At 44.1% G+C, this 72,089-nt stretch overlaps 1 pseudogene; it reads right to left on the reverse strand.

Annotated features, from left to right (window-relative positions):
- Positions 1 to 42,281: 42,281 nt before the first annotated feature.
- LOC126485430 (5S ribosomal RNA) lies at positions 42,282 to 42,399 on the reverse strand (annotated as a pseudogene).
- Positions 42,400 to 72,089: the final 29,690 nt, after the last annotated feature.

A 72,089-nucleotide genomic window follows, 5' to 3' on the forward strand; every position in this document is an offset into this window, starting at 1 on the left:
ATTCAGGAACCATAACACCAACAAGGTCAGAGAGGAATAACCGAACAAATAGAATCATCACAATAATGTATTTTATAGAGGTATCGGAATTATTTGTTCCTTAATAAGGAAATGAAATTACAGAGCGGAAACATAAATCGTCCAAGCGTAAGGCTAGGGGGGATTCTAAGTACCCCAGAAACGATAGCATAATTATCGGAATGACTTTAAGAGACATCTGCTCTGATCAGAACGGGTCTTCCACTACAACTTTCTTCTAAGTGAACCAACATAAATATCTCCTTTCTCGGTAGACAGACACTGTAGTACTCAGTACAATTTAATATGCCAACGTCCTTGCCGCAGTGGTAACACCGGTTCCCGTCAGATCACCGAAGCTAAGCGCTTTCGGGCTGGGCTAGCACTTGCATGGGAGACCATCCGGTCTGCCGAGCCCTCTTGGCAAGCGGGGTGTACTCAGCCCTTTGTGAGGCAGACTGATGAAGTGCTACTTGATTGAGAAGTAGCGGCTCTGGTCTCATAAACTGACATACGGTCGGGAAAGCGGTGTGCTGACCACATGCCCCTCCATATCCGCATCCAGTGACGCCTGCGGGCTGAGGATGACACGGCGGCCGGTCGGTACCGTTGGGCCTTCCAAGGCCTGTTCGGACGGAGTATGTAAGTGTAATTTAATATGAATGCTATACTGGTCAAACGAGCAAGCGAAGTGCTCTGAGAAGAGATAGACATTGGAAGGGGCTATGTTCAGACGATTTCCAGTTATTCCCGGGTAGATTTGCTGTCTTTTATGTAGATCACTCTAAGCGGGTGTCAGAATCGTCGCATCTACTAGAATCATTTACATTGTTTGGCTGCAGGTCTTTGTTGTATCACACGAACTCTACCGCCCCTACGCCAATATTTTGCAGCATATACAGATAGAAGAAAAAAGTGAGAGGGGGGATACAGTGGGTCGCGGGCACTGGTGTGTGTATGTGTGTGTGTGGGGGGGGAGGGGGGGCGGAGTTTGTTTTCAGAGTGAGAGAGAGAGAGGGATTGGGAGGGTGGGGGGGGGGGAGAACAGAGACGGGATGAGAGGAGGGGGAGGGAGAGGAATAACTGGATAGCGATGAATAAATGTGTGGAATTAATGTGGTTTTGGAAGGATTACCCAATAATTATACATCACAATTTTCGGAATTTGTAAAACGGAATTACGACGAGTAATGTGTGCACGCCATTTAGTATAAACCGATATAAAAAGGGAACTGAAATGACATTAATTACAGATGGCTTACGCCGAAAATAAAGGTCCTTTTCATGCATGTAACCTCTGTCAGTCAATTCTTTCTGTTGATCCTTTAATATATCATACATCCTCATTTGAACCACGTTTTAAATTTTTAACGATCTGAGGTCTCACATGTTGTAAAAAGCTGTAAACAGAGCCGAGGATAAAACAGGACCACAGCAGTAGAAACGGTTACGCAAGTGTTTTCTTGATTGTAGAGCCGGTTCAGAGCGGTGTAATTCAAAGGTCCCTCGTAACAACGCAACCATGCTACAAACTCATGAATTAAGAGCTAACAAGCTATTTCAATTACGCTGAGCTATAATAGCTAAAATTCTGTACTGGCTGTGGTTACTTTGGATATTCGCTGATCACTATAAAAACACTTCAGTTGAACAGCAGGATGATTCTTTCGAAGCGGTATTCTATACCCGCATCTACATCTATACTCTGCATACCGCTGTGAAGTTTATAGCAAAGGAGACGTACTATTGTGGCAGTTATTAGGGTTTCTTCCCCGCTGCATTCACGTATGGATCGTGGGAAGAATTATTGTGTGAACACTTCCGTGCAATTACTCTACTCTTGTCCTCATGATCCCTACAGGACCGTTTGTAAGTGGTTGTAGTACATTCATAGAGTCGTTATTTAAAGCCGGTCCTTGAAACTTTGTAAGTAGGCCTTCTTCAAGATTCTGCCAGTACAGTTTCTTCAGTATGTTTTTGGCATTTTCGCGCTTATCAAACAAACTTGTGACCATTCGAGCTGACCCGCTTTGTGTACGTTCAGTATTCCCTGTTACTAAAAAATGTCTCTGAGCACTATGGGACTCAACATCTGAGGCCATCAGTCCCCTAGAACGTAGAACTACTTAAACGTAACTAACCTAAGGACATCACACACATCCATGCCCGAGGCAGGATTCGAACCTGCGACCGTAGCAGTCACGCGGTTCCGGACTGAAGTGCCTAGAACCGCACGGCCACCGCGGCCGGCATTCCCTGTTGTTCCTACGCTGAAGCGACAAAGAAACTGGTATAGGCATGCGTATTCAAATACAGAGCGATGTATATAGACAGAATACGGCGCTGCGGTCGGCAACGCCTATATGAGACAACAAGTGTGGCGCAGTTGTTAGATCGGTTACTGCTGCTACAATGGCAGGTTTCGCAGGCTTAAGTGAGTTTCAACATGGTGTTATAGTCGGCGCACGACCTATTGGGCATAGCATCTTCGAGGTAGCGATGAAGTGCGGATTTTTCCGTACGATCATTTCACGAGTGTACCGTGAATATCAGGAATCTGGTAAAATATTACATCACTGACATCGCTATGGCCGGAAAAAGATCCTGTAAGAATGGGACCATCGACGACTGAAGAGAACCGTTCAGAGTTACAGAAGTTCAACTCTTCGTCAATTTGCTGCAGATTTCAATGCTGGGCCATGAACAAGTGTCAGAGTACGAACTATTCAACAAAACATCATCGTTATGGGCTTTCGGAGCCGAGGGCCCACTCGTGTAGCCTTAGTGACTGCACAACACAAAGCTTTACAACTCGCCCGTGCCCTTCAACACCGACATTGAACTAATGGTGACTGAAAACGTGTTGCCTGTTCGTGTAAGATTATGGAGACAACCTTATGAATCCATGGACCTTGCATCTCAGAAGGGGAATGTTCAAGCTAATGGAGACTCTGTAATGATGTCGGGCTCGTACACTTAGAGTGAGATGGTACCCCTGATACGTCTAGATACGACTCCGACAGGTGACATGTACGTAAGCGTCCTGTCTGATCACCTGCATGTCCATTGTGCATCCAGAAGGACTTTGGCATTTCCAGCAGAACAATGCGACACCACACACGTCCAGAATTGCTACGGAGTGGATCTAGGAACACTCTTCTGAGGCTAAACACTTACGCTGGCCACCAAACTCCCCAGACATGAACATTATTGAGCATATCTGGGATGCCTTAACGTGCTGTTCAGAAGAGATCTTCACCCCCTCGCACTCTTCCGGATTTATGGACAGCGCTGCAGGATTCATGGTGTCAACTCCCTCCAGCACTACTTCAGACATTACTCGAGTCCATGCCACGTTGTGCTGCGGCACTCCTGCGTGCTAGCTGGAACCCTACACGACTTTAAGCAGGTGTACCAGTTTCTTTGGCTCTTCAGTGTATATGCTACAGGTTCCACACACTTCATAATTTTCTAGAACCGGTTGCAGAAATGTTTTGTAAGCAATCTCCTTTGTATGTTAATTACGTTTCCTCAATAGTCTACCAACAAACCGAAGTGTACAACCTGCTTCACTCACGACTGAACCTGTGCGATCATTCCATTTCATATGCTACAAAATATTACACCCAGGTATTTGTATGAGTTAACCGATTCCAATTGTGACTCACTGATATTATAGTCATAAGATAACTAAATTTTTCGTTTTGTAAAGTGCACAATTTTACATTTATGAACATTTAAAGCAAGTTGCCAGCATTTGCACCACTTTGAAATCTTATCAAGATCTGACTGAATATTTATGCAGCTCCTTTCAGATAGTACTTCATTACAGATAACTGCATCATATGCAAAAAGTCTGAGGTTACTTTTAATATCGTCCGCGAGGTCATTAATATACAACACGAACAGAAAGGGTTCCAACACGCCTCCCTGAGGTACACCCGAAATAACTTCTACATCTGTTGTTCACTCTCCATCCCACACAGCGTTCTGTGTTCTCCCTACTAAAAAATCTTCAGTCTAGTCTCCAATTTCTCTTGAAACCCCATACGATCCTAACTTTGATAAAAAGTGTAGGTGTGGAATTGAGTCAAATGCTTATCGGAAATCAAGAAATACAGCATCTGCTTAACTACCTTGATACAAAGCATTCAGTATGTCTTGAGAAAAAATGCTAGTTGGGTTTCACATGATCGATGTTTTCGAATCCAGCTGGTTGGCATGGAGTAAGTCATTCTCTCTTAGATACCTCATAATGTTTGGGCTGAGAATACGTAATAAGATTTTGCAACAATTCGTTGTCAAGGATATTGGACGGCATTTTTGTGGATCACTTCTATTACGCTTTTTGCAAATGAGTGTGGCCTGTGCTTTCTTCCAACGACTGAGCAAAGTTTTTTGTTCGAGAAATCTACGATACATTGCAGTTAACAAAGGAACTAACTCAGTCGCAGATTCAGTACAGAATCTGACAGAGATTCGATCGGGACTGGGAACTTTGTTCAGTTTTAATGACTGCAGCTGTTTCTCAACGCTGCTAACACTTCTTTCACTCATCTTTTCAGTGGTTCGACGGTTAATTTGGGACTGTTCTCCTGCATTTCCTCCGTAAAGGAATATTTTAAAATGGAGTTAAGCATTTTTTTGTTTGCTTTGCTGCGCTCGGTTTCAGTTCATGTCTCATCCACGAGTAACTGGATGCTAACATTGGTGCCTCTGTCAGCATTAAATACGACCACAATTTCTTTGTGTTTTGTGAAAGATCATTTCACAGTATGCTGCTACAGTAGTCACTGAAGTCTTCACGCATTGCTCTCTTGAGGGCCAAGCGCGCTTCATTTAGCATTCTCTATATATAGCCCTATGCTTTGTTTTACACGTATTAAGCGGTAGGCTCGGTTTCTTTAGAAGTTTGTTTACAGTGACTGTATAGCATGGAGATCTTTCCCATTATTCGTATTTCCATTCGATAATAAGTTGAATAATCTTTAACCCTTGAGTTACCCGCCTATCTGACTACCATCTGACATCATGTGATTCAGAGGAGTCAATTAAGTTCTATGCATTGTTCGTGTGATCTTAGTTTATCAGAGAGTAGACGTCGGTCAAGAACATTTAGTTTCTGTCGTTCCTTTCTCTACAGGTCGCCACTTTTGTGTTCGATTCACGATGATACCAGAAGCACTGATGAGAAGAGGAATAAATAAATAGTCGGCACAACTAGAGACAAACCTGAAGGGGTCATCCAAGTAGGGTTTCGGATCTGCAATCTTGAAATCCTGTTTTCGATAAAGCCTGTAACTGGATGGATGCGTCACTTGAAAGCTTTTAGGAAAGCTAGGATACATCACCTGTAATCGGATCCTTTCTGATAAAGCAATGCATCAGTCTCCGTGCTCCCTCCTCACAAAAACACACACACACACACACACACACACACACACACACACACACACACACACACACACACGTGTATATCATATATCCATATGGCAAACAAACGAGAAATGAATTGCACATTTCGACAAACCAACGCATACAAAATATGGTAGGTGTCGGACAGTGATATTTTACTACATTTCTGGTTTGTGAAACTTCTTGGCAGATTAAAACTGTGTGCCCGACCGCACACTCCGCTGCAGAGTGAAACTCTCATTCTGGAAACATCCCCCAGGCTGTGGCTAAGCCATGTCTCCACAACATCCTTTCTTTCAGGAGTGCCAGTTCTGCAAGGTTCGCAGGAGAGCTTCTGTAAAGTTTGGAAGGTAGGAGACGAGATACTGGCAGAAGTGAAGCTGTGAGGACCGGGCGTGAGTAGTGCTTCGGTAGCTGAGATGGTAGAGCACTTGCCCGCGAAAGGCAACGGTCCCGAGTTCGAGTCTCGGTCGGGCATACAGTTTTAATCCGCCAGGAAGTTTCATATCAGCGCACACTCCGCTGCAGAGGGAAAATCTCATTCTGGATTTCTGGTTTGTGCTGATCAGGAAATAGACGATGACTTATGAAAGAGGGAGTTGCATATGACTTAACAAACATGTACACGCAGATCTCCGCCGTCTCAGTGAAGTGCATCGGTCACAAACTCACGAATAATTCCAGTTCAACTCAGGCGACGTATTGATCGTAAAAACTAGTAAGTGAAGTTAATAAGGAACGAAATATCGCAAAGGTGTCGCCAAAAGTTACTTAGTTCAAAAAACGGTTCAAATGGCTCTGAGCACTATGGGACTTAACATCTGTGGTCATCAGTCCCCTAGAACTTAGAACTACTTAAACCTAACTAACCTAAGGACATCACACACATCCATGCCCGAGGCAGGATTCGAACCTGCGACCGTAGCAGTCGCGCGGTTCCGGACTGCGCGCGTCTAGAACCGCTAGACCACCGCGGCCGGCAAAGTTACTTAGAACAAAAACTTCAGGCACCCCCAAGAAACCGCTCTAAAAACTATTAAGAATTAAGCTTCAAATCTGTGTTTTCATTCATTGCATCCTCGTATTATAATCACTTGAGAACTGTTCAATAAAGTGTTAGTAGCGAAAAACTCCCACTTAGGTCTTCATGCTATCCATTTGAAATTTCTGATCTTACTGATGAGAAATACAAAGTAACTATCGTCACTTTAACAAAACAGTTCGAATGTTTGGAATGTACATTGTGTCTCACGTTGCGTGGTTAGAATTCTTCTTTTAAAACCAAATTAATCGATTATGATACTGACTATTGCGAATACGATAGGAGGCCGCTGTAATAACTTTCGGATGTTCAAAAACGGCTGTTTCAGTACTGTCACGTAAGTCGTTGCCGGACTTTAAAGAAATTACGCTACATGATATGGCAGGCTTAAATTATTCTAGTTGACGCAACCAGCCACAAACACTTTTTAAGTGTTTCACTTTAGTGCTGTAACCTGTTTCGGGCTACCATTTCCATCTTCAGATACCTAATATTTTTGGTTACACGGATGTTTTGACCGACAGTATGTCATCTGCTCCCACACTGCACAAAGATATTTGAGTATTTAGCGTCACATATCGACAAAACAGATACCGCACTAGACTAATTTGAGACCTTTCTGTCAGACAACTTAAGTTTCAATTTTAAAAACTATTTTGTTTCTAGAATGAGATTTTCACTCTTCAGCGGAGTTTGCGCTGATATGAAACTTCCTGGCAGATTAAAACTGTGTGCCGGACCGAGACTCGAACTCGGGACCTTTGCTTTTCGCGGGCAAGTGCACTACCATCTCGACGCTTTCCCTTGGCGATTGGCGTCGCACGAGAGACATATCAGTAGTTTTTCTTTGGGCTGCCACCAGCTATACATTGCAAAAAAAAAAAAAAAAAAAAAAAAAAAAAAAAAAAAAAAAAAACTTCAAGTATCTGGAGAAACACCAGAGAAAATGCGGCTGATTACTTTTAGCAGATACACCCGGTGTATACATTCGATGAGGTGACGTTCCGGCGTGACGTCAAGCGAAGGCAGGTCGATCAAGAACGTTGGAGCAGAGAGGGCTGGGGGGAGACATCAGCCATTAGTGCGCTGACCGAACCCTCTCTAGGACCACAACGAAACAGCAGCCGCCTCTACGCAAAGACGTCATAAGAACCGCGAAGTGTATTCTGTCACTTGTATTGTGTATATTGATGAGACTTCTTATTTGTCTGTCGCCATTTGCTTGCGACCGATCATTGTAAATGCTCAAAGTTAAGTGTTGCCATTTCTGTAATAAACTTCATTAATCCTATTTGCCGGCTGGTCCCGGCGGAAGTTCGAGTCCTCACTCGGGCATGGGTGTATGTGTTTGTCCTTAGAATAATTTAGGTTAATTAGTGTGTAAGCTTAGGGACTGATGACCTTAGCAGTTAAGTCACGTAAGATTTCACACGCATTTGAACAACCCTATTTGCCGCAATTGTTGTCTAACCATCCGAGAAAGTAGGTTTCCTAGGCACACCATATTAGACGACTGGACAGGACGCAACAATAAAAGTCATGCATTTTTCTCCTAATATTGTTCGGACCTCCTCTTGCCCGGCGTATTGCAGCATCTCGATGTGGCATCGACTCAAAAAGTCGCTGGAAGTCTACTGCAGAAATATCGATCCACCATGATTCTGCAACCATCCGTAATTGCGAAAGTGCTTCCTGCGCAGGATTTTGTGCACAAACTGACCTCTAGATGATATCCCATAAATGTACGATCGGATTGATGTCGGGCGATGTGGGTGGCTACATCATTGTCTCGAACTGTCCAGAATTTCGTCAAACCAATCACGGACAAACGTAGCCCAGTGACGTGGCTCATTGCCGTCCATAAAAATTCCATCGTCATTTCGAAACATAAAGTCCATGAATGCCTGAAAGTGGTCTCCAGGTAGCCTAACATAACCATTTCAGTCAATATCGGTTCAGCTGAACCAGAGCACCCAGTTCATTACGTGTAAACACGGCCCAAACGATTATGGACTCACCACCATCTTGCACAGTAACTTGTGGCAAGAATTGTTTCCATGACTTCGTGGGGTCTGCGCGACGCTCGAACTCACCGTCAGCTCTCACCAATTGACATCGGGACTCATCTGGCCGCACCACGGTTCTCCAGTCGTCTAGGGTCCAAGCGATGTGGTCACGAACCTAATAGGGGTGCCGCAGGCGATGTCGCGCTGTTAGCAAAGACACTCGCATCGGTCGTCTGCTGCCATAGCCCAGATTTTGCCACACTGTCATAACGGGTACGCTCGTCGTACGTCCCACATTCGTTTCTACAGTTATTTCACGCAGTGCAGTTTGTCTGTTAGCACTGACAACTTTACCCAAGCGCCGCTGCTGTCGGTCGTTAAGTGAATGACGTCGGTAACTGCGTTGTCCGTGGCGAGAGGTAATGCACGAAACTTGATATTCTCAGCACACTGTTGATACTGGGGATCTCGGAATATTGAATTCCCTAATGATTCCCGAAATGAAATGCCCCATGTGTCCAGCTACAACTATCGTTCCGCATTCAGAGCCTGTCAGTTCCAGTCGTGCGCCCATAATCACGTCGGAAACCGTATCATACAAATCTCTTGAGTACAAATGGCAGCTCCGTCGGTGCACTATCGTTTTATACCTTGTTCACTCGATACTACCGCCATGTGTATTTGTGCATATCGCTATTCCATGTCTTTTGTCACGTCAGTATATATGCTCACAATCACCTGTGCACTGTGTAGTATTTGGTACAATTATTCGTGATTTTTTGTCCTCCTCCATCAGCATATTAAGCAGGAGGAAAGTGTATGTCATTAAGCAACTGCCCATGTTACAACACGAGGGTCACTCCAAAAGAAATACACACTATTTTTTTTTTAAATCCATCTTTTATTCTACATGTTTGAAAGTTTTACAGTGTGTAGATACATTCTTTAGGAACAATATATTCATTTCTTCACATAATTTCCATCCCTCTCAACTGCCTTACGCCATCTTGGAACCAGCGCCTGTATACCCGCACGGTAAAATTGTGGACCAACCTGTTGGAGCCACTGTTTGGCAGCGTGCACAAGGGTGTCATCATCTTCAAACCTTGTTCCACGAAGAGAGTCTTTCAGTTTCCCAAAGAGATGATAGTCACATGGAGCCAGGTCAGGACTGTAAGGCGGGTGTTTCAGTGTTGTCCATCCGAGTTTTGTGATCGCTTCCATGGTTTTTTTACTGACATGTGGCCGTGCATTGTCGACATCCTGCTTTTGCCGATGTGGTCGACCACGACTCAGTCGAGCTTGAAGTTTCTTCAATGTCGTCACATATGCATCAGAATTTATGGTGGTTCCAATTGCATGATGTCCACAAGCAAGAATCCTTCGGAATCGAAAAACACGTAGCCATAACTTTTCCAGCGGAGGGTGTGGTTTTGAATTTTCTTTTTTTTTTTTCTTGAATGAATTTTCATGATGCCAGTCCATTGATTGCCTCTTCGTCTCTGGTGAAGAATAATGGAGCCATGTTTCATCACCTGTCACAATTCTTCCAAGAAATTCATCTCCACCATTCTCGTACTGTTCCAAAAGTTCGCTGCATACCGTTTTTCTTGTTTCTTTGTGAGCCACTGTCAACATCCTGCTAACTCAAGTGGCACAAGCCTTTTTCAACGCCAACACTTTTAGTATTCTGCAAACACTTCCTTACCCTATCCCAATGTAGCGTGACAATTCGTTCACTGTGATGCGTCTGTCAGCAGTCACCAATTCGTTAACTCTCTGCACATTGTGTGGAGTGTGTGCAGTACGAGGCCTGCCGCTGCGAGGACAATCCTCAACATTGCCGTGCCCGCTTTCATCACGTAACCTGCTTGCCCACCGACTAACTGTACTGCGATCGACAGCAGCATCTCCACACACCTTTTTCAACCTCTTGTGGATGTTTCCCACTGTCTCGTTTTCACAGCACAGGAATTCTATGACAGCACGTTGCTTCTGACGTACGTCAAGTGCAGCAGCCATCTTGAAGACATCCTGTGACGGCGCCACTCACGGGAACAGGATGTACTAAGTTTGAAAACAAGCGGGAATGATGTATCTACACACTGTAAAACTTTCACGCATGCAGAATGAAAACTGTATTTTTACAAAAATAGTGTGCATTTATTTTGGAGTGATCCTCGTATCTCGTGTCGTGTTCGCGCGCGCGATCATTAAGCGAGATATACGGTGGTTGCAATAGCATTGTTGCGCAGTCTTCCTTACTTACGAAATGCACTTCGCCAGAATGAAATGACTAGTACGACGTTTTAAAGGGAAGCTGTGACTTTAGAGAAGACAAGAATACGTCGATGTGATTATGACAGTGAAAATCAAACAGCTGGTCTTCCGCAGGTTCAGATATTCTTCGATGGTGGGTAAAATAAACAGGGGGGTTCAGACAGCGCCGCTGCTACGGCCATTTATTCGGACTCCGTTCGCTGCATCGGCCGTCCCTTTTATCAAAAGCCCCAGGCAGAAATAGATGAGGTGGAAACTTTTAATGGTACATCCGTTTCCGCTAATTTCAAAGCGTCCGTTTTAACGATCCATTTTTCGCCGTCGAGCGCTTTTTACGACGGTCACCCCACACGGGCTGCCGGCACTAAAACCAGGCCGCAGCCCCACGTCCATCATTCGGGGCGGCCGGGGGAAGTCCCGGCTGGGGACCCGAGTGACCCCGCGCGGGGCGCCACTGACAGCCAATCGGCGCCGGTCTGGGTGGGGGGGGGGGGGGGGAGGGGAGGGGAAGGGAGGGTCCAGTGTCGGGATAAGAGCCCGGAGGCAACCCGCCTGACCGGTGCCGGGTAATACAGGACCGGCGGCCGGCTCGCCGCTGCGCTTTTAATTGCGCCGCGCACTGCCCAAATTCCGTGTAAAGCCGCGCCACTGCCCCCCGAACGGCCGTTCGTCGCCCCCACCACCCCCGCGCCCTGTTATCGCACCGCTACCGTCGCTGCTCCGTGTAATCAAACTGCCGCCGAGCCGTGTTTCCAATGCGACCGCGGTGGGACAGATGGCCACCCGTGTTTTATCGCACACAGGTCGCCGGCTGTGTCACAACTGTAGGTGACAACAGCACGAGCCGCCTCTGGTATTGGGTGATTGGTAGTGCCGAGTTACTGATATATACAGGGTTGTCCATTGCTAGTGACGGGCCAAATATCTCAGGAAATACGCGTCAATCAAAAAAACTATAAAGAACGAAACTGGTCTAGCTTGAAAGAGGAAACCAGATGGCACTATGGTTGGCCCGCTAGATGGTGCTGCCATAGGTCAAACAGATATCAACTGCTTTTTTAAGAATAGAAACCTCCATTTTTAATTACATATTCGTGTAGTACGCAAAGAAATATGAATGTTTTAGTTGGACCACTTTTTTCGCTTTGTGATAGATGTCTTTCAAGATAGCGAATAACGTGCGTATCAAGTTTGGTTGAAATCGATCAGTGGATTAGGACAAGCTTTTTCCCGCGAAATCACCCGTGTACACACCTGTCTCATATATTTCACATACATCTCATATACGTACTTCACACATACTTATACATATATTTCACCTGCATCTCTAGCGAATTTTGCCCTGTAGTTCCGTTTTCGCGCAGTGTTTGTGAAGTTCTGTCTCCTGAACCATGTGTCGTACAATGATATAATATTGCAAACATTCGGCGATATGTGTGGATATTGTCTGCAAAATGTGTTGGCAATATAGTTAGTAGTGTTGAAGCAAGAAATTAAAACATAATGCTTGATGCGCAGTTTTTCACTCAGTTGCGGAAAAGGTCGATATCGTGTTGATGTATGGCTATTGTGATCAAAATGCCCAACGGGCGTGTGCTATGTATGCTGCTCGGTATCCTGGACGACATCATCAAAGTGTCCGGACCGTTCGCCGGATAGTTACGTTATTTAAGGAAACAGGAATTGTTCAGCCGCATGTGAAACGTCAACCACTACCTGCAGCAAATGATGATGCCCAAGTAGGTGTTTAAGCCGCTGTCGCGGCTAATCCGCACATCAGTAGCAGACAAGTTGCGCGAGAAGCGGGAATCTCAAAAACGTCGGTGTTGCGAATGCTGCATCAACATTGACTGCACCCGTACCATATTCCTATGCACCAGGAATTGCATGCCGACGACTTTGAACGTCGTGTACGGTTCTGCCATTGGACACGAGCGAAATTACGGGATGATGATTGATTTTTTGCACGCGTTCTATTTAGCGACGAAGCTTCATTCACCAACAGCGGTAACGTAAACCGGCATAATATGCACTACTGGGCAACGGAAAATCCACGATGGCTGCGACAAGTGCAACATCAGCGACCTTGACGGGTTAATGTATGGTGCGGCATTATGGGAGGAAGGATAATTGGCCCCCATTTTATCTATGGCAATCTAAATGGTGCAATGTATACTGATTTCCTACGTAATGTTCTACCGATGTTACTACAAGATGTTTTACTGCATGACAGAATGGCGATGTACTTCCAACATGATGGACGTCCGGCACATAGCTCGCCTGCGGTTGAAGCGGTATTGAATAGCATATTTCATGACAGGTGGATTGGTCCGCACGTTCACCGGATCTGACGTTCCCGGATTTCTTTCTGTGGGGAACGTTGAAGGATATTTGCTATCGTGATCCACAGCCAGCACCTGACAACATTCGTCAGCGCATTGTCAATGCGTGTGGGAACATTGCGGAAGGCGATCAACTCGCTGTTGAGCGAATCTCGTTACACGTATTGCCAAATACATTGAGGTTGACGGACATCATTTTGAGCATTTATTGCATTAATGTGGTATTTACAGGTCATCACGCTGTAACAACATGCGATCTCAGAAACGATAAGTTCACAATGGTACATGTATCACATTGGAACAACCGAAATAAAACGTTCAAACGTACCTACGTTCTGTATTTTAATTTAAAAAACGTACCTGTTACCAACTGTTCGTCTAAAATTGTGAGCCGTATGTTTGTGGCTACTACAGCGCCATCTATCACAAAGCGAAAAAAGTGGTCCAACTAAAACATTCATATTTCTTTACGTACTACACGAATATGTAATAAAAAAAGGGGGTTCCTATTTAAAACGACTCAGTTGCTATCCATTTGACCTATGGCAGCGCCATCTAGGTGGCCAACCATAGCCCAGTCTGGTTTCTCCCTTCAAGCTAGACTAGTTTCGTTGTTTGTAGTTTTCTCGTTTGACGCTTATATCTTGAGGTATTTGGCCCGGTCACGATCAATGGACCTCCCTGTATACACAGTGACTCTTATTAACGTTTGAAAAATCCTGAAGAGACGCAGATGATGCTGAGACAAGTAACGTAAAATAAGACACATTGGGCGGCAAATGTCGGGATATACCCGAAAAGTGGGTGACAGATGTCAACATGTGACGTCAGCAAACACGTGCATCGCCAACCGTGGAGCGATTGGGCTTGCCGATCCTGTCCCCGTCGGTAGAGGCAGTGATACACATCGCTCCACTGGGCTGCTCTGTTTTCAAACACTGTAAATGTTATCTGTTGGAAGCGTAGAAACTACAGAATTATTGTCCTCGCTGTAACTAGAAACTGATCTAATTTTGTGTTTCTTTCCTTTTGTCCCTTCTTCTTTTTTTACGGACGCTAGGCCTATTTAGTAAAAAATGCGTAGGGACTTCAGAAGCTTGTACTTATTTATCTGTGACACAACATGATAGTTATTTGTTGTACTTTACGTTGCAATAAACCCCCGGAGACCGAGAGACCGATAATAAAATGAGAAGCCTTACCTCAATGTAAACACATAACTGTCTAGCGCAAAGCAAAAAATACTGTCTGCCACACGCAGGACTCGAGCCCTGAGCATCACGTGCGTAACCGAGCGAGGTGGCGCGGTGCTTAGACAGTGGACTCGCATTCGGGAGGACGACGGTTCAATCCCGCGTCCGGCCATCCTGATTTAGGTTTTCCGTGATTTCCCTAAATCGCTCCAGGCAAATGCCGGGATGGTTCCTTTCAAAGGGTACGGCCGATTTCCTTCCCCGTCCTCCCCTAATCCGATGGGACCGATGACCTCGCTGTCTGGTCTCCTTCCCCAAACCAACCAACCAACCAACTCACGTGCGTAAGTTGCGCACATAGGCCCGGAGCCACACTGACGTGAATGCTTCACTCGGATACCGTTGTTCAACTGCGGCAGATCGATGGGCCCCACCGCTGCACATTTTGCAAGGTACATCGTCTGGTAAGGTCACATGTTCAGTGCTTGTCATCCGCTTTTGGGGTATTTCCCGACATTTGTGGTCCCATGTGCCCTACATTAAATTACTTGTCTCAGATTCATTTGCTCGCTTCATTGTTTTTTAAACGGTAATAAGAATTAACTCGGCACTACCAATCACCCGATACCAGAGGGGACTCGTGTTGCTGTCACATGTAGTTGTAACACAGCCGGCGACTGTGGCGACCTGTGGCAATAGAACACTGGTGGGTCATCTGTCCCACAGCAGTCTCATCGGGAGGTCGGGACTCACACATTTAGGTTGCATCGTGCACTACGCAATAACACAGGATTCAAAAAAATGTTCAGATGTGTGTGAAATCTTATCGGACTTAACTGTTAGGGTCATCAGTCCCTAAGCTTACACACTACTTAACCTAAATTATCCTAAGGACAAACACACACACCTATGCCCGAGGGAGGAATCGAACCTCCGCCGGGACCAGCCGCACAGTCCATGATTGCAGCGCTTTTGACCGCTCGGCTATTCCCGCGCGGCACACAGGATTCCAGAACTGATATTTCACCCTGCAGTTTCGAAACTTCGGGTAGACTAAAACTGTGTGCTGGTCCGGCTCTCGGTCCACAAACGACGTTAGCAAAAAGTTTCATTAAACTGGACAACAATTTCCTGAACCTGGTATTCCTTCTATAATCAAAACACACTTCTCTACTGCCAAGAGCCGGCCGGTGTGGTCGCATGGTTCTAGGCGCTACAGTCTGGAACCGCGCAACCGCTACGGTCGTAGGTTCGAATCCTGCCTCGGTCATGGATATGTGTGATGTCCTTAGGTTAGCTAGATTTAATTAGTTCTAAGTTCTAGGGGACTGATGACCACAGATGTTAAGTCCCATAGTGCTCAGAGGCATTTGAACCATCTACTGCCAAGATGTAAAGTTGCACAACAGACATAATGTGCATTCCAAAAGTCGTACAGGCCAAAGACCGTTATAAAACGAACGTTCTTCACGGTTAATGCACAGAACATATAAGCTTGTGGAACTTCTGACCACCTCTTTCTTTTTTTTATTTTCATTGGGCACTGGTAGGCCTACCTTCTCTATCATAGTTCTTGACCAAACCTTGATTATGGTGAGGCTCAAGTGCAATTGTAATATCACATTTTGTTACGGGAATAACTGCGCTGTGTGTTGGAACCACATATGTTAGTCCTTGCATAAGTAAAGCGGGTATTATCATTGCATCATCTCTGATTTTTATTATCTCTGCTGTTGAATGTAATGTTAATGACTCCGACTTTGTTCTTACTATGATAAATACCATGAGAACTAATAATTATGAATATTATGTATTACAATTCGATAGTAATAGTGAAAGTTGTATTCAAGGAAGAAATAAACGAGAGCTCATCTCTGATAAATAATTAGGTGAGACTCGAACGTCAATATTACTCTTCCTAGTCTTTCTAACTACTGTAGAAAGTTCAGCTACACTACGATACCGTGGAGCTGGAGAGACGCTGGGCGATTGGCGAACGAACGCGCAAATAAACACGACGACTTTCAACGGACTCGAGAGCACGCAACAAGGAATCTGCCACAGATCTTAATCAACAAATTAGCACACAAGGCGAGTTTATTTTCAATGGGCATTTCAATACACAATCTGAAAACCAAGAACTCATGCTAATCTTGTCTATGAAATCATACAATAGAAATAACAATATACAGTGTACGTGTATTCTTCTCCCACACCACATACCGTCAGCGGTAATGGGCACCTTGCATCTGTATCTACATGACTAATCCGAAGCTCACACTTAAATGATTATCGTTCTTAGAGCCACTTTCAGAAAACTTCTCGACCGTTACACTCTCGAATTGCACTTGGGACAAATGTAAACCTAAATTTTTCTGTGCGACCTCTGATTTCTCTTATTATATCGCAGCAAACATTTCCCCATATGTAGATGGGGGTTTACAAAATATTTTGACAGAAAACTGATGGTTGAAATTTTGGGGAGAGATTTGGCCGCAACGAAAAAACGCCTTTGTTTTAATGACTGCCACACCGCTTCGCTCATCATATTCGTGACACTATCTCCTCTACACCATGATAATAAAAATCGAGCTCTCCTTCTTTCAACATTTTTTATGTCCTCCGTCAACTGTGTCTGGTTAGGTCCCCATACAGCTCCGCAATACTCCACAATTTGTTGAATCTTCTAAGTGGTCTACCAACAAAACGCTGTCTTTGGTTCAAAAAGTGGTTCAGATATCTCTGAGCACTATGCGACTTAACATCTAAGGTCATCAATTCCCTAGAACTTAGAACTACGTAAACCTAACTAACCTAAGGACATGACACACATCCATTCCCGAGGCAGGATTCGAACCTGCGACCGTAACAGTTACGCGGTTCCGGACTGAAGCGTCTAGAACTGCTCGGCCACTGTGGACGGCTCAGTCTTTGGTTCTCCCTCCCCACAACATTTTCTATGGAATGGTTCCAATTTACATCGTCCGTAATTGTAGGCTCCAGTATTCAGTTGAATCGACAACCGAAATTTAACGGACTATTTTAGTACCCATGTGGAAGACCTCAAAATTTTTATTCTTCGGAATCAATTGCCGCTTTTCTCTACATACAGATATGTTGTCTAAGGGGGCTGCTCAGATCGTCTTCTTAAATTATTTACGTAATTAAGAACAGCATAGGGACTATAACACATCCTTGTGGAGTCCCAGTTATCATTTCTGTCTCACCAGATTATTTCCCATCAATTACTTTCTAGTAGGGAATATCAGATCTAGTCGCTCAGCTGAGATGGTGCTCCATAGGCACGCAATTTAATTAGCACACGCTTGTGAGGAACGGTATCAAAAGCCTAGTGGAAATCTAGTATGGAATCTAATTGACATCACCTTTACATAGTGCTACTACTTCGTGTGAATAAAGAGCCAATTATGTTTCACATGAACGGTATTTTCTAAATCAGTGGTGGTTATGTATCAGTAACCGTTTTCTTCGAGATATTTCAAAATTTCCAGAGAAAGTACATGTTCGAAAACTGTACTGCAAATCGATGTCAGTGATATGGGTCTGTAATTCAGGGGATTGCTTCTGTCTCATTTCTTGGGTTTTGGTGTGGACTGTGCAGCTTTCCAATTCTTAAGTACGGACTTTTCGTTGATGATTGTTAAATAATGAACTATTACAACGGCATACTCCAAAAGGAGGCTAATTGGCATACAAAATGGACCAGAAGAGTTGCGTTTATCGCGTGACTTAAGTTGTTTTGCTACACCAAGGGTATCTACTTATAAATTTCTCACGTTGGCAACTGTTCTTAATTGGATTTCTGGAATATTTATTGACTCTTCTTTGTTGATGGAATTTCGGAAAACTACGAGGGCAGTTCAATAAATAATGCAACGCATTTTTTTTCTGAAACAGGGGTTGTTTCATTCAGCATTGATATACACCAGGTTATTCCCCAATCTTTTAGCTACACAACACTATTTTTCAACGTAATCTCCATTCAATGCTACGGCCTTACGCCACCTTGAAATGAGGGCCTGTATGCCTGCACGGTACCATTCCACTGGTCGATGTCGGAGCCAACGTCGTACTGCATCAATAACTTCTTCATCATCCGCGTAGTGCCTCCCACGGATTGCGTCCTTCATTGGGCCAAACATATGGAAATCCGACGGTGCGAGATCGGGGCTGTAGGGTGCATGAGGAAGAACAGTCCACTGAAGTTTTGTGAGCTCCTCTCGGGTGCGAAGACTTGTGTGAGGTCTTGCGTTGTCATGAAGAAGAAGTTCGTTCAGATTTTTGTGCCTACGAACACGCTGAAGTCGTTTCTTCAATTTCTGAAGAGTAGCACAATACACTTCAGAGTTGATCGTTTGACCATGGGGAAGGACATCGAACAGAATAACCCCTTCAGCGTCCCAGAAGACTGTAACCATGACTTTACCGGCTGAGGGTATGGCTTTAAACTTTTTCTTGGTAGGGGAGTGGGTGTGGCGCCACTCCATTGATTGCCGTTTTGTTTCAGGTTCGAAGTGATGAACCCATGTTTCATCGCCTGTAACAATCTTTGACAAGAAATTGTCACCCTCAGCCACATGACGAGCAAGCAATTCCGCACAGATGGTTCTCCTTTGCTCTTTATGGTGTTCGGTTAGACAACGAGGGACCCTGCGGGAACAAACCTTTGAATATCCCAACTGGTGAACAATTGTGACAGCACTACCAACAGAAATGTCAAGTTGAGCACTGAGTTGTTTGATGGTGATCCCTCGATCATCTCGAACGAGTGTGTTCGCACGCTCCGCCATTGCAGGAGTCACAGCTGTGCACGGCCGGCCCGCACGCGGGAGATCAGACAGTCTTGCTTGACCTTGCGGCGATGATGACACACGCTTTGCCCAACGACTCACCGTGCTTTTGTCCACTGCCAGATCACCGTAGACATTCTGCAAGCGCCTATGAATATCTGAGATGCCCTGGTTTTCCGCCAAAAGAAACTCGATCACTGCCCGTTGTTTGCAACGCACATCCGTTACAGACGCCATTTTAACAGCTCCGTACAGCTCTGCCACCTGTCGGAAGTCAATGAAACTATACGAGACGAAGCGGGAATGTTTGAAAATATTCCACAAGAAATTTCCGGTTTTTTCAACCAAAATTGGCCGAGAAAAAAAATGTGTTGCATTACTTATTGAACTGCCCTCGTATGTTTATGACTCCACTTCAGTGGCACTGTCATTGGTAAAATTACCATTTCTATCGCATGTTGAGGATATTCTGCCTTGCCGCTGAAATACTTTACACAAGTACAGAATTTCTCTGTATTTTGTTGACAGATTTCGAGACATAATATCACTGCAGAAACTTAAAATCATTTTTCATTGAAGTTCATGCTAACTTGTTTTTAATTTGCTATGCACGAACATTTCTATTCCCTTCCTGCGACAAAGTGTGACTAAAACCTGTTTACGTATCGTTTGTTATAACAAATCCAATATTTAAATTTAAACTTTGTTTGTGGTTGAAGAAATGTGCGTTGAACCAACGGAGTCTGAGTAATAGGAACACTCATTTTTGCCTCCTTTTTACTTGTCTTTGCTGGTAACTGGATGTCTGCGCCGATCATCTGGTTCTCTTACCAGGAGTGTTTGGTCACGTGAGCAAGTTCTACATCACCGTGTCCCACGATCGTCGATGCCCCCTCTGCACGACCGTAATCCGTACTAAATTCCCTAATCAGCCTGGAGCACGGCTTTTGCCGTGCTGTTGGTACTGTATCCTTATCGTCTCAATCCGATTGCAACTCCGTATAATCAACAACGATTAATGCCGTGCTTCTGGTGCAACTGCGATAGGCCGAAAGGGATAGGCGTTGTGTCGGAGGGCACGGGTGGTCGAGGTCGCTTGTTGTGTATCCATTGCCCACTGCTGTCGAAAACAGTGGCTCTTTGTATCTGTTCCAAATGCTGTCACGTGTTACTTCCAGGGAGCAGTAAATTCTGCTGTGCTTGTAGTCCCCCCACCCAGAGAAAAAGAGATCTGTTGGCGATTTTACGTACATAATTATAACTAAGCTTTTGTATTACTTATTCCGTAACACTCTGTTGAAGAATCAAGTTAGGTAAAATATGTTCACGACTAACAGACTTGAATAAAGAAAACCGACTGAAAATATTACAAAGATGTTGAAACATGTTTGGGCCTACACGAAAAACAGTGTTCTGCACGACTGGCGGAACTTATATCCGGCTTTTTTAATCTGCAAACACGGCCGACGCAAGAGCAGAAAAACCAAACAAGAATATGAAATTTTACGATCGCTTTTACGTAAACATGTTCACACAATTGTATCAGGATGTAGAGATCAGAGTGTGAAACAATGGCCTGAGCTGGACACTTTTAATAAGATTGTCGGGAGTGAAATTTGAGCGTGTGTGTGTGTGTGTGTGTGTGAGAGAGAGAGAGAGAGAGAGAGAGAGAGAGAGAGAGAGAGAGAGAGAGAGAGAGAGGGGGGGGGGGGGAGGGGGGCTTCCCATTCACATGTCACGGGTCGCGTATATACTTGTCAATAGGAACATTCTGATAGCACATTTAATAACGAACTGGTCCTCATTTGACAGGCAACATTAAGAGCTTCGTTGTGGCACAGAATTCCACAAATTTTGTGGTACGTCGCCCCTGTTAGATGGCATATTAACATCCTTACATAAGTCGCACCATTCTGACAGTCGTAGATTACAAAAATTAATTTCCAGTAGGCCTTGTAAGAAATCTTATATGTGTTGGATAAGGGGTACCCGTCGAGTATTGAGCTTGTCGGTAATTTTAATTCATCGTGCCAGTTTTTCACGATTGGTTCAAATGGCTCTGAGCACTATGGGACTTAACTGGTGTGGTCATCAGTCCCCTAGAACTGGGTTCCCGGGTTCGATTCCCGGCGGGGTCAGGGATTTTCTCTGCCTCGTGGTGACTGGCTGTTGTGTGATGTCCTTAGGTTAGTTAGGTTTAAATAGTTCTAAGTTCTAGGGGACTGATGACCATAGATGTTAAGTCCCATAGTGCTCAGAGCCATTTGAACCATCCCCTAGAACTCAGAACTACTTAAACCTAACTAACCTAAGGACATCACACACATCCATGCCTGAGGCAGGAATCGAACCTGCGACCGTAGCGTCTAGAACCGCTCTGCCACTCGGGCCGGGTTTTTCACGATTCTCTCTTTGTGGCATGCACATTGCCCGACTGGAAAATACTATGGTCTATAAGAAACATATGAACCATAAAGAGATGCGAATTTTCAAACACAGTAATATTGCAACATATTCGATTGTGTCTTTTGTGAAACAGCAAGTACCAAAGGGGTTCCGGTAAGTTACTGCCACCACCAATCCCCGTGTGTTCAGCAGCGTGAGTGTAGATTCTACTCTCTAGTTGAAAACGACATAATTTAAAAGTGTCAGGGACGAAGTGAACTCACTCGATTTACTCCATGTACAGATTATGGGTAAAGTTACCGATTCAAACTACTTCTTCACACGAAAGGCTGTGATGGGTTGTAGCCCGACAAAAAAATAACAGAAATGGAAATATCTGTCAGTTCTCCCACTGTTCCGTATTTAAAACTGATCAATCGCGATGAAACACCTAGTAGACTGCAAGGCGACAGACATAATCCATTCCTCAAATACATGGGTACTGCAAACCCCAGTATGCAGCGTATATGGCGTAAGTAAATGCAGAGAACTGTATTAAGAAAGACACAGTGTTGCGGTATGTGTGGACATTGTCTACGAAATGTGTTGGCAATATAGTTAGTAGTATAGAAGCAAGAAAATAAAACATCATGCGTGATGCACAGGTTTCCACTCATCTCAGTGTTTATGACGTCATATCTTCTGAGCTACGTGTTGGACAATGATCTAATTTTGCAGGCACTTTCAGTGGTATATGTAAATATTGTCCGCAAAATGTGTCGCGAATAGAGGTAGTAGTAAAAAGGTAATAAATCAAAACGTCATGCCACATATAGGAGCAGTAAAAAAAATCGTAAAGGTTTGAAATTATGTACAAAATTTGTTGCAAGTACTTGGTGCTCATATTCTCAATGACACGATGAATATAGTCTTGGTATTTACACATAGTGCGCTTCACTTCTTTTTCTCCCCACTCCCACCATTTTGATAGGCAGGTGTTTCTTAGTTCCACATCACTTTTTCCAGTCAGTAAGTGATATGTGTACCAAGTTTCATCCAAATCGATCCAGTAGTTTAAGAGGAGATGCGAAACACACACAGTACCTACATACAAACATACATACATTTTTAATACACAGGGTGGTCCATTGATAGTGACCTGGCCAAATATCTCAGGAAATAAGCGTCAAACGAAAAAACTACAAAGAACGAATCTTGTCAGGCTTGAAAGGGGAAACCAGATGGCGCTATGGCTGGCCCGCTAGATTTCGCTGCCCTAGGTCAAACGGATATCAACTGCGTTTTTTCAAATAGGAAACCCCATTTTTATTACATATTCGTGAGGTACGCAAAGAAATATGAATTGTGATGGATGGCGCTGTAATTGTCACAAACGTAGAAGTACGTGGTATCACGTAACATTCCGCCACTGTGGACGGTATTTGCTTCGTGAAACATTACCCGTGTTAAAATGTACCGCTAACCAATTGCGGAAAAAGTCGATATCGTGTTGATGTATGGCTATTGTGATCAAAATGCCCAACGGGCGTGTGCTATGTATGCTGCTCGGTATCCTGGACGACATCATCCAAGTGTCCGGACCGTTCGCCGGATAGTTACGTTATTGAAGGAAACAGGAAGTGTTCAGCCACATCTGAAACGTTAACCACGACCTGCAACAAATGATGATGCCCAAGTAGGTGCTTAAGCTGCTGTCGCGCTAATCCGCACATCAGTAGCAGACAAATTGCTCGAGAATCGGGAATCTCAAAAACGTCTGTGTTGAGAATGCTACATCAACGTCGATTGGACCCGTACCATATTCCTATGCACCAGGAATTGCATGCCGACGACTTTGAACGTCGTATACAGTTGTGGCACGGGGCATAAGAGAAATTACGGGATGATGATTGATTTTTTGCTCGCGTTCTATTTAGCGACGAAGCGGCAGTCACCAACGGCGCTAACGTAAACCGGCATAATATGCACTATTGGGCAACGGAAAATCCACGATGGCTGCGACAAGTGGAACATCAGCGACCTTGGCGGGTTAATGTATGGTGCGGCATTATGGGAGGACGGATAATTGCCCCCATTTTATCGATTGCAATCTAAATGGTGCAATGTATGCTGATTTCCTACGTAACGTTCAACCGATGTTACTACAAGATGTTTCACTGCATGACAGAATGGCGATGTATTTCCAACATGATGGATGTCCGACGCATAGCTCGCTTGCGGTTGAAGCGGTATTGAATAGCATATTTCATGACAGGTGGATTGGTCGTCCAAGCGCCATAACATGGCTCGCACGTTCACCGGATCTGACGTCCGCGGATTTCTTTCTGTGGGGAATGTTGAAGGACATTTGCTATCGTGATCGACCGACAACGCCTGATAACATGCGTCAGCGCATTGTCAATGCATGTGCGAACATTACTCGCTGTTGAGAGGAATGTCGTTATACGTTTTGCCAAATGCATTGAGGTTAACGGACATAATTTTGAGCATGTATTGCATTAATATGGGAGATAAGATACTGCGTGAAGAGTTTGACAGAGCACTGAAGGACCCGAGTCGAAACAAGGCCCCGGGAGTAGATAACATTCCATTAGAACTACTGATGGCCTTGGGAGAGCCAGTCATGACAAAACTCTACCATCTGATGAGCAGGTTGTATGAGACAGGCGAAATACCCTCAGACTTCAAGAAGAATATAATAATTCCAATCCCAAAGAAAGCGGGTGTTGACAGATGTGAAAATTACCGAACTATCAGTTTAATAAGCCACAGCTGCAAAATACTAACGCGAATTCTTTACAGACGAATGGAAAAACTGGTAGAAGCGGACCTCGCGGAAGATCAGTTTGGATTCCGTAGAAATGTTGAAACGCGTGAGGCAATACTAACCTTACAACTTATCTTAGAAGAAAGATTAAGAAAAGGCAAACCTACGTTTCTAGCATTTGTAGACTTAGAGAAAGCTTTTAACAATGTTAACTGGAATACTCTCTTTCAAATTCTGAAGGTGGCAGGTATAAAATACAGGGAGCGAAAGGCTATTTACAATTTGTACAGAAATCAGATGGCAGTTATAAGAGTCGAGGGGCATGAAAGGGAAGCAGGGGTTGGGAAAGGAGTGAGACAGGGTTGTAGCCTCTCCCCGATGTTATTCAATCTGTATATTGAGCAAGCAGTAAAGGAAACAAAAGAAAAATTCGGAGTAGGTATTAAAATTCATGGAGAAGAAGTAAAAACTTTGAGGTTCGCCGATGACATTGTAATTCTGTCAGAGACAGCAAAGGACTTGGAAGAGCAGTTGAACGGAATGGACAGTGTCTTGAAAGGAGGATATAAGATGAACATCAACAAAAGCAAAACGAGGATAATGGAATGTAGTCGAATTAAGTCGGGTGATGCTGAGGGAATTAGATTAGGAAATGAGACACTTAAAGTAGTAAAGGAGTTTTGCTATTTGGGGAGCAAAATAACTGATGATGGTCGAAGTAGAGAGGATATAAAATGTAGACTGGCAATGGCAAGGAAAGCGTTTCTGAAGAAGAGAAATTTGTTGACATCGAGTATAGATTTAAGTGTCAGGAAGTCATTTCTGAAAGTATTTGTATGGAGTGTAGCCATGTATGGAAGTGAAACATGGACGATAACTAGTTTGGACAAGAAGAGAATAGAAGCTTTCGAAATGTGGTGCTTCAGAAGAATGCTGAAGATAAGGTGGGTAGATCACGTAACTAATGAGGAGGTATTGAATAGGATTGGGGAGAAGAGACGTTTGTGGCACAACTTGACTAGAAGAAGGGATCGGTTGGTAGGACATGTTTTTAGGCATCAAGGGATCACAAATTTAGCATTGGAGGGCAGCATGGAGGGTAAAAATCGTAGAGGGCGACCAAGAGATGAATACACTAAGCAGATTCAGAAGGATGTAGGTTTCAGTAGGTACTGGGAGATAAAGAAGCTTGCACAGGATAGAGCAGCATGGAGAGCTGCATCAAACCAGTCTCAGGACTGAAGACCACAACAACAACAACAACATTGCATTAATGTGGTATTTGGAGGTAATCACGCTGTAAGAGCATGCGTTCTCAGAAATGGTAAGTTCACATTGGAACAACCGAAATAAAATGTTGAAACGTACCTACGTTCTGTATTTTAATTTAAAAAACGTACCTGTTACCAACTGTTCGTCTAAAATTGTGAGCCATATGTTTATGATTATTACAGCGCCGTATATCAGAAAACGAAAAAAGTGGTCCAACTAAAACATTCATATTTCTTTACGTACTACACGAATATGTAATAAAAAATGGGGATTCCTATTTTAAAAAACGCATTTGATATCCGTTTGACCTATGGCAGCGCCATCTAGTGGGCCAACCACAGCGCCATCTGGTTTCCCCCTTCAAGTCAGACAAGTTTCGTTGTTTTTAGTTTTTTCGTTGAGGCTTATTTCGTGAGATGTTTGGCCCGGTCACAATCAATGGTACACCCTGTATATAGATTTATTTACTTTGTCGTATAAATTATCCACGAAGTAGTAGATGTTGTAGAGCCCATTCTGCTGATCTTAGAGTACATGCGTCACCCTCGCGGCTATTTCCGTCTTAGTACACGTGACTGCGGTACTGTGCAACAGGTTTATGAGCACCTGGGCCGGTCACCACCGGGGAAGCGCCATTAAGTTCAGGTATTTGTTACACATCCTGTACCTCAGTCGGCGACATATTTACGATGGCGATCGCGGCTGCTGATGCGGCTTTGTTTATGGGCTGCAGTCTGCCCGCCGCAGACGGCGTCTGGCGTCGACGCGAGGGCTCCCCAGCCGGCCACTGTGCTGCAGCGCAACGCTTTGCAACTCCTCTCTGTTCTCGTAGCCTCACCGCCCAAGCCCTCCAACTTCACTCTGATTTCTTTAATTTATATCCTCCATCACCACACCCCTATGCACACAGTGTAAAGGTTCTTCATTTACGTGACCATACGGCACTCCAACCCCAGTTCTCGATACCAGTAATATCGTACTACTTTTCTGCGAAGTAACAGACATATTTTTGTGACAATATTCACATTTGGTTTTATTAATGTATAGGTACTCCGATGTATCGATATATTACAGTGATATGGTTGTTGTGTGTATTCATTTCTGTGAGACTGTCATAATCTTTGACTTACTTGTAACCGTTTTGGCGCGAATGCGCACAGAGCAGTCTTTGTTTCACTTTGCAGAAGTTAAGTTGTTATTTCGCTTTGTAAACGAACAGACAAATCTTGTGTTTGGTTAAAGTGGAAATTAAATATATGAAGACTGATACAAAACTGTTTTCTTGATGATGTGACAATTCAGAAGAAGTATATGTGAATTTACAAGAAGTTTAATAAAAATGTGGATCGTGAACACCGAGTCAAAAATTATTTCTACTATACCATTGTTTTGATCTGGGATTGTTTGATCATTAAGAATTTCCTGAAAAACGCATTTGTTAGGTCTTCAAATATTGCTAAAATACAGATCTGGACCTTCTAGCAGTCAAAGTGGAATCACCCTACAATCAACAAGATGAGCCATAACATTTTCGACGAAATTTACGTGGGAATCCATTCAAGATAAGTGCCAAAATTAATGACTTTTTTACAGTGACTTCATTATTTCCATTCCGACGATACCATCCACAGTCAATAACTTTGTTGTTGCCCGATAAAGCGAACATATGCTGTGTGAGCAACATTATTAATCTGATTTGGTTCAAATGGCTCTGAGCACTATGGGACTCAACTGCTGTGGTCATTAGTCCCCTAGAACTTAGAACTACTTAAACCTAACTAACCTAAGGCCATCACACACATCCATACCCGAGGCAGGATTCGAACCTGCGACCGTAGCAGTCGCACGGTTCCGGACTGCGCGCCTAGAACCGCGAGACCACCGCGGCCGGCATTAATCTGATTTCTAACCTACTTTGCAAGTGGGGGTATTGTTCGAACAGCTTAGATATAATCAGTTCTTTGCACGCTCGACATATATTTGAGAAGAACGTCGGAATGATTCCTTCAGTAAGGTCATAATGCTTCAATTTCGTCGGCATTGTCGTGTCTGAGCCAGACGTACGTATCCACTGCCAGATAATGGAAATGTCAGTGATCTGCTATTTACCTATCATTCTTGAAAGTAGTTGACAAATTACAACATAATTTGATTTGTGTTGGTAAACTTGTGTAATTTTTAAAATTTAGTTTCAGGATAGTCATGTTACATGATGGTACAGGAGCCAAACTACACGGTCAAGTAAATATTAGTAATGAGAGATCTTTTCACGTGACAGTACCTAGCAAAGGAGTGCATTTAACAAAAAGTTGAACAGAACTTACAGCGCGTACCAACTAAGGTGGCAAAAATCCAATCCGGTTGCAAACGTAGTACTAACTGACTGAATGATGGAGTTATCCAGATGTGAGATTTTGGTAGGTCGATCAAAGCAATGCCGGTGACCCTTTCCAAACAGTTTCTCAACTGTAGCAACATGTGAGGTTGATCTAGGCCCACCAATCACATGTATCCTTCACCGCTCGTAGCGTATCTAGTAGACACAGTGGATCGCACGCTGCTTGGTCTTCGTGAACGACTTCACTGAAGTTTTGTTATTACTTAACCAAAAGATGAGAGGAAGTAATGGTATAAAATTAATAGACAATACATTCGCATAGAAAAGGCTGCATAAACGTAAACGAATGAATATTGAGTGTTTAAAAAGGGGTGAAATCTTGTATACGCTTTTATGATATCCTTCTTCAACTCAGGAGAAAATTTGTTACAAATTTCAACAGGTTGTATTCATTCTTACATAACCTCTTAGATGCATTACCGCGTTCCTTACGTCGTAACTGAAAATATCTTTATGGGAAAACATGGTAAGGATACACAAAACATGTCCACAATCGAGCGGCAGTCCAAATAGTATCAGAAGACAAAGAATGTAGCAGATGTAGCCAGAACTGATCGACCAAAAGTGCTGACAACAGAAAAGGTGAAGCTGCTTATTCTTTGAGCCTGACGCCGTCAGTTCAACACATGTGTAGCCAGTCCGACATCTCCGTTGATAGTTCCCAGATGGCCACTCACAAACATTAAAAGATGCATTTCCATGGTATTCGTACTGTTTATGTGTTGTTAACTTAAGACAATGGAATAAGTGTAGCGTCCTGTCTCTGGTTTACATAATCTGTGACGCCAGATGGGGAAGGACTCGATGGTGCTTTTTGGTCTGTCGAGGTACGGTTCGACTTCGACATAAATATGTATCCACATAATCCAGGCATTTGGGCTATCTAAAATCCATATCAACTTACACGAGTTCCCTTTGCAAGCACAAAAAGTAGGTTTTTGGCGTTCAGTGTCACAGAGGCGAATCTTTAACACATTCTTTTATCGGTCGGTGATGCGGTGCAGACTGTTGGTGCAATAATTTGTAAATCCTGCATCTAAAGACCACTCACACTATACGTGGTTTCAAAAGGACAGTGTTACTGTTTATGCAGCCAACACTATGACTTTCTTGGATCTGTGTTTCCATCGAAAAGTGATTTCGAGCGGTCGTGGGCCCTCTATATCCTGTTCTATTCCCACCTAATATTTATCGTGGGAATAACTTAAGGATACTACTTACAGATCCCAACCTCACACTGTTTCCGAACTGCTGAAAGAAATTCACAGATATATGACTGAAATTCCTCAATATACGTGAAAGGTCTCTGTTGGATTCCTTTCATGTTAATTTCTTAAAACTGTTGTCATTTACGGCATACATTCCACTTCTAAATTTACTGTGGTGTTTCTGACTATCTGGGAGGAGACTGAGCAGTGGAACATGTTACGTTTACACGTAAACAAGAACGATCTGTCGCACTACTACACTTTAAAACACAGTTTATGTGTAATTCATGTCACACAGTCTCATACAGAACCTACATCCACTTTCTTTTATGTACCGTATATGATAAGATACTGTCACCCCTCTTCCCTTCTGTGTGAAAGGATGAATGAGCAAATGTGTTTCTAGTTGCATGCTTGATGGTAGCAGACAAGCCTGTCTGCTGAAGAACAGTAGGACCAACGTCAGAACAGGTAGCTACCGTTTCTAAAAGCAAAAAGGTTTCTATCCTTAGCATGGTCCTGTCCGTCCCTTGTCATGTTGGTATAGGAAGCTGCCTCTCTGGTCACTTCCATTTGTATCTGTTAAGCACCCTCGGTAGTGGCCCATGGCAGTCGGTCCGTGGCGAGCGTCTGAAGTGGTAAGATCTCCGGCTAAGCGCGTCTCTGCTAAGTCCATAGGACAATGGATTTCTTAAGTTCAGCCTAACTGAAAATTTAATCACCTTTATTTCAGGTTTAGATGTAAAACATGTTATGTTATCTTAAATTGCAATGCAGTGTAATTCGAGTGTCAAGTTCAGAATATCTTCCAGTAGTTGCTTTGTCACTACTTTGTGAGTAAAGTGGAAGCACGTGTTTATACAATTGTTTGACCCATCAGGTTAACAGTAAGACGATATTAACCAGTTCGAGGTTTTTCTTTTGCAAATTGCGTTTCGATGTAATTTATTTTAATTATTAAAATTATTGTGGAGTTACACTCTTTGTGTAAACCAAGTTGACTACATGAAGTGTGTGGTGTAATCATCAAAGTAGCCCTCAGCTATTCTTTTCGATAAGATTTCACAGACAATTAGTATGAATTTAGTATACCAGTGTGTGGTAATTTCATGACGGACAGGACTGCGCTACGACTGTAACTTCTTTGGGTGAAAATTGAATTGGTTGGTTGTGGTTAATTTCCTCTTGCATATGTTTCAACACTCTTCCTGTGTTATTTTATGAATGCAGTGCTGTATGCAGTCTCCCAATCTTGGCTCCATATTTGATGTGTTCCGTAAGCTTACAAACTCACATTTTTACAATCCTAAATAAGGCACCAGTTTAGTTATGAATCAAGTTTAATATGCTGAAATTTTAACGGTACATGATCAATGTTAAAATAAATGTCTAAATATAAACTGATTTATTTCTTTTTATTTAAATTATATATATATAATCACCGGTTGTCGTATGATGACTATTAAAAGATTATAATTAATGTTAGTTTGGTTGGCAATTTGGTAAGCTAGACTGGATACCTGGTGAAACAGTTGCTCAGTATGCAAAGATAACTTCCCCAGATAGCTCACAGCTTTTAACCCGCTTTTATTATCTTGAATATCAGCACCGCTTTCAGAACAACTTAATGCATCAACATTACAAATGCCACAATAACGTACAATGTCGTACTTAGCAATGTGAATCGCAGACGGAAGCCTCTCTCATAAAGTTTTGTATGTTATTTGCTTTTTGAACGTCCTGTACCACTGATTAGGAATAAACTTTGCGTCGATAGGTAGTTGGACGAGGGGGGCAGGTGGGATGTGAGACCTGCATGAGAACGAGGCGCGGCGACCTCGCCAGCTTTCACCTGCTGTGTTTACCGCTGCAGTAAGTAGTCCGCTGCTTGACATTCTCTCCCGGTAACACTGTACTGCCCACTAGGCAAGCTCAAGTTTTCCTAACATTGGCACCAGATCAAGTTTCGCACTGCGTACGAAGAGTGACATACCTAATGCCAATAGCAACCTCTGTAAACTTCGATTTTGCGTTCCCGCCCCACCACTGATTTCCCATCATTTGTTGCTTAATCCTCAGCCGACCCTCTCCTCCCATCCGCCCTTGTTATTTTGCTACATTTTAATGCGTCAGTAAAGAAATGTACGTGCTTTCCATTAACTTTTGAATATTTTAGGCAAGATCCTTGTTAAATTAGGAACCCTTTGTTACCTGTTTCTACTAGAAGGCACCCTGTTCCAAACTCCAAACCAAGCAAACCGTCTAGACTTGGGAGTTGTTAGGAAAATGCAGTGAGCCGTTGATTGAAGTATTAGGAATAGTTAAGCACAAGGTCAGTTCAAAACGTGGAACAACACGCATACCGAAACCACACTCCTTGCAACAATAACGAAATTCCTGTTTGATAGATTAACTGCCGAACAATACAAACCCGCGAAAAACAAAACAGCAGACTCACAACACACTCTTTATGTTTCCTCACTTGGTATAGCGAAAGTGACTCCGTACAATCGTCTTTGTACTACGGAGAGGCAGTTCATATGCAACTGCTGCTCAACGCAGTCCATTTCGAATATCCTCGTGATTTCCTTTTATTCATCTGCACCTCAATCCTCTGTTAATGTCTTTCAGGTCATGCGGGTTACGTCGTTGCATGTGAATTACTTTACATCTAAATTTGCGATACCCATTGTGGCGAAAACTACGGACAATATCCTGGAAAACGACTTGCAGTAGGTTTCCTTATTTTCAATTTTGTGATCAAATTGAGGAGCGTCAGAGAAATGAGGTCATTGTGTGATTGTATGGGTGTTGGAGAGGTTGAGTGGGAATGTGTGATTAGAGAGAGAGAGAGAGAGAGAGAGAGAGAGAGAGAGAGAGAGAAATGGCTCTGAGCACTATGGGACTCAACATCTGAGGTCATCAGTCCCCTAGAACTTAGAACTACTTAAACCTAACTAACCTAAGGACATCACATACATCCATGCCCGAGGCAGGATTCGAACCTGCGACCGTAGCGGTCGCGCGGTTCCAGACTGAAGCGCCTAGAACCGCTCGGCCACACTGGCCGGCAGAGAGAGAGAAAGAGAAAGAGAGAGAGAGGGAGGGTGAGCCGGGGGGGGGGGGGGGGGAGGTACTACAGAGGTGGTCCTCATAGTGATAGAAACGCTCCTTCTCAGATCAGATGAGACCTGGCAGAATAAATGGCCTTGATCTTCCAGAAGGAAACGTTTGCAATCGTTTGAAGCTTTATCGAGTTTCCGCAGACGAAAGGAAGTGGGGAGAGCGAAGATATCGGAGATGTCGCACGCTGATATCTCGTGGTCGAAGAAAGCTGCATTACGTTTGTGCGGGTGTAAGCTACCAACGACAAGACAACCACGTTCCACAAGCCTTCGCAGGAGTTTCACACAATTTTTAGTTCATTCATTCGCAGCTGAAGTACCATGAAATACTAATCCCTCTGACTATCTAAACACTTCATATTCAGCGAGAATTGTGATCGGAATCAATACATTACATTCACGGTACTCGTTGACTGGTGAGTGTAGGAGTGATTAAGACTCTCTGTCGCGAATGATCCTGTCATGAAAAAGAAAATCAGAAGCACTCCATTAGTCTACAAGCCGTGGATTGCAATACGAATGAATGACCATGTAAACAGTTGGTATTCGTTCGTAAAATAACAGCTTTATTATCAGGACTTCCTGAGATAATGTTACCGAGAGCACTAGAATGTCGTTATACTCTTCCTAGACAGTTATTCTATAGATTTTGCGATACACAACCCACAGCGTCGAGCAACTTCCACTTTCAACCCTTACTCAATAAATAAGAAAGGGAACCAGACATAATTATAAGAAGCGACTCACATAGTACATGATCTTGAATTAATCAGTAATAACAAAACCACATTTGGCACATTTGGAAGTGAAATTCTATTGGGAGGTCTGTTTTTTGCGTAAATTGCCTTTCATTGTGTTCTGAATAACATAATGTGGCAACAAGTTTTCTTTTAGAAAAAATGTCTGTTGTCATGAGTCTCAAGACAAATATTAGTTACAGCAGAATGTATTTAGCAATGTATATCGACAGATGGTTGTAATTCGCAATACGAGTACGCCCAAAACTCGCACTGGGAGGGTGATAATTTATTACGTGTGGTAAGAGTTTTTGTCGACATAATTCAGACGTGTATTAGTGAATGTCACTGTAAATTTAATACCACGATATCATTTCATTTTGTTTCTGTATTCTCCATAAGAGAACCGTGTTGGAAAGACAGTGAGGAGTTAGTTTTTACCGTGGTTCAAGAGTCTGACAGTAGTCCAATACAGTGTTTTGAAGGTGCAAAGGCAGGTGTGGAATCTTGCTCTCACAGCTTCCGTCCAATAGTTAGTCATTTTCGTGTCGCTTTCTTTTGTCCTGTGTGTGTGTGTGTGTGTGTGTGTGTGTGTGTGTGTGTGTGTGTTTATCGCACTCAGTTTCTTGTTACTGTGACAAGAAAGCAACGCCTGTGTTGGATTACAGTAAGACCCCAGTTAGGGTGATCCGGTGTCGTTGGAGCCGTTGAGAATTGACCATTCCTGTTCTCCGACAACCACACTCTGTGAATCACAGCACTGTATGTAACAACGGCGGCATGTGTCCCGCTCACACATGAGTCATTGGAAGAATTAATGTTCACATCTCACACTAACTGCATCTTCACGGCCCCCGTGAGATCGAAACACGGGAAAACATCATGCCATTCCTTGATTACAAAAATTGATTTCTAAGTAACTACGCTACATAGAGCTATGCGATTTGTTGTAAATAGCCCAACTCACGAAGTATTTAGTGGATATAGTTCGACATGTGCTCCATGTATTGCCCGTAGAACGTCTAGGTGCTACTCAGTTCATATCTATGTCTTTGGTAACATCTCTTCTGTCACTGCCACAACGTCTCGTATCCGTGCCGTAAGAATTTACCCTCCAGGAACTGGTGGACACATCCTTGAGGTACCCCAAGGAAAACGTCTAGAGCGTGGTGACTGTCATGATGGACCGTCTCTACCGATGGATCTGCCTGGAAGTGTTTGATCCAAGAATTGGCCATCTTCTTGTTCAAATAGTACCCAAAGTTGAAATTCCTGTTGCTGATATGCATGGTAAAATTCCAACAAGACCAGGTAAAAACTTTATGCGTTAAGCTATCATTTGCAACAAACCATGGCATCTATCATTGCTCCTCAAAAATCAATTTTTGTTATCAGGGAAAGACTTTGTGTTCACCCTGAAGAAGGGGCTTTGGGTATTTCTGCTTCCTCGTCGTGAAGCGTTGGTTCTTTGTTTCTTTCTTTTTTTTTAGTTTTTAAAGTAGATTACCGAGACATGTGTAAATTGTTTACTCGATCGTTTTCCGATTTATATTTTAGAGCATTCCTGGGGGCTCTCCAGTATCAATAATAACAGTAATAATAATAATAAACAGTCATCATTTGATCAGTTTATACACTCCTGGAAATTGAAATAAGAACACCGTGAATTCATTGTCCCAGGAAGGGGAAACTTTACTGACACATTCCTGTGGTCAGATACATCACGTGATCACACTGACAGAACCACAGGCACATAGACACAGGCAACAGAGCATGCACAATGTCGGCACTAGTACAGTGTATATCCACCTTTCGCAGCAATGCAGGCTGCTATTCTCCCATGGAGACGATCGTAGAGATGCTGGATGTAGTCCTGTGGAACGGCTTGCCATGCCATTTCCACCTGGCGCCTCAGTTGGACCAGCGTTCGTGCTGGACGTGCAGACCGCGTGAGACGACGCTTCATCCAGTCCCAAACATGCTCAATGGGGGACAGATCCGGAGATCTTGCTGGCCAGGGTAGTTGACTTACACCTTCTAGAGCACGTTGGGTGGCACGGGATACATGCGGACGTGCATTGTCCTGTTGGAACAGCAAGTTCCCTTGCCGGTCTAGGAATGGTAGAACGATGGGTTCGATGACGGTTTGGATGTACCGTGCGCTATTCAGTGTCCCCTCGACGATCACCAGTGGTGTACGGCCAGTGTAGGAGATCGCTCCCCACACCATGATGCCGGGTGTTGGCCCTGTGTGCCTCGGTCGTATGCAGTCCTGATTGTGGCGCTCACCTGCACGGCGCCAAACACGCATACGACCATCATTAGCACCAAGGCACAAGCGACTCTCATCGCTGAAGACGACACGTCTCCATTCGTCCCTCCATTCACGCCTGTCGCGACACCACTGGTGGCGGGCTGCACGATGTTGGGGCGTGAGCGGAAGACGGCCTAACGGTGTGCGGTACCGTAGCCCAGCTTCATGGAGACGGTTGCGAATGGTCCTCGCCGATACCCCAGGAGCAACAGTGTCCCTAATTTGCTGGGAAGTGTCGGTGCGGTCCCCTACGGCACTGCGTAGGATCCTACGGTCTTGGCGTGCATCCGTGCGTCGCTGCGGTCCGGTCCCAGGTCGACGGGCACGTGCACCTTCCGCCGACCACTGGCGACAACATCGATGTACTGTGGAGACCTCACGCCCCACGTGTTGAGCAATTCGGCGGTATGTCCACCCGGCCTCCCGCATGCCCACTATACGCCCTCGCTCAAAGTCCGTCAACTGCACATACGGTTCACGTCCACGCTGTCGCGGCATGCTACCAGTGTTAAAGACTGCGATGGAGCTCCGTATGCCACGGCAAACTGGCTGACACTGACGGCGGCGGTGCACAAATGCTGCGCAGCTAGCGCCATTCGACGGCCAACACCGCGGTTCCTGGTGTGTCCGCTGTGCCGTGCGTGTGATCATTGCTTGTACAGCCCTCTCGCAGTGTCCGGAGCAAGTATGGTGGGTCTGACACACCGGTGTCAATGTGTTCTTATTTCCATTTCCAGGAGTGTAGAATAATATGACCAAGCCACGCAGAAACACGAAAAATGAATGTACATAATGTAACATGGAAACAAAATTTCTGCGTTATTATGTACAAATGCAGTGAAAAGCTTATATTGTGATTCGCATTTCATTACTGCGCTCGCACACACACACACACACACACACACACACACACACACACACACACACTGGCGCACACGCGCCGATGAAAGCACTCGACGCACTAATCACGACGCAACTTCACACACGTTCACACACAACTTTTCGCCAACTCATTTCAACAGTTCTGTGGTTGCATGATTACCTGAAACAACTAACACAGACAAAAAGCAGCAGACACCTTCTTCATGTGAAGGAAATAGTAAAGCACGTTATACCTATCCTTTAACAATGATATAGGCCTGACTTAGTGTGAATAATTAATGTATTAGTCAGTATTATGAAATTTATTCGATTTAGCACGTTTTCCTGGTCTTTCTTAAATATATCTAATACTCTTTTATATATTTATTACTGCAGGCAATACAGCGAAGATTATTTTAGGCAGTGTTTTGAGATAGGTCCTTGCTTCGTACTGCTCTATAAAAACCATTGTTACTTCTAGCATTGTAATTATGAACGTATCTGTTAATGCTGAAAGCTCAATGTCTTATTTAAAGTAACGAGCACTTTACGCAAGAACTTTACACAAGCACTTTACAAGCACATACCTGGATAAATCAAAATTTTAAATTATTTAAAGATGTTCCTGCTTGATTCCCTGTTAGTAAACACTTTCATTACTCTTACCACTAGCTTTTGAGTTTTGTGATTGTTTTGCAAACTTTGATTTCTCCAGAATATCACACCACTCAGTAACGGGCTACACACATTTGCGTAGTAAGGAAATACTACTGTTCCAGTGTTACAGAAAACCCTATGCATTCTTAAGACCTAACAGAATTTACTAATACTCTGTTCAGTAGTTCGCCACGTTTTTCTCACCTAACAAACCTTCCAGGAATTTCGTATAAGATGTTTTTTCACCGGTATAGTGCCTCACTGCTAGGATTACATTGCTCCTGGCTTTTGTTCTTATGTCTCTGAAGCTAGTCAGTACCGTTTTCTTCTCATTTATCTCTGTGAAACTTTTTTCTAAAACCATTTTTTCTGCTTCTGATCTTGTCACGGTGATCTTTCGCTGTAAATCAGACTCAATGTATCCGTAATTAAAAATACTACTCTCATTACTGAAACAAGCATGCGATAATTCGCGTTGTTTGCCTTTATATCCGTGCCCGATATCTACTGTTATACAACGTGACATATTTTTAGGGTCCCGTACCTAAATCGGCAAAAATGGAACCCTTAGAACATCACTTTGTTGTCCCTCTGTCTGTCTGTCTGTCTGCCTGACTATTCAAAACACTTTCGTCTGGAATGGGTAGATATATCAGGTCACATATTAAGGTCTGCGGCTCCATGGCGATATAGAAGAGTGTAGCTTCAAAATCAGTGCGAACAAAACATACAGCCATATACACTGAAGCGCCTAAGATACTGGTATATACACGCGAATTCAAATACAGAGATATTTAAACAGCCAGAATATGGCGCTGGGGTCGGCAACACCTATATAAGAAAAGAAGTGTCTGGCGCAGTTGTTAGACCGGTTGCTGCTGCTACAATGAAAGGTTATCAAGATTTAAGTGAGATTGAACGTGGTTTTCTAGTCGACGCATGAACAATGGGACACAGCTTCTCCGACTTAACGATGAAGTGGTGATTTTCCCGCATGATCGTTTCACGAGTGTACCGTGAATATCAGGAAGCCGGTAGAACATCAAGTCTCCGACATCGCTGCGGCCGAAAAAAGATCCTACAAGAACGGGACCAACGACGACTGAAGAGAATCGTTGAACATGGCAGAAGTGCACCTGCAATGTTGTTGCTTTAATTTGTTCTGATTGGGGTGCTGATAGACAATAAAAGCGGGTTAAAAGCTGTGAGCTGTCTGGGGAAGTTAACCTTGCATTACTGAGCAACTGTTTCACCAGGTATCCAGTCTAGCTTACCAAATTCCCAACCAGATTAACGTTAATTATAATCTTTTAATAGTCATACGACAACCGGTGATATGTATATAAAAAAGAGAATTTAAATAAAAAGAAATAAATCAGTCTATATTTGGAAATTTATTTTAACATTGATCATTGAAATTTCAGTATATTAAACTTGATTCATAACTAAACTGGTGCCTTATTTAGGATTGTGAAAATGTGAGATTATAATCTTTCGGAACACATCAAATATGGAGCCAAGATTGGGAGACTGCATACAACACTGCATTCATAAAATAACACACGAAGAACATTGAAACATATGCAAGAGGAAATCAACCACAACCAACCGATTCAATTTTCACCCAAAGAAGTTACGTTCGTAGCGCAATCCTGTCCGTCATGTAATTACCACACACTGGTATACTAAATTCATACTAACTCTCTGTGAAATCTTCCCGAAAAGAATAGCTGAGGGCTACTTTGATGATTACACCACATGCTTCACGTGGTCAACTTGGTTTTTCACAAAGAGTGTAACTCCACAATAATTTTGATAGTTAAAATAGATTAGATCGAAAAGCAATTTACAAAAGAAAAACGTCGAACTGGTTACTATCGTCTTACTATTAACCTGATGGGTCAAACAATTGATTAAGCACGTGGTACTGGTCTCACAAAGTACACCCCACGTGGGTTGAACATAAAGAAAAGTTGCTATATTGAAAAACATTGTCAAGACGAGACGTTATAATCTCACGCACATTCGCATTTAAGATTGATGATCTTAGTTAGAGTTACTGATCAACACGTGGTTCCACTTTACTCACAAAGTAGTGACAGAGCAACTACCGGAATATATTCTGAACTTCACACTCGAATTACACTGCGTTGCAATTTAAGATAACATTAGATATTTTAGAGCTAAACCTGAAATAAACGTGATTAAATTTTCAGTTAGGCTCATCTTAAGAAATCCATTGTCCTACGGACTTAGCAGACACGCGCTTGGACTGTCGTGGTCCCTTCCTGAGGGTGGCTCACAAATACAAACGGAAGTGGCCAGAGAGGCAGCTTCCTATACAAACATGACAAGGGAGGGACAGTACCATACTAAGGATAGAAACCTCTTTGCTTTTAGAAAGTGTAGCTACCTGTTCCGACGTTGGTCCTACTGTTCTCTAGCAGACAGGCTTGACTGCTGCCATCCAGCATGCAACTAGAAATACATTTGCTCATTCATCCTCTCACACAGAAGGGAAGGGGGATGACAGTTTCTTATCATATACAGTGTATAAAAGAAAGCAGATGTAGGTTCCGTATGAGACTGTGTGACATTAATTACATATAAACCGTGTTTTAAAGTGTAGTAGTGTGACAGATTGTTCTTGTTTGTGTGTAAAAGTAACACGTTTCACTGCTCAGTCTCCTCCCAGATAGCCAGAAACACCACACTAAATTTAGAAGAGGAATTTATGCCGTAAATGACACCACATTTAAGAAATTAACATGAAAGGAATCCAACACAGACCTTTCACACTCCTTCCGCATATTGCTGCAGATTTCAATGCTCGGCCATCAACAAGTGTCAGCGTGCGAACCATTCAACGAAACATCATCGATATGGGCTTTTGGAGCCGACGGCCCACTTGTGTATCCTTGATAACTGTCGATGCAAAGTTTTATGCCCCGCCATTATTGATCATACCTGGGATGCCTCGCAACGTGCTGTTCAGAAGAGATCTCCACCCCCTCGTACTCTTACGGATTTATGGACAGTCCTGCAGGATTCATGGTGTCAGTTCCCTCCAGCACTACTTCAGACATTAGTCAAGTCCATGCCACCTCGTGTCGTGGCCATTCTCCGTGTTCGCGGAGGCCGTAGACGAGAATAGGCAGGTGTACCAGTTTGTTTGGCTCTTCAGCGTATGTCACGTATTTTGACACTCGCAAGTTCAGTTATCAATACCTGTTGATCTAGAATCATGAAATTTGCCAAGAAGCAAGGTTTCACACCCTAAACAAAGAAAAAAATCTGAAATTTGCTAATATGCAATTATATCACACAAGGAAAAGTTTTTTGTCGTTTGTTGTCAGACTGACTGTCTGTCCATCCATCCGTATGTTATGACCGCTTCTTCTCACAAACTAGCCGACGTGTCAAGTTGAAATTTATGTCACATAATAAGGTCTATATTTATGTCACTTAATAAGAGCAATAGTGTCATAAAGCACTCCGTCGTCAGGCCACAAGTGGCCCATCGGGACCATCCGACCGCCGTGTCATCCTCATCTACATCTACATGATTACTCAGCAATTCACAGTTAAATGCTTGGCAGAGGGTTCGTCGAACCACAATCATACTATCTCTCTACCATTTCACTCCCGAACAGTGCGCGGGAAAAACAAACACCTAAACCTTTCTGTCCGAGCTCTGATTTCTCTTATTTTATTTTGATGATCATTCTTACCTATGTAGGTTGGGCTCAAAAAAATATTTTCGCATTCGGAAGAGAAAGTTGGTGACTGAAATTTCGTAAATAGATCTCGCCGCGACGAAAAACGTCTTTGCTGTAACGACTTCCATCCCAATTTGCGTATCATATCTGCCACACTCTCTCCCCTACTACGTGATAATACAAAACGAGCTGCCCTTTTTTGCACCCTTTCGATGTCCTCCGTCAATCCCACCTGGTAAGGATTCGACACCGCGCAGCAATATTCTAACAGAGAACGAACGAGTGTAGTGTAAGCTGTCTCTTTAGTGGAATTGTTGCATCTTCTAAGCGTCCTGCCAATGAAACGCAACCTTTGGCTCGCCTTCCCCACAATATTATCCATGTGGTCTTTCCAACTGAATTTCTTCGTAATTTTAACACCCAGGTACTTAGTTGAATTGACAGCTTTGAGAATTGTACTATTTATCGAGTAATCGAATTCCAACGGATATCTTTTGGAACTCGTGTGGAACACCTCACACTTTTCGTTATTTAGCGTCGACTGCCACCTGCCACACCATACAGCAATCTTTTCTAAATCGCTTTGCAACTGATACTGGTCTTCGGATGACCTTACTAGACGGTAAATTACAGCATGATCTGCGAACGACCTAAGAGAACTGCTCAGATTGTCACCGAGGTCATTTATATAGATCAGGAACAGCAGAGGTCCCAGGACGCTTCTCTGGGGAACACCTGATATCACTTCAGTTTTACTCGATGATTTGCCGTCTATTACTACGAACTGCGACCATCCTGACAGGAAATCACTAATCCAGTCGCACAACTGAGACGATACCCCATAGGCCCGCAGCTCGATTAGAAGTCGCTTGTGAGGAACGGTGTCAAAAGCTTTCCGGAAATCTAGAAATACGGAATCAACTTGAGATCCCCGGTCGATAGCGGCCATTACTTCGTGCGAATAAAGAGCTAGCTGCGTTGCACAAGAACGATGTTTTCTGAAACCATGCTGATTACGTATCAATAGATCGTTCCCTTCGAGGTGATTCATAATGTTTGAATACAGTATATGCTCCAAAACCCTACTGCAAACCGACGTCAGTGATATAGGTCTGTAGTTCGATGGATTACTCCTACTACCCTTCTTAAACACTGGTGCGACCTGCACAATTTTCCAATCTGTAGGAACAGATGCCGGCCGCGGTGGCCGTGCGGTTCTGGCGCTGCAGTCCGGAACCGCGGGACTGCTACGGTCGCAGGTTCGAATCCTGCCTCGGGCATGGGTGTGTGTGATGTCCTGAGGTTAGTTAGGTTTAAGTAGTTCTAAGTTCTAGTGGACTTATGACCTAAGATGTTGAGTCCCATAGTGCTCAGAGCCATTTGAACCATTTGTAGGTACAGATCTATCGGTGAGCGAGCGGTTGTATATGAGTGCTAAGTAGGGAGCTATTGTATCAGCGTAATCTGAAAGGAACCTAACCGGTATACAATCTGGACCTGAAGACTTGCCCGTATCAAGCGATTTGAGTTGCTTCGCAACCCCTAAGGTATCTACTTCTAAGAAACTCGGATGAGGATGTGGATAGGAGGGGCATGTGGTTAGCACACCGCTCTCCCGGTCGTTTTGATGGTTTTCTTTGACCGGAGCCGCTACTATTAGGTCGAGTAGCTCCTCAATTGGCATTAGGAGGCTGAGTGCATCCCGAAAAATGGCAACAGCGCATGGTGGCCCGGGAGGTCAGCCATCCAAGTGCCGGCCACGCCCGACAGCGCTTAACTTCGGTGATCTGACGGGGACCGGTGAATCCACTGCGGCAAGGCCGTTGCCCTATAGTCTCATGGTGGTGTAACAAATGTTAGCTTCTAAATCAATGCAATCAAAAGATCCTGCCATTTATGTCATATTTGATGTGTGAGACAGTATCAAAATATGTGACATAAATGGCCGTGTCTTTTGATTAGATTGACTTAAAGTTTCCCCGTTTTCTACATCGCCAAGGGAAAGACAGACTGACGGACAGACCAACAGACATCAAAAGTGATCCTGTAACGGTTCCGTCTTTACCGACTGCGATGCGGAATCTTAAAACAGATACTATTGAGCGAAAATTTATTACCTGCACCTTTCATATTATGACAAGTGGAGCAGATTTTGAAGATTTAAAATATGTATGCTGCGTTGCACCTCGTACACTGGACGACATTACGGAAATGTGTGAAGCAACAGATAAAACATTAACAGACAACATTACTTTTTCGCACTCTCGCTTGTACGAGGCGTGTCTTTTAAGTAAGTACCGATTTGAAATTTAAAAAATGACGTGCTAAGATATCCCAATAATTTTATTTTCACATGAAAGCCTGTACCTTAATCTACTTTTCTACATAATTTCCGTCAATATTGAGGCACTTTGCATAACGTTGTACCAGTTTTTGAATACCCTCCTCATAGAAGTCTGCCACCTGACTTGTTAACCACTGTATCACCACTGTTTTGACTTCGTCATCGTCTTGAAGACGCCGACCGCCCAGGTGTTTCTTCAACTGCAGAAACAGATGGTAGTCACTGGGCGCAAGATCGTGGCTGTACGGAGGATGATCTGGAGTTTCCCGTCCAAAAGATATGATGAGATCTTTGGTCTGATTCGCCACATGCGGACGGGCATTGTCTTGCAACAAAACGATGCCCTTGTTCAACTTCCATGGACTGTCGCTTTGATTCTGGTGTGACGTACTCATTAAAACCTGTACGGTACTTCCCATTGACTTAGACTCCTGAAATTTGGCGATAGGAACGGTTTCACAGAACAAGTACAGGAAAAAAATCTGAAAATTGTTAATCTGTAATTATACATCACATGAAACAGATGTTTTCTTTTGTCGTTTGTTGTCCGACTTCAAGTTTAAAATTAAGATAGTCTAAAAAGTGTTGGAATTCCTGGGACCGATATCTTGCCAGTATCGATGTCCATAGTAAGCAAAACTCGTCCGATTCCTCGATTCCCCGAGTGGGTTAACTGTCTTTATTCATAATTAAGTTAGTTCGGAACGCTCAGTGCGCGATTCCTACTAGTACCTCGACAATTTTTTTCTTGGTTCAGTCCATATTACCACATCTTAGAATATGGAGTGCTTCTTATAACACTCTGTGCGTGCTCATTGAAGCACACTCGCATTGCAGAACCGTTGTTATTGAGACAAATCTGCTGAGAGAACAGCGAGGCCTAGAGCACGTGGGCCCTGCGAGGGGGAAAAAACAGCCCTTCTTACACGTCGTAAGGAACGTGCAAGGTGCGCGGACAATGAAATATACAGCGTTCCGCAGAGGGGGGGGGGGGGGGGGCAGCAGCTCTCGAGATAGCAAGGCGAGCAGCTGCAACATATTGGCAGCCGCGAAGAAATGTAGCGCCGGCCGGGGAGGTAAGTCACGTGTGGCCGCCTTAAGGGTAACGCGGCGTAAATTTACTGCGGAGCCCGCTACCAGCAGCTGGCCGAGATATCGCGTGACAGGAACAGGCGTGGCGGGCTGCTCCCGTGCTGCAGCCGCAGTCGCCGCCTCCCGGGACGCTATCTGCTACAGCATCCGCAGCCAGTACTTGCGGTGATTTGTGTTTGCGCCGACACAATTTACTGGCGCCCGTAATCTCCGCTGCAGACAGGTGTCCTGTGTTCGATCCTACATCTGTCCAATATCCGATCGGACAAGTCCCATTGTCGAACGCTCTGGAGGACGCAGTGACTTGCGTCGATGCGTTGAGCACTCTCCAGCGAGAACGGCTTACTGCAGGGCTCTCCAAGTAGCCACAGCAGTAGCGGCAATAGCTGCTGGCAGGACACCTACACTGCTAGCCATTAAAACTGCTTCACCACGAAGATGACGTGCTACAGACGCGAAATTTAACCGACAGGAAGGAGATGCTGTGGTATGGAAATGATTAGCTTTTCAGAGCATTCGTACAAGGTTGGAGCCGGTGGTGACACCTACAACGTGCTGACATGAGGAAAGTGTCTAACCCATACCTCATACACAAACAGCATCTGACCGGCGTTGCCTGGTGAAACGTCGTTGTGATGCCTCGTGTAAGGAGGAGAAATGCATACCATCACGTTTCCGACTTTGATAAAGGTCGGATTGTAGCATATCGCGATTGCGGTTTATCGTATCGCTACATTGCTGCTCGCGTTGTTCGAGATCCAGTGACTGTTAGCAGAATATGGAATCGGTGGGTTCAGGAGGGTAATACGGAACGCCGTGCTGGAACCCAACGGCCTCGTATCACTAGCAGTCGAGATGACAGGCATCTTACCCGCATGGCGGTAACGGATCGTGCAGCCACGTCTCGATGCCATAGTCTGCAGATGGGGACGTTTGCAATATAACAACCATCTGCATGAACAGCTCGACGACATTTGTAGCAGCATGGACTACTCGGAGATCATCGCTGCGGTAACCCTTGACGACGAACCTGGGTGCACGAATGGCAAAACCTCATTTTTTCGGATGAGTCCAGGTTCTGTTTACAGCATCATGATGGTCGCACACGTGTTTGGCGCCATCATGGTGAACGCACATTAGAAGCGTGTATTCTTCATCGCCGTACTGGCGTATCACTCGGCTTGATGGTATGGGGTGCCATTGGTTACACGTATCGGTCACCTCTTGTTTACATTGACGGCACTTTGAACAGTGGACGTTACATTTCAGATGTGTTGCGACCCGTAGCTCTACCCTTCATTCGATCCCTGTGAAACCCTACGTTTCAGCAGGATAATGCACGACCGCATGTTGCAGGTCCTGTACGGGCCTTTCTGGATACAGAAAATGTTCGACTGCTGCCCTGGCCAGCACATTTTCCAGATCTCTCACCAATTGAAACGTCTGGTCAATGGTGGCCGAGCAACTGGCTCGTCACAATAAGCCAGTCACTACTCTTGATGAAGTGTGGTATCGTGTTGAAGCTGCATTCGCAGCTGTACCTGTACACGCCATCCAAGCTCTGTTTGCCTTAATGCCCAGGCGTATCAAGGTCGTTATTACGGCCATAGGTGGTTGTTCTGGGTACTGATTTCTCTGGATCTATGCACACAAATTGCATGAAAAAGTAATCACATGTCAGTTCTAGTATAATATATTTGTCCAATGAATTCCCGTTTAACATCTCCTTTTCTTCTTGGTGTTGCAATTTTAATGGCCAGTAGTGTATAATTTCTGGTTATATTACTACGACCACGTACTAGTATCCAGAGGAACCGCTATCTGCACCATAAATGTACTATTACGGATCTACGAGTACATGAATTTATTTTGTCAATAGTGCCACCCAAGTATGTTGAGAGATACACAACGGAAAATTCCAAGTTGTAGTGGTTCTAAGGATGTTCAGTCTGTTTATTTTCTGGGAATTTGGTGCCCGTGGATGTAACGAGAAGTTTGGTTGTGTTGCTCTAACAATTCGTACGTATTTGTAGCTGTGTGACAACTTTGCTTATATTATTAATGAATCCTTTATTCCCCACGAATTACATTATGTCCTGGTGAAGATTATCTTCTATAATAATTAATGGTGCAAGAATGTGTCATCAAAACATTCCGAAAGCATTAAATAATACATTCATCCAGCAATAGTTGAAAAATATTTATTTTCATACGGTTCTCGTTAGAATCACTGACATCCACCCGTCTTATGATGCGGGAAGCCAGCCGCTGTGGCCGAGCGTTTCTAGGCGCTGCAGTCTGGAACCGCGCAACCGCTACGGTCGCAGGTACGAATCCTGCCTCGGGCATGGATGTGTGTGATGTCCTTAGGTTAGTTAGGTTTAAGTAGTTCTAAGTTCTAGGGGACTGATGTCCTCAGATGTTAAGTACCATAGTGCTCAGAGCCATTCGAACCATTTTTTTATGATACGGGAAACGAGACTAATCTGTGAAAGCTAGCTGCCACCAACCAGCAGCAGGCCATTTTCGATTCAAAGTCAATATCAAATGTCAGATATAATCAGTTTGCTCCGGAGCCCTAGATACGCCATGGTTCACTAAAGGGGTGTCGGCCTGGATAGCTGAGTGGACGCCGGCACGGTAGCTCAGCGTGTTTGGTCAGAGTGTTAGCTGCCTCCTGTAACAAAAAAAGCTGAGTTAAGGGTTCAATGACGAACTTAACGAGTGTCGTGGGACCTCCGCCCCGAACACATACAACGACCAGTAACGAACAAAATGAGATAAAAAAGTGGCCAGCGCGACAAAATGCCATGCACAGGGGCCCGGGTTCGATTTCCGGCTGGGTCGGAGATTTTCTCCGCTCAGGGACTGGGTGTTGTGTTGTCTTCATCATCATTTCATCCCCATCGACGCCCAAGTCGCCGAAGCAGCGTCAACTAAAAAGACTTGCACCAGACGACCCGTCTACCCTACGGGGAGCCCTAGCCACACGACATTTCATTTCATTCACTGAAGGGGTCTAATTGCTCCGTCGTTAATTTGGACGGTTGACTTTGTCGTGTTTTTTGTCGTTGGAATAACGTGATATTCGACATATACCTCAGAAGTCAAAGATAAATGGCGTTCAGCCATTTACATCACAGTTCGCCCCGGCGATATCATTTATAGACTCACTATTGGCTTTCAGAGCAGTCATGTCAACACTTCAAAAAATGAACATAATTCTTGCACCTCTGGTACATCGCGTCTTTTACCCAAGCTGCAGTGATCAAAATGAATACAAACGCGTGCTAGTATCAACTGTATCTCGTTTCCTAATCTTACATCAGAATCTACGCAATGCATATGTCGTGTCAGCAAGGCGGCAATGATTTTGTGTCCCTACATGGTAATGAATTCAGTCATCATGTTCCAAAGGTACAAGCGATTACGAAATAATCGTCGATTGTAATGGTGACTTTCCCTTGAACACTGGCGACATCAGAAGCAAGGGAAGAACCCCCCATTAACGCGAAGGGCATGAGATAATAATGGTCAGTCTCTGATATTACACTATGGGCAGCGCAGAAAACTTTAACAGCCACGTCTTTCCTTTATCAAAACAAAATTCGCCATTTCCTCACAAATGCCATTGGCTCGAGAACAGATTAAGTGACTCGTCGATTGATGACTGGAGGATGTGGCAACGAAAAACTGCAAAATGAGAATTTTCTTGAAACAAAACAGTTTAATTTCCAACATCAGTAACAACAACGATACCAACAAAAGGTGCGGTGAACCTAGCTCAGCGAATGCGGTAGCAATGTAGGAACGCTGATACTGCACGCGTGAAAAGGTCGTCGAAAGAAGGTGCAGGACATAACGCTTCCAGCTGACGAAGGCAAAATTAAACCACCCAGAGTTAGACACTAACAAAGAACACATGGCCACTAGAGTGTCACATTCCTTATGTATAGAGAACGCTGTGGTAATGCTTGCACTTTGACCCAAACACAGTCACAGGGTTGTACATTTAGCAAAAAATTGGTGAAAACTAGCTATTCCGCTATAGGGAGTTCAGCGAGCTATTCCCGCGTTGAGAACCGCACTGTAACTGGATTTTAGCGACCTCTGCCATGGAGGCGGGGCAACGAGCGCGTCTGAAGCGCCATGTAGAATATATAATGGTCTGTAGATGGCGCGTAAAGCTGAAACAGGCGGTAGTTAGTTTCTGAACAGCGTGTCAGCTGTTATTAAAGAAGAGAGTCTAATTATTACTCAACACGTAATGGCCTACTATAAGGGACATGCAACTGATTTAGCAAAGCACGAACAAAACGATGCAATGTTCATTTTCACTTCCGATGCAACTACAACCACTTGGCAATCACAGCTCCATCGTGAAATGATTTTGGTAGAACGCACCTGTTAGCTTTAATAGCAGCTGGATGACGTATATGTTAGAAATCTCCGTACAGTTATGATGGATGTTGAAAGATAATTCTGTGCACTTGCAGAATATGTACTCATTGAGTAATAGAAATATGGTACTATTGCGCTCTCCATTTGTGGAGAATATGAGAATATGTATGTTTTTCTCTGCATAGAATGTAACAATGGAGGTATAATAAGGGGAGTCGGCGCTACAGACTAAGCACTGTACGTTGCTTTGAAGCCGGGGGCAGATGACGCAGCACATTAGCAGACTTCTGCTTACGATTTCTTCTTGTTCCTAATTTCTGTCATGTGCACGCAGTAGTTGTTTTAAATAGAAAATGTTACACTGGATTCTTGAATAACAGGGCGTCAGGAAAGCATTTTCAGATGTTTTCTGTTCATTACCGCCTATTTGATTCAGTAATATAAAGCATTTCACCTCGTTAATGCAACTTCCTTTTTGTTATGCGTTTAGAATAACCAAGAAGAGAAATGTGGGATATGAAAAGACTACTTTCGTAATGCAGCACTTCTTTTAATACGGTCTGGCGAGACATGTTCCGTCTATGTCCTACACCTACATCTACATCCATAATCTGCAATTCATATTTAAGTGTCTGGCAGAGGGTTCATCGAACCACCTTCACAATTCTCTATTATTCCAAAATCGTATAGCGCGCGGAAAGAAAGAACACCTACATCTTTCCGCACGAGCTCTGATTTCCCTTATTTTATCGTGGTGTTCGTTCTTCCCTATGTAGATCGCTGTTATGTTATAAAGTCAGTTATAGGGGACCTATAGTATGGTGTGGACTCTAAACCGTGGTTCAGCTTGAAATTTTTCACTTACACTGCATTTTACCGAATGTCAAAAAAGCGGTGTCTGAAGAAATGTACACATAACTGAAGACTGAACCACGAACATTTGGGATTGGGCACTGATATTTATTCCCTAAGCCATTCAGCCACGAGTTTCTTAGTGTAGAAATGTATGCATTTACTCTTGGGAGAAATATATGATTCCATTGCTCCACTTCTTTATATATGTTCTTAAACATGCATAGTAGTCTGGAACTTTTCGTATGAGTACTGGAAGCACTTGTAGGAATGACGCCACCTCTTTGTGAACAATTTTGTTTCAGGCCGAATATTTACATTCTGGCAATTTTTAGAACAGCCTACTGTCTTTACGGCGCAAGAAGATCCCTAACAGGTAAAGAGGACTTGGTCGCGCTGCTTCGTACGCCTATCATGGCCAAATACACGATGTGATTTTATTTACGTTTTCGTGGCAACGCCTCAGTGCTGCTGCCGTTGTAAGCGACTACGGCTGTCAGCCTTTTGTGCTTCTCGGTTGAGAGCTGACGACAAGATTACCAGCCACCAGGAGTGTCTTTCGCCGTACAGTGTAAAGGCGTAAGGGAAGTTACTGTAACTTTGAAGAACAGCGCTAGTTCTGTGGTGGCTTAAGTGCCGCGGTGCTTGTATTCGGGCTCCCACTGGTATTCCGAGATTTTCCTACGAACCACTTTTAAGCTAATATTGCGTCGAAAGGTCACGACCGATTTCTTCACACACCCGCCTCCAATTGAGTAAGTGTCTGGTCTCTAATCACATTAACGTTTACAAGACGTTACACTCCAACCTTCCCGTATTTTTACTACCTCTGTAGCGATAGTAGTCGAATGATAGCGGACATGAAAACTACACCGTTTTCTCGTCACGTCAGTCGACACGAAGTAAGTTATTTCTCTTTTTTACGGGACGAGAAGTAGAACTCTCCAGTGCCTGTGTTTTCTTCAATCAAGAGACAGTCGAGCTACATTGACAAGTGCTGGTGTGGTGGAAAGGATTTCTCGCTAATACGCTAGCTGGAGTATTTGTCGTGCTAAATAAATCATTCGTCAGCCTCACATCTCTCACCACTGACTACGCAATAAGCCATGCATGCTGAACACCAAACACATTTGTCTTGCTCTTATATTCGATTTACTTGGCACCTCGTTGCCGAAGACAGACTATAGTTGCCGGCAGCGACTGTACCACCAGTTCCGAGGTAGCGTTTTTGAATGTCCGCCGTGTCATTAAGTACATGCGTTATTTATGATTTGTGGTCTGCCGCTAAGCGCGCTGGTTAATCTACATACGTGATGAGCGCGGCCACAGAGACTGGACTAGCCCACCTTCTGTGGAAACAAAGCGGAAGCCCGCCTCATCTGAGGCTTCTGGCCCGTCGCAGCCGGCTGTCTTACACGTTCAGTTCATCATATCTTGAGCAACTATTCCGTTTCTCTCGGGCTACCAGAAAAAAATGTACTCTGAGCGTTATGTAAGGTCTGAATATGCTAGAATAGGTTGCAGGTAGTTGGAATCAGTTTTAGGGTCAAGAGAAGTTTGCGATACCAGTCATCGGCTTCGACTATTGACGTCTACGTCTACGTCTACCGATTACTTTGCAATTCAGACATAAGTGTTTGGCACAGGATTCATAGAACCACTTCCAGATTATTTCTCGAGCGTTACAGTCTCAAATAAGACGTGGGAAAAAAGAACACTTAAATCTTTCCAGAATGAGATTTTCACACTTCAGCGGAGTGTGCGCTGATATCAAACTTGGTAGAGCACTTGCCGCGAAAGGCAAAGGTCCCGAGTTCGAGTCTCGGTCCGGCACACAGTTTTAATCTGCCAGGAAGTTTCACTTAAATCTTTCTTTATGAGCTCTGATCTATGTTATTTTTACGCGATGGTAATTTCTCCCCACGTAGGTGGGGTCAGCAAGGTATTTTGGCATTCGGAGGAGAAAGTTGGTGTTTCAAATTTCGCGAATAGTTTTCGCCCAGATAAAAAACACCTTTGTTTTAATGACTGCCACCCAGCACGCGTATCATATACGTGATACTCTCTCATATGTTTCACTACAATACAACACGAGATGCCATCTTCTGATCGTCTTCAATGTTCTCTGTCAATCCTGTCGGGTAAAGCTCTCATATTGCGCTGCAGGACTGCAGAAGAAAAGGGACACGCGTAGCGTAGGTAGTCTCTTCAGTAGACCTTTTCAGTGTTCTGCGAATGAAACGCGGTCTTTGGTTCGCTTCCCTCGTAACATTTTCTATGTCGTGGTTTCAGTTTAAGTTGTTTGTAATTGCAGTCCCTCGATATTAAGTTGAATCGACGATCTTTATTCATGATATTTATACTGTAACCGAAATTTAAAGGGATTTTTAATTACTGATGTAGAAGATCTCAAATTTTTCATTGTTCAGTAGAAATTGCCAGTTTGCGCAGCATGGAGACATCGGATAAATTCTATTGTCCGATACCACCCGTCGGCTTTGACCAATGACGTCATACGTAAGGCAATCATGCTGCAATGGGCAATCTATGAATGGAACGGATTATACTCGTAAACAAACGAATGTAGGATGCCATAAAATAATGCATTTAACGCGACTGTTATTTACGCGCGAATTTTATTTAAACGAGTTGAAGATGAGTGAAATAAATAAGAACACGAGAGCAATTACGAGTGCATATATTATATAATATAATAGAACAGCGTTGTGCAGAACCCGTTGCCAGCGATGTGGAAGGCGTAGTATACCGTTAGCAGAGCCTGTTATATTTTCCACACATACTCCAAAAACGAACTAAATAATGAACCATCGAATAGTTGGAATCGGTAACTAGAAGCAACCTACGTAAGAAGTCATTTCTAGTTACTGATTCCAATATTACTGTTTATTGCGCAAAAATCTTATAACATGTCAGAAACGTGCTTAAACAATGATCTTGTTCATGAACTACGGAATACGACTAGACTTTCAAAAAATGAAAATCTTTACGCACATTACTGCACACGCAAAGAAATAAAAGGCAAAAAAGACCGAATCTTTCAACCGGTAACTACACTACACGTAAGTCACACCAGTTGCAGTAGCTCCAAATAACACTCAGTAAAATCGATACACCAGGAGTGACAGTAAAAATAAGACAAGTGTAGCAAAACCATCGAAAAGGAAAACTTAAAAGTGGCTGCATAAAAAGAAACTTACCACATATGAACTTCCAAAGGAGTCAAAGATCGAGGCTGAGAAGAACGAAATAAGGACATAACAAGAGATAATGTTAGAAGGTCAAACTGTAACGAAAGAAGCAAAATCCAGAATAACTAATGAAAAAATAATAAGAAACACAAACTGCCAAGCACGAATGAGGTACCACTCAAGTCAGTTCTTCTTTACCACCCGCTCTCAATCAGACACAAAATTTTAAAATAATAAAAAAAATGAAACCACGAGTCAATCACACAAACCCTACGGCAAAGGCACAGCAATACCCCTCGGTCCACCATTGTAACCAGAAAATATTAAAACGACAGAAAAACCTCCCTCCAGAGAAGCCAAAAAAGTAGCACTCGCACAATATAGTAACATAAAAAAACGCAACATAAAACTAGAAAAAAGTATCAGACTCACCAACACCTAACTAACAAAACGAATCCTTACGGTCACTCATTTTCTGAAGCAGAATTTTCGCAGTATAAACAACTAACTCATTCATAACGAACAGCGTGAGAAATCAAGACCTTATAAATCACGACTACTTATAAATCGCGACTACTTCCATTAACAAAAGATGCCGAAAACAAATTACGAGATGAAAGCAAAACAATCTACATCGTATTTTTAATATACGCGCGCAACGAGGAAATCCAGAGAAATCATTTAACGTTCATCGACAGCAATCTGCGGCACAAACAAAACATCACACATTACGTCATTGGTCAAAGCCGACGGGTGGTATCGGACACTAGAATTGACCCTATAAATTGCCAGCTTGCGCAGCCTGGAGATATCTTGTGCAAATAATTTTGCAATTCCGTTTCACCTTCTGACGACTTTACTAGACCGTAGATGACATCATCTGCAAACAATCTAAGAGGGTTGTTCATATTGTCTCCCAAATTGTTTTTGTATGTTAAGAACAGCATAGACCCTAAAGCACTTTCCTGGGGAACAAGAGATATCACTTGCATTTCACTGGATGACTCCCCGTCAGTTACTACGAACTTTGATCTTTCTAACAGGAAAATACAAATCCAGTCGCAGAACTGAGACGATACTCCGTAGACACGCAATTTGATTAGAAGCTGGTTGTGAGGAACGGTGTAAAGTTAATGGCTGCTGTGACGTCGATTCGTACTACGATGTTATCCAGTCTACACATTAATCAAGTATAATCGAGTAGTAAAAGAAACCAAAGAGAAAAACTGGAAAGGAAATAAGGTTGAGGAAGAAGAAATAAAAACCTCGAGGTTAGTCGATGAATTTTTAATCCTCTCTGAGACGGCAAATGACTTGGATGAGTAGATGAGTGGAATGGATAGAGGTTATAAGATGAATATCAACAAAAGAAAAACAAGGGCAATAGCCGAAATAAATCAGGAGCTGCTTATGAATTTCGATTAGGAAGTGAAACACGAACAGTTGTAGATGGGTTATGCTACGTGGGCAGCAAAGTAACTGATGAGAGCCGAAATAGGGAGGATATAAAATGCAGAATGGCAATAACAAGGAAAGCGTATCTGGTAAAGAGCAATTTTTTCGACATCGAATTTAAAAGTATTTGTTACAGAGTATTTTCTGGAGTGTAGCCTTATAGGGAAGTGAAACGTGGACGGTAAACAGAACAAATATAAAATGGAAGGTTTCGATAGTGATGTTACAGAAGAAAGCTGAAGATAGGTGGGTGGGTTGGATAGCTAATGAAAAGATGCAGAACTGAATTGTGGAGAAAAGTCATTTGTGAACAAATTGACAAAAAATAGGTATAGGTTGATAAGACGCATCCTGAGGCACAATTTGGTAATGAAAGGAAGTGTGGAGAGTAAGATTTTTAGAAGGAGTCCAGTGCACGGGATGCAGTAAGCAGGTTCAAATTGACGAAGGTTGTACTAGTTACGAAGAATGAAAAGGCTTGCGTGGAATAAATTAGTGTGAATTGATTGACTGTCGTACGGCATGGTTAGCTGAGGGATCCGCCTATTTGAAAAGGATTTTGTTCGTGAAGTGTGAGAGCTGAGTATGAAATGTAGCTGTTGAGTGTAGGTGACTGTAACGGGTGTGTGTAATCCGTGTCGTGTTTGTGTTCTATGATGAGAGAAGGGAGAGGGTGAAACTCTGTGCCGGCACATAGCCTCCTCCTCTCGAATAGCACCAAGGAGGTCGCCAGGCTTAACCTCCCCAGACGATGGACGAATCCCCGTCAACTACGTCACGAGCCCTCACTGCATGAGAAACTGCTGTGAAGTATGAAGGTAATGATGGATATAGGCGGAAAGACTGGTGATCAGGAGCTTTACGCCATCAACTCTTGGCCCATTGCCGACGAAATACTACCAGTGAAAATTTCTTCCAGCGCCTGGCTTCGAACTGGCGTGCGTCCGATTCAGTCGCCACCGGGGAGGAGTTCGCTAAGCCGTCGGCACACGGGCCGTGCATTCGAAAGATGATCGTTGAGAGTTTCTGACATCATAGCGTGGAACAGCACACAGTGGAGTCTTGCGGAACATGCAGGGCAATATCTTGCATGTCAGTTGTTCTGAATGTGCGTTTGAACGTAGGCCAATGTGATGGAAGAACGCCACCTATGTCACATGCACACGTCTCTCTTCAGTGGAGAGTCCCGAGGTGCTGTATTGGCTTCCAGTTGAAGCCCATATGTATACATACAACATCAGAACAGTGAGAACCTCTCGAAAACCCGTCGTTCACTGTATGATTCGTTGTACAAAAAAGGCGGAAAACGTCATATGCAAATGGTTCAAATGGCTCTGAGCACTATGGGACTTAACTTCTAAGGTCATCAGTCCCCTAGAACTTAGAACTAGTTAAACCTAACTAACCTAAGGACATCACACATATCCATGCCCGAGGCAGGATTCGAACCTGCGACCTTAGCGGTCGTGCGGTTCCAGACTGTAGCGCCTAGAACCGCTCGGCCACCCCGGCCGGCAAAACGTCATATTCGTGCTTAAATAATTATTGTAATTTGTCTATTATAAGAATATGCAATTTCAAGGCAACAGCACTTTGAGTATCTATCGAAAACTCATTGTCCTTGATATAATTTTTTACATTTAAATGTCAGTAACATATCTACTGTTAAAAGTTTCTCGAGATAGTAATATGAAAGTACCGTCGTAAATAGAGCATTGTCGATGTTGTGCAATGAGTAGCGTCCAGAATTGTAAAGGCTCACGTGATGTGATGCTGGTTCACGTATCGCTGGTCTCCCATACTTTTTTACTTATCATCGCGTTTTCTAAGAGGTTCTGATACGTTCTTATATTCTCTAATCTTCGATGCCATGTAAATGTGAGACCTTTCTGAGGAGTGAATTCGTTCGATTGGCTTGATCATAAAGACAGCGTGCACTACTTGCAGTAAGATGTTTTGCACTTCCTTTTTTTAAGTTTTATATTTCATATATAGCAAAGATTCTGCTACTGAATATGTACAATGATCAAGTAAGATTGATCTCAGAGTCCTACTACACTTCTGGCCATTAAAATTGCTACACCAAGGAGAAATGCAGATCATAAACGGGTATCCATTGGACAAATATATTATACTAGAACTGACATGTGATTACATTTTCACGCAATTTGTATGCATAGATCCTGAGAAATAAGTACCCAGAACAACCACCTCTGGCCGTAACAACGACCTTCATACGTCTGGGTATTGAGTGAAACAGAGCTTGGATGGCGTGTACAGGTACAGCTGCCCATGCAGCTTCAACACGATACCACAGTTCACCAAGAGTAGTGACTGGCGTATTGTGACGAGCCAGTTGCTCGGCCACCATTGACCAGACGTTTTCAATTGGTGAGGGATCTAGACAATGTGCTGGCCAGGGCAGCAGTCGAACATTTTCTGCATTCAGAAAGGCGCGTACAGGACCTACAACATGCGGTCGTGCATTATCCTGCTGAAATGTAGGGTTTCGCAGGGATCGAATGAAGGGTAGAGCCACAGGTCGTAACACATCTGAAATGTAGCGTCCACTGTTCAAAGTGCCGTCAATGCGAACAAGAGGTGACAGAGACGTGTAAACAATGGCACCCCATACCATCACGCCGGGTGATACGTCAGTATGGTGATGACGAATACATGCTTCCAATATGCGTTCACCGCGATGTCGCCAAACACGGATGCGACCATCATGATGCTGTAAACAGAACCTGGATTCATCCGAAAAAATGACGTTTTGCCATTCGTGCATCCAGGTTCGTCGTTGAGTACACCATCGCAGGCGCTCCTGTCTGTGATGCAGCGTCTAGGGTAGCCGCAGCCACGGTCTCCGACCTGATAGTCCATGCTGCTGAAACGTCGTCCAACTGTTCGTGCAGATGGTTGTTGTCTTGCAAACGTCCCAATCTGTTGACTCAGGGATCTAGACGTGTCTGCACGATCCGTTACAGGCATGTGGATAAGATGCCTGCCATCTCGACTGCTAGTGATACGAGGCCGTTGGGATCCAGCACGGCGTTCCGTATCAACCCCCTGAACCCACCGATTCCATATCCTGCTAACAGTCATTGGATCTCGACCAACGCGAGCAGCAATGTCGCGATACGATAAACGGCAATCGCGATAGGCTACAATCCGACCTTTATCTAAGTCGGAAACGTGATGGTACGTGTTTCTCCTCCTTACACGAGGCATCACAACAACGTTTCACTTGGCAACACCGGTCAACAGCTGTTTGTGTATGAGAAATCGGTTGGAAACCTTCCTCATGTCAGCACGTTGTAGGTGTCGCCAATCTTGTGTGAATGCTCTGAAAAGCTAATCATTTGCATATCACAGCATGTTCTTCCTGTCGGTTAAATTTCGCGTCTGTAGCACGTCAGCTTCTTGGTGTAGCAGTTTTAATGGCCAGTAGTGTAAAAAGTGAGAGTGATAAAATAGTATTTAAGTGGAAAGCTATAGCAAATTTGTATCGTACTGTTTGTAATAGATACTTCATAAGCGGAAGTTGTTATTTACTGGACACGGTACTTTCGTTTTTATCTTGTAACATCTTCATGGGTATTGGAGTTTTTATTTATGTATACTACAGTCGGACTATCTTATGGACAAGGGCGGAAATATGCGCCTTAATTGCGCCAGCACTGGAGGTTTGGTCCTGTCCATTTCATAACGAGCGAACTAGAAAAATCCCTCAACTGCCGCTGGAGCGCGCTGCGGTCGCATATGCAACGTTGAGGCTCGCGTACCGTATGCACATGTCGCATCATTTCTGAGCGTCCAGTAGCTCGTTGAAAACTGCACGCTCAACGTTAACGTTCAAAAGCACAATCCGTTTCCTGACGACTTCAGTGACTTTGGCCACGGAGGCAGGTTGACGTGGGCGGAGAGCTGAAAAAAAAATCGAGATTAAAGCCGTCGGCACACGGACCGTGCATCCGAACGTTGAGCGTTGAGCGTGTCGAGTTTCTGACGTCACAGCATGGAATAGCACGTTCGGGAGTCTTTCCGAACGTGCAGAGCAATATCTGGCATGTCAGATATTGTGAGCGTGCGCCAGCGTTGACCAATGAGATGGCACAACGCCGCCTACGTCACACGCACGCCGTCTCCCTTCAGTACAGAGTTGTGAGGCGCCACATTGGCATTCATTTCAAGCCTATACGTATATATGTCGTTCCGAGCACCAGCAAACTGAGAATCACTGGAAAGTCCGTTGTTAACTGTGTGATTCGTTCCAACAAAATAATGAGAAATATCATATTCGTAGCAAAAGAATTATTGTAACGAGCTTAGGCTATTTGAAGGCGGCGACACACTGAAGATCCACCCAAAACGCATTGTTCTTGGTACAATGTGTTATAATTAAATTTCAGTTAGTAAAATATCTACGATTAAAGTTTTTAACAAGAGGTAAGATACTATGATTAGATTCAGATGATGTGGTGTTAGTTTAGGGAAATGAATAGCTTCACTGTATAATATTGAGTTTTTTTTGTTGGGGTGGTGGTTCGCGTCCTGACACAACAATTTTTTTTCCTAACATTCACGTTTAATATAAGTATAGACTATAATATTTGATTTTATGTAAATACAAGTTAACCTTTTTTTGAGGGGTGTCTTTGTTCTATTGGCTTAATCTAAAGGACAGCATACGCTACTTGTATAAAGATATTTAGCTCCTTCTTTTACGCTTCGTAATTCACATATTGCAAAGATTCTGTTACTGGGTAGGAACTGTGATCAAGTAATAGTTACCTTGGGGTTTTACTAAAATGTGGGAATGATGAAATAATGTTTACCTTATGCGGTATCCCAAATTTGTAGCGCACTGTTTGTAATGGAACTTTTATAAGCCTGTTTCCTTATTGATTGGACGTGGTACTTTCCTTTTGGTGGACGATGGAGGAAATGTGCGTTTTAATAGAGCTAATAAGGTATGTTTACACTGGGATACATGTATCGCGACATGTATGAGCGACATGTCAATTTGACATGTCGCGATACATCACCTAATACAAAAATTCACAGAACTTGTGTGCGGACCCTCGAGCTCATACATGTCGCGTATACATTTTGTATATCGCTTTGTGGCCATATACGCGACATGTATGAGCGACATTTGAACTCGCGCATGCGCAGTACTATTATTTTCTGTCGTCTTGTCGCCTGCCGCTTATTTTGACGATTAGCGCATGCGTAGTACCAGGCTCTTTGGCGGCTGTTTGAGTTTTGGAGGTGCCGACTATCGTTTCGACGTTAATGTATCTGCATAGAACATCAAAAATTGCCATATGCAACATTATTCTTTGTGTTTGCGAGGCCATTGTGCAAGTTTTATTCCAAGAAGTGAAGGTAAAAGTTTTATATATATCAGAGTATGTAATACATTCTATATTTTTTTCATGCATCTGGCACGTATATCAATTTTTTGCTATTATTCCGGCGGCCTCGCGTGATAATGTTGACAACGGATGCCGACAATCGTGTGTGAGACGTTGGCATTAGCAATCGCGCGACAATGCAAATGTTTTGCAATGAAATCTTCGTTTCAAGAGGAATCCCCAGTGGTCAAAAAACGGAGTGTTACTGCCAACTGACCCTCTGGTGGAATCGCTTCCCGAAAGTTTGTGTTGGTTTTGGACACAAGAGGAGCGGCAAGTGATAACAAACCGCGGAAATCCTCCATACTCATCCTAACGTAATTTCTAAAATATGCTCCATCCTTTAGCGTTAATTCGCGAGAAATTCTCTCTGCCACCATCTACGCTTCCTCCGCCTTTTCTTCCTATCATCTTCCAAAAGAGCAAGTGTACCAGCACATGAAAATGTGAAATCTTCCAAATCGTCGTCGAAAGCTATCGCACAGTGATACATATCAACCAGTGTAAACGCACGCTCATACATGTATGAGGTTGATACTTGTCAACTCATACAAGTCGCGATACATGTCGCAAAGTCGCATATACATGTATCTCATACATGTGCCGATACAAATGGCAGTGTAAACGCACCTTTCGTGGCAATTTTACGCGCGCCCGTTGAGTAAACAGTGTGATTTACGAACTAGAAACATCCCTCAACTGCCGCTGGAGTGCGTTGCGATCGCGTATACCACGTTGGGGCCCACGTACCGTATGCACGAGTCACATCGTTCCTGAGCGTTCAGCAGCACGTTGAACTTGGCACGCTCAACGTTGACGTCAGGCAGTACGGTCCGTGTGCCGACGTCTTAAAGACCAGAACAGTAACATACTTGCATTGGTTCAAATGGCTCTGAGCACTATGGGACTTAGCTTCTGAGGTCATCAGTCCCCTAGAACTTAGAACTACTTAAACCTAACTAACCTAAGGACATCACACACACCCATGCCCGAGGCAGGATCCGAACCTGCGACCGTAGCGGTCGTGCGGTTCCAGACTGTAGCGCCTTTAACCGATACTTGCATTAGGCGAGTTCTCGGTAACAGCACAGAACCAGTAAGCAGTTCCTTCTGCCCGTACAGACGTGCAGAGCTGTAAACAGTTGGCTCCGCACAGTTGCCCGCGAGCTGCGCACATCACGGAAGAACGCCGCAGCAGCAAGTAAATCACAGCTGCGGCCCGTCCCGGCGTGTCTTGGAGGTGTACGGGGCGGCCGCGGAATGCCGGGGCGTAATGGCCACGCCGGCCGCCCGCATTCTTTGCTTTTCCGCGGCGCCGCAGGTAGGCGGCGGTCTGGCTACCTGGCCAGCCTGGGCAGCCACCTGCGCCATCACGGCCGACCCCGGCGACCTCGCCACTGCCGGCTGCGGCCGCAGTTTGCTCGCGAGGCGCTGCGGCGCTCTGGTGCCGTGTAAACCGCACTCAGTGAAATTTGCGCCCAGAAAAGGAGAACGAAAGATCCACTAACAGCGCAACTTGCCCGCAGGTGGAAGAGCCGAGAGCTCTTGCTTGGCGTTTTACTTTATGCTGGCGAGGAGGACTGGAGATGGACGAACAAGGACTGTAGTGCCAACATTTTTGCAATCGGAACATCTACGTCTGCATCTACATCCATACTCCGCAAGCCACCTGACGGTGTGTGGCGGAGGGTACCTTGAGTACCTCTATCGGTTCTCCCTTCTATTCCAGTCTCGTATTGTTCGTGGAAAGAAGGATTGTCGGTATACCTCTGTGTGGGCTCTAATCTCCCTGATTTTATCCTCATGGTCTCTTCGCGAGATATACGTAGGAGGGAGAAATATACTGCTTGACTCCTCGGTGAAGGTATGTCCTCGAAACTTCAACAAAAGCCCGTACCGAGCTACTGAGCGTCTCTCCTGCAGAGTCTTCCACTGGTGTTTATCTATCATCTCCGTAACGCTTTCGCGATTACTAAATGATCCTGTAACGAAGCGCGCTGCTCTCCGTTGGATCTTCTCTATCTCTTCTATCAACCCTATCTGGTACGGATCCAACACTGGTGAGCAGTATTCAAGCAGTGGGCGAACAAGCGTACTGTAACCTACTTCCTTTGTTTTCGGATTGCATTTCCTTAGGATTCTTCCAATGAAAAAAAATGAAATGAAATGTCGTGTGGCTAGGGCCTCCCGTCGGGTAGACCGTTCGCCTGGTGCAGGTCTTTCGATTTGATGCCACTTCGGCGACCTGCGCGTCGATGGGGATGAAATGATGATGATTAGGACAACGCAACACCCAGTCCCTGAGCGGAGAAAATCTCCGACCCAGCCGTGAATCGAACCCGGGCCCTTTGGATTGACAGTCTGTCACACTGACCACTCAGAATAAACATATGCTTTACCGACAATCAACTTTATATGATCATTCCATTTTAAATCACTCCTAATGCGTACTCCCAGATAATTTATGGAATTATATGCTTCCAGTTGCTGACCTACTATATTGTAACTAAATGATATGGGATCTTTCTTTCTATATATTCGCTGCACATCACACTTGTCTACATTGAGATTCAATTGCCATTCCCTGCACCATGCGTCAATTCGCTGCAGATCCCCCTCCTGCATTTCAGTACAATTTTCCATTGTTAAAACCTGTCGATATACCGCAGCATCATCCGCAAAAAGCCTCAGTGAACTTCCGATGTCATCCACAAGGTCATGTTATGTATATTGTGAATAGCAACGGTCCTACGACACTGCCCTGCGGCACACCTGAAATCACTCTTTCTTGTGAAGACTTCTCTCCATTGAGAATGACATGCTGGCCGCGGTGGCCGTGCGGTTCTGGCACTGCAGTCCGGAACCGCGGAACTGCTACGGTCGCACGTTCGAATCCTGCCTCGGGCATGGGTGTGTGTGATGTCCTTAGGTTAGTTAGGTTTAAGTAGTTGTAAGTTCTAGGGGACTTATGACCTAAGATGTTGAGTCCCATAGTGCTCAGAGCCATTTGAACCATTTGAGAACGACATGATGCGGTCTGTTATCTAGAAACTCTTCAATCCAATCACACAATTGGTCTGATAGTCCACATGCTCTTACTTTGTTCATTAAACGACTGTGGGGAACTGTATCGAACGCCTTGCGGAAGTCAAGAAACACCGCATCTACCTGGGAACCCGTGTCTATGACCCTCTGAGTCTCGTGGACGAATAGCGCGAGCTGGGTTTCACACTATCGTCTTTTTCGAAGCCCATGTTGATTCCTACAGAGTAGATTTCTAGTTTCCAGAAAAATCATTATACTCGAACATAATACGTGTTCCAAAATTCTACAACTGATCGACGCTAGAGATATAGGTCTATAGTTCTGCACATCTCTTCGATGTCCCTTCTTCAAAACTGGGATGACCTGTGCCCTTTTACAATCCTTTGGAACGCTACGCTCTTCTAGAGACCTACGGTACACCGCTGCAAGAAGGGGGGCAAGTTCCTTCGCTTACTCTGTGTAAAATCGAACTGGTATCCCATCAGGTCCAGCGGCCTTTCCTCTTTTGAGCGATTTTAATTATTTCTCTATCCCTCTGTCGTCTATTTCGATATCTACCATTTTGTCATCTGTGCGAAAATCTCGAGAAGGTACTACAGTGCAGTCTTCCTCTGTGAAACAGCTTTGGAGAAAGACATTTAGTGTTTCGGCCTTTAGTCTGTCATCCTCTGTTTCAGTACCATTTTGGTCACAGAGTGTCTGGACATTTTGTTTTGATCCACCTACCGCTTTGACGTAAGACCAAAATTTCTTAGGATAATAATTTATATTCTGTCGCACGCAAACACAATTTTTTACTTACGAGTGAATCTTCTGAAACTTTCTTTCTTTCGCTGACGCCATAGCCCCGCAGCCACTGCAGGGTCGGCATGGTTAGAACGAATATGGCAAGCTAAGTTTTAGGGGTGGCCGGATGGCCTTCCTGCCGCCACCTTGTACCTCCAGGGATGGAATCAGTGTACCCCAGCTCTCTGCATCTAGTGTAAATCGTGAAATAGTGCGAACGTGTTTCAAATATCTGCGACTCGTGCACCTGAGGCGGAACGTCGGGACCAGCCCGGTATTCACCTAGCGGGATGTGGAAAACCGTCTAAAAGCCACATCCAGGCTGGCCGGCACACCGGCCCTCGTCGTTAATTCGACGGGCGGATTCTACCCGTGGCCGGCGCGCCTACCCGAGTCCAGGAAGCAGCGCGTTAACGCTCTCGGCTACTCTGGCGGATTAGTGAATCTTCAGAAACCACAATGGATAAAATAAAAATCCAATTTACAAACACTGAATTTAAAAATCGTCTCTCTTCTACTCGACAAACATACTTTACAGTAAATATAAAATAAATTTTTCGAATGCAACGTAGTAGATTAACTAATAACATTTTCAAATATTTGCGGGGCAGGAAGTCCACAACAAGTTGCTTCAACGAAGTAATTAAGGATTTAGAAGGAAACAAAATAAAACTGCAGATATAAACAGTAGAGAAACCTTTCGGAAAAAAGTATTGAAAATGGAAGGATTCCTAGCAGGATACCTAAAAAGACTGATCCAGAATGGTCTGAAGATAGACAAAAGAAACATGGTGAACAGATGAAAGCATACTGGAAGAAAAGAAAAGAACAAAGAACAGCCCGCATCTCGTGGTCGTGCGGTAGCGTTCTCGCTTCCCACGCCCGGGTTCCCGGGTTCGATTCCCGGCGGGGTCAGGGATTTTCTCTGCCTCGTGATGGCTGGGTGTTGTGTGCTGTCCTTAGGTTAGTTCGGTTTAAGTAGTTCTAAGTTCTAGGGGACTTATGACCACAGCAGTTGAGTCCCATAGTGCTCAGAGCCATTTGAACCATTTTTCTTAAGGACGGCTCCAGGTATTTACATGCAGAAAATATTTTTCATTGTTCTCAGGACCTTTTCTAGCTCTTCTTTCGTCTCCGTGATCACAGGAATAGTCTACCCATTACTTTTGATCCCCACTTCATTTTCACGAACTCGTTCCATAGCTTCCTCAATGTGAGGATTGAATATAAGAGGAGAAAAAGCACGACCTTTTGCTTCGTGTTCCTAATGAAAATATGTACCATTAAAGAAGAAAAAGCGGTGCTTAGACGTTGTAACTACTGGAACCAGTGCAATATGTGTACCTAAGAGGGCATTCGTAGAACATTATGTCGGCTGCTGGTGGCGATCATCTTTCAGTAGCAGGATAGCCGGCCGCTGTGGCCGAGCGGTTCTAGGCCTTTCAGTCTGGAATCGCGCGACCGCTGCCGTCGCAGATTCGAATCCTGCCTCGGGCATGGATGTGTGTGATGTCCATAGGTTAGTCAGGTTTAAGTAGTTCTAAGTTGTAGGGTACTGATGACCCCAGATGTTAAGTCCCCTAGTGCTCAGAGCCATTTGAACCGTTTGAATTTGGTAACAGGATATTTACGTTGCAGGTCAGTCGACGCGACTTGCACCTAATTGCGGGCATTGCGAGCATGTACAGTGGACGGGGTTTCTAGGAGTGCAGGAGGGCAAGTAGTTTCCAGGAATACTGGCCGCAAATTTATCAGATCTTTGCATAGGCGCAGATTTCACTGGACACAGTTTTCACACACTCAGCGTCTCTACGGCAATACAATTTATGACAGACTACTGGGAACACTTCATTGATACAGGAAGGTGCTGGTACGCTTGCCCTGGACAGCAAAGACTTCATGTAGTTTATACTCAGGCACTGTTCACCATAGACGGAATGCCAACCCAATAGCACTTCGCTTGGTCCACTGCCGGACTGTGAAGTGAGACTACATTTAGTTTTTCGTGCCCTTACCAGTTTACAGCCATGATCTCGTACACTTGTCGCCTCTTCTAAAATTTTCGGGCCCATATTTGGCGACATCAATGGTTGTTTTGTTTCCCAGGCATACAACTGACATCACAGTATAATGTTTGTGCCATATCCTACACCTCACAGTTATCACAGAAAATGTCTCTCTCCTCTTGTAATCACCACTTTGATGATTTTTTTTTCTTTACTGGTGCAACACCTGTTCCTATTCTGATGAGGGTACTCCATGTTTCCCGCTTCAGTTGGGCACCTATAGTTTGTTTCTTTTGCTGGCTAACAATCGGTAGTTTCTATGTCCACATCGTTCATGAGACTTCTCCTTAATTATAAACTTACGGGAAATCTGCTCTCTGCACGGTACATAACATGTTTTTCATCGAAGGTCTGTATGAACTTTTTTCGTGTATTTTATTCCTGATTGTCAAATACACGAAACAGAGAATCCATGTACTATGTACAGTTTATTCAGAGGCGTAGCCTTCATACACGCTGTTGTTAAACATCATGTTTCACTCAGAAAGAGATCCACGAGATGGACAGACCTAGTCCGTCCTGGGCAGGCATCCTCTGAAGCAGAAAGGCACTGGACACTACCAGTTCTTCTGAGGACGGTAGGATTTGTTCCCGAGCAAGCTAGTTTCTTCGAAATGTTGTTCCTCGTCGAAGACTGCTTTTGGAATCGGGCTTACCCCAGGCAGCGCTGACTTTTATCTGCAGAAGGTCCTTCCACATTTGAGTGAAGATGATAATTGAGATACCATACTTGATGCAAAAACTCGGATGACAGTGTCAGAATCAATGAACCAGGAATCATAAAGTCTAGTAGTGGTCAAAATTCATATGGAAAACTTGTGAAGCATAACATCGGAATTTACCTGCTAGCCAAACTGTATACATGCAACCACACCAAACAATATTTAGAAGGCAATGAATAGAATCTTTATACCTTGTCCATTATGTCTTATTTCTTTCACAGTACCAAATAAGGTTAAAACGTAACTGTATTCCTCTCCTTCAGTAGGTATGGCCTATTGAGTATTAAATAAAGGATATTTAATGAAAGCTGCCTCATCAGTATATGTTATTTATGCACAATGTAGACTTTTTCTCCGTCCAGGTATTGTAGTACCTAAATCACTTTCCGCTTTCAGATTTGTGGCCTCTTTTGGAGCAATATTTAACGATAAATGTATGCAAAGCTTCAAACTGTACCTAGTGTCTCCTCTTGTCGTCCAAAGGGACGAGTTTGAGTCGACCTCGGTAGTACTTACGTATCGTAACGTACTTCCTCAGAAACTCAAGTCTCTACTTTCGAATACCGACACAACACGCAGTTTCAACTTGGCACATACAATTATCGCAGAATAGTCATTGCTTAGTGTATAGAATGAACTCTCATCATTGATTAGAGTTTAGAAAATCATATGTGGAGCTGTAACTGTAAAATACTGATTTCGTATTCGGGAGATCTAAATCCATATCTGACCAATCTAATTTATGTCATTAATAATTTTTCCAACCAACACTGAAATCCTGTCCATATTCATTGAGACAAAATACAACCTCACTGTGAGTAGTGCAGAACTAGCTGCTCAACACACAGATACGGAATTGGTACTGCGATTTGAAATGTAAGATTAAGATGAAGCAATGACAAATTTTGAACCCTGGGACTTCACACTACCGTAGTTGACATTATCGGAATAGAAATATGCGTGTATTTGTATGAGGGCACCTGTCAGTTTTGACCCGCCAATGTTGAGCAGTGTCGTACCCTACAGCCTTTGTTGTGTGGCGTTTCAGTTGGTAGTTCTGCTGGGTAGAAAACAGTGCAAAGCAAATGTGCAGTACATAACTAACGGGAGATCCGTGTTCAAATCTCCGTCGAGCCCCTTTTTCTCTTTCAGAAAATTGTGAACATTGCGTCCGATCATTGACGTATCTGTTCTCCTTCTGTAGTCTTGGCAATTCTCGTACTATACATTCGTTATAGATTATGAGTCACGTGGAAATAAAATTTTACCTTCGCAAGTGAAAGTGATGAATAGTGAGAGCAGGCGATATGCAGCATAGACCTCTTAAAGAAATTAAAACGACAAGTAAACGGGTGTGAATTATACTACAACAAAGGAATTCAGGAGTCAAAACGTCCAAAACGGAATGCAAGAGTCATAACATGAAGTACTTGTGTAGAACAAATAGGAGGTACGTACGTCTGAAGGTCCCTTCCTTACACTTCGCTGTTGCATCTACACCTACATGGATACTCTGAAAATCACATTTAAGTGCCTGGCAGAGGGTTCATCGAACCACCTTCACAATTGTCTATTATTCCAATCTCCTATAGCGCGCGGAAAGAATGAACACCTATATCTTTCCGTACGAGCTCTAATCTCCCTTATTTAAGCGTGGTCACCTTTCCTCCCTATGTAGGTCGGTGTCAACAAAATATTTTCGCATTCGGAGGAGAAAGTTTGTGGTTGTAATTTCGTGAGAAGATTACGTCGCAACGAAAAATGCCTTTCTTTTAATGATGTCCGTCCCAAATCCTGTATCATTTCTGTGACACTCTTTCACATATTTCGCGATAATACAAAACGTGCTGCCTTTCTTTGAACTTTTTCGATGTACTCCGTCAGTCCTATCTTTTAAGGATCCCACACCGCGCAGCAGTATTCTAGAACAGGACGGACAAGTATAGTGTAGGCAGTCTCCTTAGTAGATCTGTTACATTTTCTAAGTGTCCTGCCAATAAAACGCACTCTTTGGTTAGCCTTCCCCACAACATTTTCTGTGTGTTCCTTCCGATTTAAGTTGTTCGTAATTGTAACACCTAGGAGTTTAGTTGAATTTACGGCTTTTAGATTAGACTGATTTATCGTGTAACCGAAGTTTAACGAGTTCCTTTCAGCACTCATGTGGATGACCTCACAGGCTCAAGTGCCATTTTTCGCACCATTCAGATATCTTTTCTAAATCGTTTTGCAGTTTGTTTTGGTCTTATGATGCCTTTATTAGTCGATAAACGACAGCGTCATCTGCAAACTACCGAAGACGGCTGCTCAGATTGTCTCCAAAATCGTTAATATAGATAAGGAACAGCTAAGGGCCTATAACACTACCTTGGGGAACACCAGAAATCACTTCTGTTTTACCCGATGACTTTCCGTCAGTTACTACGAACTGTGACCTCTCTGACACGAAATCAAAAATCCAGTCCCATAACTGAGACGATATTCCATAAGCACGCAATTTCACTACGAGCCGCTTGTGTGGTACAGTGTCAAAAGCCTTCCGGAAATCCAGAAATACGGAATCATTCTGAAATCTCTTGTCAATAGCACTCAACACTTCATGTGAATAAAGAGCTAGTTGTGTTTCACAGGAACGATGTTTTCTAAACCCTTGTTGACTGCGTGTCAATTCCAAACCGACGTCACACCACGACACAGACACAAATTTGAATACAGCGGACGTACACGTCACTGACCGGACGGACAGTTCGTAAGTCTGTGGGAAAAAAAGAAGGAATGAGGCACTTGGGAGATTCGAAGACGGCCGGCCAATGTGGCCGAGCGGTTCTAGGCGCTACAGTCTGGAACCGCGTGAACGCTACGGACCCAGGTTCGAATCCTGCCTCGGGCATGGATGTGTGTGATGTCCTTAGGTTAGTTAGGTTTAAGTAGTTCTAAGTTCTAGGGGACTGATGACCTCAGAAGTTAAATACCATAGTGCTGAGAGCCATTTTTAGATTCTAAGACGGAGTCCAGCAGTCCAGTCCGGTGACCACATAACCACCACCCCACTGCTACTCACATTCGCACGATATTGCACTTCTTTAGCTTGGACCCTTCATTGTTTCGATTTTGCTTCATTTTTCCTTCTTCCTGTTTTCATGCTCTCGATCTGTGTTCAGCTTTTGCCGGTCTACCCACTGGCCATTTTTATCCCTAAAACTGAGGGCGGTGAGAGGGGTAGTTTCCCTCGTCAGTAGGCACTTACATCTCATAAATTGTGAAATATCGATAGCGTGACGTTAATTTCTGTTCGCGTTATTACCTTATTATTTGAAATACGAGGCGTAACAAAGCAGACAAAAGACAGGGCCTGAGGAGGCCCTTTCAATTCACGGAAGGGTAGTCCTGCTGAACCGCCGTCGTCTATTGATTGTTGCTGTGTCCGCCGGTGGAGCGCCCTTTCTCCGCCACGACGAAAGAAAGGGTGAGAGTCCTGCGGTTTCCCGGGCCTCGCCCACAAGAGAGCATCCATCCTCTTTACATTCATTTCCGCCGGGATCGCGGGAGACGCACGCCATCCTCCCCCCCCACCCCCATTCCGTTGTGTTAGGTCCTTTCAGGGCGGTTTTTGTGCGCGCTGTCATCCAATATTTAGGGAGGAACTGTCGCCGAGTGGAGCGGCCCGAGTATAACTTCTTCCTCTCCGCAGGAAAGGATTGCTGCTGTGCGCGGTTTCCGTTATTACGTGAATAATAGGCCGGGGAATTGGGGTGCGGTGGGCCGTGTAGCGCCGGGCACGCCCCTCCTCCTCCCCCCCCCCACCCCCCCCCCCCCCGGCTCGCTGGCTGGCTGGCCGGCGCTGTGGGCCTAATCTCGCTCCCCAAGAAAAGGGGCGGCCAGGCCGCCGGCTGCTGCAAAACTCGTCCTGTGCGCCTTCCCTGTCGTATTGACTGTTGTAGATGTACTTCACCTGGAGACATTTTTGTTTGGCAAAGAAGTACCCTAGAAGAACTAGCTCCTAGATTTTCTTTCTTAGTTTATAGGTTACTCAGACTAAGTTTCCTTTTAATTCTTTTGCAAATGTGTCAGTCTTTCCTATGCTTTGTTATTCTGTGGGTGGTAGAGTATTTTACGAGATAATCAATGTGTTCTGAACATTTATTCGCATTTGCGTGTTTCATCCTTAACTAGTATAAAATGGTTCAAATGGCTCTGAGCACTATGCGACTTAACTTCTGAGGTCATCAGTCGCCTAGAACTTAGAACTAATTAAACCTAACCAACCTAAGGACATACACACATCGCCGGCCGCGGTGGCCGTGCGGCTCTAGGCGCTGCAGTCCGGAACCGCGGGACTGCTACGGTCGCAGCTTCGAATCCTGCCTCGGGCATGGATGTGTGTGATGTCCTTAGGTTGGTTAGGTTTAATTAGTTCTAAGTTCTAGGGGACTGATGACCTCAGGAGTTAAGTCGCATAGTGCTCAGAGCCATTTGAACATACACACATCCATGCCCGAGGCAAAAAAAAAAAAAGTTTCAAATGGCTCTGAGCACTATGGGACTTAACATCTGTGGTCATCAGTCCCCTAGAACTTAGAACTACTTAAACCTAACTAACCTAAGGACATCACACACATCCATGCCCAAGTCAGGATTCGAATCTGCGACCGTAGCAGTCGCGCAGTTCCGAACTGAGCGCCTAGAACCGCTAGACCACCGCGGCCGGCATGCCCGAGGCAGGATTCGAACCTGTACCGTAGCGGTTGCTCGCCTCCAGACTGTAGCGCCTAGAACCGCACGGCCACTCCAGCTGGCCTTAATCAGTAAATTATTGACAATGACCATTCACTTCTGAGACAGAGAGAGAAAGAGAGAGAGAGAGAGAGAGAGAGAGAGAGAGAGAGAGAGAGAGAGAGAGGAAAAAAAGTTTTCAAATACGGCTGGACACGTACATCTTATATAGCTACACTACGCTCCGCAATTCGACGCTTGTAACCACCACACCACGAGGAACCATCAATAGCTTGTGTACTGTAACTCGGATCTCATGTAGGCCTTAAATGCCAATATGTCATTATGTGGTTTCTAATCATAACAAATCGTACCAGGAATTACGTATTTTTATAACTCTTCAGTGTGCCATAGCCTTGATACAGAATATTTTCATAAGATGCAGGTGCCGATACGAAATTATCGAATCCAGTATGCTGTTTCCCAAGCACCCAGCATCGATTGTTGACATCGAATGTTGACGAAGTTCGATAGCACTTGTAACGGGACATCCTCCTCTAGCATTACTTTCCCTCAACAGTATTTGTCGATAACAGCATTATTTTTCTAACTGTTGACAGGTCTGTATCATCTCACTTACTTTTCTGAAAACCTTCATCTAATTTTATTCACAGCGTGTTATATTTCAAGCGAAAATTTATGAAAGGGAATTACTTTCTAAAATATTTTAATTTCGATGTTACACACATCAAAAATAGTTTTGCAGTGCCTCGGTTCCTCGAGTTCCGGAACCTGTAATAAAACTGGAATAGATATCAACATAAACATCACAATCGCCCTTTTTATTGCTCATGAGAACCACTCATGTTGTACCACCATACCGCGAGACCTTCAGAGGTGGTGGTCCAGGTTGCTGTACACACCGATACCTCTAATACCCAGTAGCACGTCTTCTTGCACTGATGCATGCCTGTATTCGTCGCGGCATACTATCCACAAGTTCATCAAGCACTGTTGGCGCAGATTGTCCCATCCTCAACGGTGATTCGGCGTAGACCTCTCAGAGTGGTTGGTGGCTCACGTCGTCCATAAACAGCCCTTTTCAATCGATCCCAGGCATGTTCATCTCTGGAGAACATGCTGGCCACTCTAGTCAAGCGATGCCGTTATCCTGAAGGAAGTCATTCACAAGACGTGCACGATAGGGGCGCAAATTGTCATCCATGAAGACGAATGCCTCGCCAATATGCTGCCGATATGGTTGCTTTATCAGTTGGAGGATGGCATTCACCTATCGCACAGCAATTACGGCGCCTTCAGTGACCACCAGAGGCGTAAGTCGGCCCCACATAATGCCACCCCAAAACGGCAGGGAACCTCCACCTTGCTGCTCTCGCAGGACAGTGTGTCTAA

This window comes from Schistocerca serialis, chromosome 6 (genome assembly GCF_023864345.2).
Source record: "Schistocerca serialis cubense isolate TAMUIC-IGC-003099 chromosome 6, iqSchSeri2.2, whole genome shotgun sequence".
NCBI classification, from domain to species: domain Eukaryota; kingdom Metazoa; phylum Arthropoda; class Insecta; order Orthoptera; family Acrididae; genus Schistocerca; species Schistocerca serialis.